Here is a 71228-nt window from a genome sequence, read left to right as displayed (position 1 = left end):
TGACGCAGACACGCGAGCCTACCCACAGCCGAGTGGGCGCAAATACTCGCCAACATTTGGCACATAAACAAATGTCTACACTAGTAAACAGCAAACATGAAATACACGTTGGTAGGTAACCTCTACAATTGAATAGGCCAATATTTCAACAAATGGAATTAGGATATAGTTCAATTTATGTGTAGAAGCCTAATACATGTTATTGTTTCCCCCGCCTCTCTCTCGCGCGATCTCTATCTCTCTCTGGTAGCTCAGATGGCACATTCAAGCTATTTTGGGATACACTTTAGAACCCCATCCAGAAATGGGCACCATGGGAACAGAACCCCAAGGCTCTTAAAATGTCAATCAGCAGTAGAAACGATTTTAAAAGGCATCCCCGCCCCTGTTTTGGTAAAAAGCTGAATGCAGGACTGACAATCCATGATATCAAAAGTATAGTTATAACCATGTTTTGAGGCTATATGGTGTTTGTTTACATTTACTTTGTTTACAAACATTGAAGTAAAACAAGTTTAGGTCTATATTTTGGGTTCTGATGGGGTATGACAGGCATTTATAAGTTATATTATTCAAGAATCAATGGGTTCATATAATACATTCATTAGTCAAAAAATGAATGTAGTAATTACTGATTGCCCCTTTTAGGTGATTTACACATAATGTGGTTTCAGGTATTTGCATGAAATTCGATTAGACCTTTTAAGTTACAAATACCAAACTATGCCTCCAATAAAGAAGGAATGAACATTTTATTTTTCTCCAACTAATGACAGTATAGCCCAATATAGGCCGTCCACACACACAGCCTTAATCCAAAGATGCATTATAGTTTTTCCACTGATATAATTCATGGCCTATATTCAACTTGTTGGCACAAATAAAAGTGGAAGTGGAGCAAGCAGATACCTCCATGCATGGCTGATTAATTGACCATTTGCTAAACAGTAGGCTGTTATTTGCATTTCAATAACGATTGTTAGTGAGTAAATAACAAGAATAATCTCAAAGAAGTTAAATAATAATTTATTATGTTTTCTTTTATAATAATTTGATAGGATAAATATATATATATATATTGCAAGTTAACCTATAGGCTTACTTTGTTACTGGCTTTGTTCACTTATGAGATTGGTTTGAATTGATGAGGTGAGCCATTTCTGATATATGCTTATTAAAACTGTATGAAATAAAAACATTACAAGTTCAAACCAGCTGATTCTCCTTTGCAGACGTGTAAACAAGGCATGACAATGAAAATGGCAAAAGTATCCGACGATCATATTAATTGTCATATTATAAAATGTCTGTCAAATGACAATTTGTGGTACTTATCCGTTGAGACTTGCTGCAAATCGTGATTACCAACGCCTTGGCTTTCGAAAGCAATGTCTAAATTACCTCGACGTTTCAGTATAAGGTGAATAAGTACAATCATCACCAAAATAACAACGACAATACATACTATCATTCCAAGAAGACCTCCCGCCTTTACAGTGAAAGGACGCTCAGTTGGATGCTTGGCACTTGGTGTATATGGTGTCGTAAAACCTGAACCCTCAGATGATTCTCTCTCAACACAATCATATTCACCAACCAAGTCGAATCCCTCGTCACAAGAACACAGGTAACCTCCATAAGTATTTGTGCAATTACTGTGGCAGTAGGAATCCATCTCACATTCATCTATGTCGACACAAACTGACGACCCGTTTCTGTCATCGAGTAAGTAACCTATTGGACAGTAACATTGATATGTTTTACTACGATCACATTCTGTGGGACACTCTTCTGCTAAACAAAGTAATTGACACCTGTTGGCGTCTTCTGTCTTTGAAATGAATCCATCAAAACAGGAGCAAATGTAACTGCCTATCGTGTTCGTGCATTCGTGCTCACATGGACCCATGAAGCATTCATCCACATCGACGCATGTGTCATTTTCCAACTCATATCCCTTCTGGCATCTGCATTCAAATCCACCAAGAGTAGGCCTATTGACACATTCACTGTTCTGTCCCGGGCACTGCCTATCCTCGACACAATAATCAATGTCTTTGCACTCCTTCCCATCTTCTGCCAGTGCGTACCCATGGTGACACATGCAAGCGTAGCTGTCATCTTTTTTCTGGCAGAGATGCGCGCACCCTGAGTCATGGCAGGGGTCATTTAGCGCGTATTCACATGTGACGTTGTTGTCCTGGAGAGTTTTTCCAGGTGGACAGGTGCATACAGGTTCATGGTTAACTGAGGAACAGTCATGCGAACAGCCACCATTAAATACTTCGCAATTCCATGGTGCTTGTATCCACTGTTCAACGTTACATATGTATTTCGATCCGAGGGATTTGAGCGTTGCAATGGTTCCCAGGGGTAATACCAGTAGGTTGTCTCCCTTGAATCCCAATGGGTTGTCGTACAGAACGGATTCGTCCCCTTTTACCATGACATGTTTGCAAGGACTGTCAAGTTTATATTCACAAATAAATCCATCTATTTTACTGTTGCATGGCTGTTCCTTCCATTCAAAGTCGTATTTTGATACTGAAATGCAGTTTGAAGAGCAAACGTCATCAAAGTGTCCCCAGTTCTGGAACTTCGTTTCATTATCTCCAGTTATCCACCTGTACCCTCGTAAACCCAACGCTTGGTCGGGGCATTGCCCGCTCGGTAGATGCAAACCAATCCAATAATTTCCAGTATGGATACCGAGTAATATTAAAAGGATGCTATGCGATATCAAAGATCGCACTGTCATTAAATGTCCATTATTATCCTCACAATGTTTTTGTGCCGTTCCAAAGTCGACTTGGTCCTGGAAAACCGCAAAGCACTGCTTCTCGATGCAGTATCCGCCACGAGGGGCTTCCCCCTTGACTCTCAAAAGGAATGTTAACGCAACGACTATTCCTACAGTATCCCTCATTTTGTAACAATAGCCTACGCCTCAAATCAAATATAACAATTTCGCTTATAATTTAGAGATGTAGGCTACTCGGCCCCTCTGCTTATAAAGCACGGTTTGATTAGTAGAATGAACGTTAAGACTGCTGATAACTGCCATTTATAAAAGCCTCCCTCCATGTTTTCGATTGATCAAGGAAGGAAGTTCCTTTTTGGATGGCGTAGTTGCTGACTAAGAACAAACAAGTTCTCTCAACCTGTGATTGGGCAGGCTGCAACCTGGACTCAGGGGTAGACTTAACATAGTAAAAGTAAAAGTAGTAACACTCAAATTTGTACGAAATGTTACGTTTTGTGTTGTATGTCTTAATTTGTGAATATCCATTATCCATTTTGTAAGAATTACAATTTGTATGATATGTTATGAATTGCAATTTGTTCAATATCTTACGAATTTCAATTCATACAATATCTTACGAATTTGCAAAATGTATAATATGTTATGAATTCCAATTTGTTGCGACAAAAGTTAACTAGGTTGCTAATGCTAATGTTAGCTAGGTTGCTAACGTTAGCTAGGCTAGGGTTTAATGTTCGGGTTAGGAGTTAGGTTAAAGGGTTGAGGTTAGGGGAAGGGTTAGCTAACATGGTAAGTAGTTGCGCCGTATAACGGGAGATGTTCGCGTTATACGGCCACCTGTCCACCTCAGCCAACCACCCTACTTTCGTTTTTTGGCCTTAAGTAACCTTCTGTCTTATGTAACCATACCAAACTTAACATACTGTATCATACTAATATGAATATCCCGATTTTACTATTACTTTGTTACGTCATAGTCTATGAGACCAGGCTGGCCCATCATCCCGTATTACTAGTGCCATCGTGTCACTGATGCATGCGCCCACACACAGGCACACACCCCAAATTGATATTTGTAGTGGCTATAGTCCAATAATCAAATTGCTAAATGTAAGGCCTAAAATTTAAGTTAGAAATGTATTTAAATCATTGCAAAATCCAAAAACGTAGATAACGTAGATATTTCAGTGTTTGCTGCTTAATCTGCTAACTTTTCTAGTATTTACAAGTCTCTCTCTCATGAGTATGCCTTTATCGCACCTCAGATGTCACATTCTGAGCTATTTTAGGATTCATTTTAGAACCCCTGTATATCCACCAATAGACATCCTGAAGACAGACACCATCTTCATGAGGTCATTTAAAGACAATATGTTTTAAGATATATTAGAATACATGAATTATTATGTTATTACATAGGCTATGCCGAATATTTAGAGGCAACCAAGATAATATCTGGGTCTCTCTGTTTTTCCAGAGGTGGTAGCCTAGGAGGAGTAGGAACATAATCACTCAGGGGGAGATTGAATCATGAGTGGCACAAATGCACCCCAGGAAGTGGAAGGTGGGCTTACTTCCTCTATACCCACCACACAATTTATGTTACTAGATAGAGAAGGCATGTTATTTCAGCGCTCCCATTTTTCCTTTAATAAAATGGGTGGAGTGAGAGAAATGGGAAATGGAGAGGAAGTGGGTGTGGTTTTGTTCATGCAACGGAAAATAAAACCTGTTCAACCCTCATATTTGATTAGTCCTACTGATTGGTATGCTGCCATGATGAAGTCCACTATGTAGGCTACATTGTATGATAAGTAGTGGCATTTGTAGATTATTATTGGCTGCTTGATATACCTGGAAAAAATGTAATGTCTCTTTGGCATATTTATTTAAAACTCACAAGGGGAAACTTCAAGATGTGTCTGCAAACTGTTTATTTTTGGAAAACCAAAGATATCCAGAACGGAAGAAACCATCCCTGTTCTTTCCAACACTTATGTTTGTATAACCACATTCTGACAGAGCCAGTTTCGTTGGTGCCACCAGCAACATATCCGAAGCCTATCATTGAGTAAACAATACCTCAAAAGGGGCCCACTTCTTTGAGTCCACTGCAGGACAAGTCTTTCATATGGGATGGAGGAAATGGGAGGTCTTCCCCTGCAGCGTGTAGCCGGGGATAAGGAGAAAGGGAAAAGGTCTGTACCGATGACCTTCCCTGTATCAAAACCCCCGGGAGTAATTTCTCTCTGAGTCAGCGTTGTCAGAAGATGGCAACCATATCCTGTGATGGCTACTCCCAACCAACTCTACATTGATGATAACTTTTATGAAAATGGACGAAATGACCTTAAATTAGATTCACTCATGTTGTCGTAATGGAAAACTATAGACTGTGGAGAATGATGGAAGACACTTATTAAATAGTATGTAAACATGTCATACTTTGAATATTTTCCTATGTTTAAAAGTTACCATTTTGGCAGAATTTTGTCAAAAGCATTGCATGTTATGAGCTGCAATCGGCAATCTGCTCATAACTTGCATAGCAATGTCATTATAGACAGTGATTATGATCCCACATACATGTAGGCTACAAGGAAGTTCCATTTCTATTTACCATGTGTAATAAAGAAATTAGAAATCTTACTCACTCACATTTATTATCTTGGAAGTGCCAAACCCAGCAATCACGTAATCTGATTCTAGTGTATACAATTCCGCTCAATTTAATTTGGCATTGCTCAGGCTATTGCTAGTGACCCAACCCAGCCATTCATATTTTGCTATTGTTTCTGCCACAGCCTACCTTACTTTCTTTTGTCAACCCTTTCTGCTTCATCCTAAGGAATTGACTGTTAGGATATTGTATTTCGCCGCCTGAGACATCAATGGCAGGAAATAGCTTCACGGGATTCTTAAGCCCTGTTCACACTGGCAGTTTGAAGTGACACTCATAGGGGGCTTGAAATCAGATACAAATCTGATTCCTGGCCATGCGACTTGGTCAAATATGACCAAAATATGACCAAATATGATTTATTTGCCCCCAAGTGGTTTGTAGACTGTTATTTGACATATCTTGTTGCTTGCTAGTTACTCTGTTGACTGTGTGAAGAGAACATGTGGTAACTAACTAGCTTGTTAATTGTTTACAAACAAATGAGTGAATGTGCTAGCAAGCTAAACAGCTACCTACGACTCAAGCAAATGTAAATCAAAACTAGAGGAACTAACGTCTGTGTCCAGTGGGTCTTTGGAACACTTTATTTGCTGGAATCTGGTTGATGTAATTCAGAAGGCCTGCTGAATAAAGCCAGGTTATTAGCAGGCTGTCTGTGTTGGCAGCGTGGTCTGACTTGATTCTAAGAGATGTGCTTGTGTTGGAATGTGTGTTCACACACAGTACTTTAGGGCCTCTCCAACAGGCGATCACACAGAGACTCTTGCTATTGCCAGCATTCACATACTACTGAGAATAGAACGGAGTGGTTTGGACGCATTGTAATAATCTGTTTCCAGCAATTGTGTTGTGCCACTCAGTACATGCAAAGAAACCGGCCATTTAATCAGGTTGACAGAACTCCAGAGACAGGAAAACAAACTCTGACATGTCATAGCCTCTGCTTTATCATATCCTATCTAAACAGACTACCGGTAGCTGCAGGCAAACCTATGTACTCATAGCTTGGAGAGTGATGTCGGTAGACAAGTAGATATGTCAGACTGAGCTACAAATAATTTAGTTTGCGGTCTTTTGCTGACTCACACATTTCATTTAAGAATTTCCAGACTTTTAAGAGAGAAATGCATTGTAATCTCGTTTACCAGCCTCTCTGAAGGACTTTAACTTGCAACCTTAAATCAATGATTATTTGGTTCATGTAATGACTTTCGTCTGTTGTATGAAGAGAGTCAGACCGAAATGCAGCGTGTAGGTTACTCATGACTTTAATGAAGATAATAGCGGTACATGAAAAAACTGTATATGAAAACAACAAACGAAACGAAAACCTATTACAGCCTATCTGGTGACTACAACACTAAGACAGGAACAAACACCCACAAAATACAACGCGAACTCAGGCTGCCTAAATACGGTTCCCAATCAGAGACAACGATAAGCAGCTGACTCCAATTGAGAATCGCCTCAGGCAGCCAAGCCTAACTAGACACACCCCTAATCATACACAATCCCAATTACTACAAACCCCAATACGAAAACACAACATATAAACCCATGTCACACCCTGGCTACCCAAACATATACCAAAAACACAAAATATAATGAACAGGGCGTGACAGAACCCCCCCCCCCCCCTAAGGTGCGGACTCTGGGACGCACCTCAAGAGCATAGGGAGGGTCCGGGTGGGCGTCTGTCCATGGTGGCGGTTCTGGCTCGGGACGTGGACCCCACTCCATTAATGTCCTATTTCCTCTCCTTCGCGTCCTGGGATAATCCACTTTCTCCGCCGACCATGGCCTAATAGTCCTCACCCTGATCCCCACATAACTGAGGGGCAGCTCGGGACTGAGGGGCAGCTCGGGACCGAGGGGCAGCTCGGGACAGAGGGGCAGCTCGGGACAGAGGGGCAGCTCAGGACAGAGGGGCAGCTCGGGACAGAGGGTCATCTCAGGACAGAGAGGCATCTCAGGACAGAGGGGCAGCTCAGGACAGAGGGGCATCTCAGGACAGAGGCAGCCTGGTACTGAGAGGAAGCCTAGTACTGAGAGGAAGCTCAGTACTGAGAGGAAGCTCAGTACTGAGAGGAAGCTCAGTACTGAGAGGAAGCTCAGGCAGGTAGTAGGCTCCGGTAAATCTTGGCTGGCTGGTGGAACTGGAAGACTCAGGTTGTCTGGCCGATCTAGAAGATCTTGGCAGACTGGCACTTCTGGCGGATCCTGGCAGACTGGCGGCGCTGGGCAGACTGGGAGCACTGGGCAGACTGGGAGCACTGGGCAGACTGGGCAGACTGGGCAGACTGGGAGTACTGGCGGCGCTGGGCAGACTGGAGACTCCGGCAACGCAGGAGAGGAGAAAGGCTCTGGCTGCGCTAAACAGGCGGGAGACTCCAACAGCGCAGGAGAGGAGAAAAGCTCTGGCTGAGCTAAACAGGCGGGAGACTCCAACAGCGCAGGAGAGGAGAAAGGCTCTGGCTGCGCTAAACAAGCGGGAGACTCCGGCAGCGCAGGAGGGGAGAAAAGCGCTGGCTGCGCTGAACAGGCGAGGCGCACTGGAGGCCTGGTGCGTGGTGCTGGAACTGGTGGTACTGGCGCGAGGACACGGCGCGAGGACACGCACAGGAAGCCTGGTGCGGGGAGCTGCTACCGGAGGACTGGTGTGTAGAGGTGGCTCTGGATAGACCGGACCGTGCAGGCGCACTGGAGCTCTTGAGCACCGAGCCTGCCCAAGCACAAACCCCAATACGAAAACACAACATATAAACCCATGTCACACCCTGGCTACCCAAACATATACCAAAAACACAAAATATAATGAACAGGGTGTGACAGTTCAAAGCAGAGTCATATCATTGTCATGTTTTTCTTTAGTCATTACTTAGAGTCTTTAGTCATTATTATTCATGCCCTTAATCTCACACAAATTATCAATGAACCTACCAGGTACCACCCCAAAGCCATAAACACAGGCACCCTCATAGATATCATCCTAACCAACTTGCCTTCTAAATACACCTCTGCTGTTTTCAAACAAGATCTCAGCGATCACTGCCTCATTGCCTGCATCTGTAATGGGTCAGCGGTCAAGCGACCGCCACTCATCACTGTCAAACGCTCCCTGAAACACTTCAGCGAGCAGGCCTTTCTAATCGACCTGACCCGGGTATTCTGGGAGGATACTGACCTCATCCCATCAGTAGAGGATGCCTGGTTATTTTTTTTAAATGCCCTTCTCACCATCTTAAATAAGCATGCCTCATTCAAGAAATTTAGAACTAGGAACAGATATAGCCCTTGGTTCTGTCCAGACCTGACTGCCCTTAACCAACACAAAAACATCCTATGGCGTTCTGCATTAGCATCGAACAGCCCCCGTGATATGCAACTTTTCAGGGAAGTTAGAAACCAATATACACAGGCAGTTAGAAAAGCCAAGGCTAGCTTTTTCAAGCATAAACTTGTTTCCTGCAACACAAACTCAAAAAAGTTCTGGGACACTGTAAAGTCCATGGAGAATAGGAACACCTCCTCCCAGCTGCCCACTGCACCGAGGATAGGAAACTCTGTCACCACCGATAAATCCACTATAATTGAGAATTTCAATAAGCATTTTTTCTATGGCTGGCCATGCTTTCCACCTGGCTACACCTACCCCGGTTAACAGCACTGCACCCCCCACAGCAACTCGCCCAAGCCTTCTCCATTTCTCCTTCTCCCAAATCCAGTCAGCTGATGTTCTGAAAGAGCTGCAAAATCTGGACCCCTACACATCAGCCGGGCTAGACAATCTGGACCCTTTCTTTCTAAAATGATCTGCCGAAATTGTTGCAACCCCTACTATTAGCCTGTTCAACCTCTCTTTCGTGTCGTCTGAGATTCCCAAAGATTGGAAAGCAGCTGCGGTCATCCCCCTCTTCAAAGGGGGACACACTCTTGACCCTAACTGCTACAGACCTATATCTATCCTACCCTGCCTTTCTAAGGTCTTCGAAAGCCAAGTCAACAAACAGATTACCGACCATTTTGAATCCCACCGCACCTTCTCCACTATGCAATCTGGTTTCAGAGCTGGTCATGGGTGCACCTCAGCCACGCTCAAGGTCCTAAACGATATCTTAACCGCCATCGATAAGAAACAATACTGTGCAGCCGTAGTCATTGACCTGGCCAAGGCTTTCGACTCTGTCAATCACCACATCCTCATCGGCAGACTCGATAGCCTTGGTTTCTCAAATGATTGCCTCGCCTGGTTCACCAACTACTTCTCTGATAGAGTTCAGTGTGTCAAATCGGAGGACCTGTTGCCTATGGGGGTGCCACAGGGTTCAATTCTTGGGCCGACTCTCTTTTCTGTATACGTCAATGATGTCGCTCTTGCTGCTGGTGAGTCTCTAATCCACCTCTACGCAGACGACACCATTCTGTATATTTCTGGCTCTTCTTTGGACACTGTGTTAACAACCCTCCAGAAGAGCTACTATGCCATACAACTCTCCTTCCGTGACCTCCAACTCCTCTTAAATACAAGTAAAACTAAATGCATGCTCTTCAACCAATCGCTGCCTGCACCTGCCCGCCTGTCCAGCATCACTGCTCTGGACGGTTCTGACTTAGAATATGTGGACAACTACAAATACCTAGGTGTCTGGTTAGACTGTAAACTCTCCTTCCAGACTCACATCAAACATCTCCAATCCAAAGTTAAATCTAGAATTGGCTTCCTATTTCGCAAGCATCCTTCACTCACGCTGCCAAACATACCCTCGTAAAACTGACCATCCTACCGATCCTCGACTTCGGCGATGTCATTTACAAAATAGCCTCTAATACCCTACTCAGTAAATTGAATGCAGTCTATCACAGTGCCATCCATTTTGTCACCAAAGCCCCATATACTACCCACCACTGCAACCTGTATGCTCTCATTGGCTGGCCCTCGCTTCATACTCGTCGCCAAACCCACTGGCTCCAGGTCATCTACAAGACCCTGCTAGGTAAAGTCCCCCCTTATCTCTGTTATGCTGGTGAATGAGGACCCAAAAGCGACTTAACGAAAACAGAGTCTTTATTCCAGTATATGACAAAAGTAATAATCCTGGATAAATCAAGAAGAAAACAAAACAGGAAAAAACTTAAATCCACTCGTAGTAACGAGGACTGACTGGAGACTCGACCATTGACTGCAGGTTGCTTCGGGAAGGCACCGACCGTAGCAGACTAAGACACCTGCTCACACGCAGCATCTGAAGAAGACAAAACACGACAGGGCGAGACAAGGACACAGAACAGCGAACATCATACAAAGATCCGACAAGGACAGAAGCGGAAAACAAGGGGAGAAATAGGGGCTCTAATCAGAGGGCAAAATAGGGGACAGGTGTGAAAAGAGTAAATGAGTGAGTTAGGAGAATGAGGAACAGCTGGGAGCAGGAACGGAACGATAGAGAGAAGAGAGAGAGGGAGGGGGAGAGAGAGGGATAGAAAAAGGGAACGAACCTAATAAGACCAGCAGGGGGAAACGAACAGAAGGGAAAGCACAAGGACAAGACAATATATGACAAAACATGACAGTACCCCCCCACTCACCGAGCGCCTCCTGGCGCACTCGAGGAGGAATCCTGGCGGCAACGGAGGAAATCATCAATCAGCGAACGGTCCAGCACGTCCCGAGATGGAACCCAACTCCTCTCCTCAGGACCGTAACCCTCCCAATCCACTAAGTACTGGTGACCACGTCCCCGAGAACGCATGTCCATGATCCTACGTACCTTGTAAATAGGTGCGCCCTCGACAAGGACGGGGGGAGGGAAGACGAACGGGGGCGCGAAGAAAGGGCTTGACACAGGAGACATGGAAGACAGGGTGGACGCGACGAAGATGTCGCGGAAGAAGCAGTCGCACAGCGACAGGATTGACGACCTGGGAGACACGGAACGGACCAATGAACCGCGGAGTCAACTTACGAGAAGCTGTCGTAAGGGGAAGGTTACGAGTGGAAAGCCACACTCTCTGGCCGCGACAATACCTAGGACTCTTAATCCTACGTTTATTGGCGGCTCTCACAGTCTGCGCCCTGTAACGGCAAAGTGCAGACCTCACCCTCCTCCAGGTGCGCTCACAACGTTGGACAAACGCCTGAGCGGAGGGAACGCTGGACTCGGCGAGCTGGGACGAGAACAGAGGAGGCTGGTACCCCAGACTACTCTGAAACGGAGATAGCCCGGTAGCAGACGAAGGAAGCGAGTTGTGAGCGTATTCTGCCCAGGGGAGCTGTTCTGCCCAAGACGCAGGGTTTCTAAAAGAAAGGCTGCGTAATATGCGACCAATCGTCTTATTGGCCCTTTCTGCTTGACCGTTAGACTGGGGATGAAAACCGGAAGAGAGACTGACGGAAGCACCAATCAAACGACAGAACTCCCTCCAAAACTGTGACGTGAATTGCGGACCTCTGTCTGAAACGGCGTCTAACGGGAGGCCATGAATTCTGAACACATTCTCAATGATGATTTGTGCCGTCTCCTTAGCGGAAGGAAGCTTAGCGAGGGGAATGAAATGTGCCGCCTTAGAGAACCTATCGACAACCGTAAGAATCACAGTCTTCCCCGCAGACGAAGGCAGACCGGTAATGAAGTCTAAGGTGATGTGAGACCATGGTCGAGAAGGAATGGGAAGCGGTGTGAGACGACCGGCAGGAGGAGAGTTACCTGACTTAGTCTGCGCGCAGTCCGAACAAGCAGCCACGAAACGACGCGTGTCACGCTCCTGAGTAGGCCACCAAAACCGCTGGCGAATAGAAGCAAGTGTACCTCGAACGCCGGGATGGCCAGCTAACTTGGCAGAGTGAGCCCACTGAAGAACAGCCAGACGAGTAGAAACAGGAACGAAAAGAAGGTTACTAGGACAAGCGCGCGCTGCGACGCAGTGTGAGTGAGTGCTTGCTTAACCTGTCTCTCAATTCCCCAGACAGTCAACCTGACAACACGCCCATAAGGAAGAATCCCCCTCGGGATCGGTAGAAGCCACAGAAGAACTAAAGAGACGGGATAAGGCATCAGGCTTGGTGTTCTTATTACCCGGGCGATAAGAAATCACAAACTCGAAACGAGCGAAAAACAACGCCCAACGAGCTTGACGTGCATTAAGTCGTTTGGCAGAACGGATGTACTCAAGGTTCTTATGGTCAGTCCAAACGACAAAAGGAACGGTCGCCCCCTCCAACCACTGTCGCCATTCGCCTAGGGCTAAGCGGATGGCGAGCAGTTCGCGGTTACCCACATCATAGTTGCGTTCCGATGGCGACAGGCGATGAGAAAAATAAGCGCAAGGATGGACCTTATCGTCAGACTGGAAGCGCTGGGATAGAATGGCTCCCACGCCCACCTCTGAAGCGTCAACCTCGACAATGAATTGTTTAGTGACGTCAGGAGTAACAAGGATAGGAGCGGACGTAAAACGCTTCTTGAGGAGATCAAAAGCTCCCTGGGCGGAACCGGACCACTTAAAGCACGTCTTGACAGAAGTAAGAGCTGTGAGAGGGGCAGCAACTTGACCGAAATTACGAATGAAACGCCGATAGAAATTAGCGAAACCTAGAAAGCGCTGCAACTCGACACGTGACCTTGGAACGGGCCAATCACTGACAGCCTGGACCTTAGCGGGATCCATCTGAATGCCTTCAGCGGAAATAACAGAACCGAGAAATGTGACAGAGGAGACATGAAAGGCGCACTTCTCAGCCTTCACGTAGAGACAATTCTCTAAAAGGCGTTGGAGTACACGTCGAACGTGCTGAACATGAATCTCGAGTGACGGTGAAAAAATCAGGATATCGTCAAGGTAGACAAAAACAAAGATGTTCAGCATGTCTCTCAGTACATCATTAACTAATGCCTGAAAAACAGCTGGAGCATTAGCGAGACCAAACGCCAGAACCCGGTACTCAAAATGCCCTAACGGAGTGTTAAACGCCGTTTTCCACTCGTCCCCCTCTCTGATGCGCACGAGATGGTAAGCATTACGAAGGTCCAACTTAGTAAAGAACCTGGCTCCCTGCAGAATCTCGAAGACTGACGACATAAGGGGAAGCGGATAACGATTCTTAACCGTTATGTCATTCAGCCCTCGATAATCCACGCAGGGGCGCAGAGTACCGTCCTTCTTCTTAACAAAAAAAACCCCCGCTCCGGCGGGAGAGGAAGAAGGCACTACGGTGCCGGCGTCGAGAGAAACAGACAAATAATCCTCGAGAGCCTTACGTTCGGGAGCCGACAGAGAGTATAGTCTACCCCGAGGGGGAGTGGTCCCTGGAAGGAGATCAATACTACAATCATACGACCGGTGAGGAGGAAGGGAGTTGGCTCTGGACCGACTGAAGACCGTGCGCAGATCATGATATTCCTCCGGCACTCCTGTCAAATCACCAGGTTCCTCCTGAGAAGAGGGGACAGAAGAAACAGGAGGGATAGCAGACATTAAACACTTCACATGACAAGAAACGTTCCAGGATAGGATCGAATTACTAGACCAATTAATAGAAGGATTATGACATACTAGCCAGGGATGACCCAAAACAACAGGTGTAAAAGGTGAACGAAAAATCAAAAAGGAAATGGTCTCACTGTGGTTACCAGATACTGTGAGGGTTAAAGGTAGTGTCTCATATCTGATACTGGGGAGAAGACTACCATCTAAGGCGAACATGGGTGTGGGCTTCCCTAACTGTCTGAGAGGAATGTCATGTTTCCGAGCCCATGCTTCGTCCATATAACAACCCCCAGCCCCAGAGTCTATCAAGGCACTGCATGAAGCAGCCGAACCGGTCCAGCGTAGATGGACCGACATGGTAGTACAGGATCTTGATGGAGAGACCTGAGTAGTAGCGCTCACCAGTAGCCCTCCGCTTACTGATGAGCTCTGGCTTTTACTGGACATGAATTGACAAAATGTCCAGCAGAACCGCAATAGAGGCAAAGGCGGTTGGTGATCCTCCGTTCCCTCTCCTTAGTCGAGATGCGAATACCTCCCAGCTGCATGGGCTCAGTCTCTGAGCCGGAGGAAGGAGATGGTTGCGATGCGGAGAGGGGGAACACCGTTAACGCGAGCTCTCTTCCACGAGCTCGGTGACGAAGATCTACCCGTCGTTCTATGCGGATGGCGAGTGCAATCAAAGAGTCCACACTGGAAGGAACCTCCCGGGAGAGAATCTCATCCTTAACCTCAGCATGGAGTCCCTCCAGAAAACAAGCGAGCAACGCCGGCTCGTTCCAGTCACTAGAGGCAGCAAGAGTGCGAAACTCTATAGAGTAATCCGTTATGGATCGATCACCTTGACATAGGGAAGCCAGGGCCCTAGAAGCCTCCCTACCAAAAACTGAACGATCAAAAACCTGTATCATCTCCTCTTTAAAGTTCAGATAATTGTTAGAACACTCAGCCCTTGCCTCCCAGATAGCTGTGCCCCACTCTCGAGCCCGACCAGTAAGGAGTGAAATGACGTAAGCAATCCGAGCTCTCTCTCTTGAGTATGTGTTGGGTTGGAGAGAGAACACAATGTCACACTGGGTGAGAAAGGAGCGGCACTCAGTGGGCTGCCCCGAGTAACATGGTGGGTTATTAACCCTAGGTTCCGGAGACTCGGAAGACCAGGAAGTAGCTGGTGGCACGAGACGAAGACTCTGAAACTGTCCTGAGAGGTCGGAAACCTGAGCGGCCAGGGTCTCAACGGCATGACGAGCAGCAGACAATTCCTGCTCGTGTCTGCCGAGCATAGCTCCCTGGATCTCGACGGCAGTGTTACGAGAATCCGTAGTCGCTGGGTCCATTCTTGGTCGGATCCTTCTGTTATGCTGGTGAATGAGGACCCAAAAGCGACTTAACGAAAACAGAGTCTTTATTCCAGTATATGACAAAAGTAATAATCCTGGATAAATCAAGAAGAAAACAAAACAGGAAAAAACTTAAATCCACTCGTAGTAACGAGGACTGACTGGAGACTCGACCATTGACTGCAGGTTGCTTCGGGAAGGCACCGACCGTAGCAGACTAAGACACCTGCTCACACGCAGCATCTGAAGAAGACAAAACACGACAGGGCGAGACAAGGACACAGAACAGCGAACATCATACAAGGATCCGACAAGGACAGAAGCAGAAAACAAGGGGAGAAATAGGGGCTCTAATCAGAGGGCAAAATAGGGGACAGGTGTGAAAAGAGTAAATGAGTGAGTTAGGAGAATGAGGAACAGCTGGGAGTAGGAACGGAACGATAGAGAGAAGAGAGAGAGGGAGGGGGAGAGAGAGGGTTAGAAAAAGGGAACGAACCTAATAAGACCAGCAGGGGGAAACGAACAGAAGGGAAAGCACAAGGACAAGACAATATATGACAAAACATGACAATCTCAGCTCGCTGGTCACCATAGCAGTACCCACCTGTAGCACGCGCTCCAGCAGGTATATCTCTCTGGTCACCCCAAAACCAATTCTTCCTTTGGCCGCCTCTCCTTCCAGTTCTCTGCTGCCAATGACTGGAACAAACTACAGAAATCTCTGAAACTGGAAACACATCTCCCTCACTAGCTTTAAGCACCAGCTGTCAGAGCAGCTCACAGATTACTACACCTGTACATAGCACATCTATAATGTAGCCCAAACAACTACCTCTTCCCCTACTGTATTCTACTTTGCACATTCGTCCACTGCAAATCTACCATTGTTATATTGTATTTACTTCGCCACCATGGCCTTTTTTTGCCTTTACCTCCCTTATCTCACCTCATTTGCTCACATCGTATATAGACTTATTTTTCTACTGTATTATTGACTATGTTTGTTTTACTCCATGTGTTGTTGTACGTGTCGATCTGCTTAGCTTTATCTTGGCCAGGTCGCAATTGTAAATGAGAACTTGTTCTCAACTTGCCTACCTGGTTAAATAAAGGTGAAAAAAAAACACTGACCAGGAATCGCCTATAACTAGCGCCCTAAAAAGTTTTTGGATAGGCAATTCTTTCCCCCAAGATACTATTTTCCCTAGACATGACTAATTCCACATTAAAGCAAATACTTCCTACACACCGTTTCCATCCCCCTGAGCATGGGGTGCAGGAACAACCCTATAGTTCTCAACATCTCCCCTCTGTGAAAAATAAGCCTTCCCGAGAGTTGGTCAGTCTGGCACGATGACAGGAATATTATGGACTTGTGACAATCCCTGTTACAAGAACAAACACATCTGGCTGGGCCTCAGCTGGACCATGCACAACTCTTCACCACTCAAGTCGGAGATGAGGGGTACTCATAGTCAGCACATAACTTCAGAGGCTAGAAAGTCAACACAAACACAAGGACTCATTTGGGAATTACATTATTTAAAGAGGCTGAATTACATGGTGAGAGTAGACATGGCAGGGAAGGGTGAAAAGGCGGCATACACAGCACTAAGGATTTGTAGTTTATTGTACCAGCTCCTCCTGTATGTTTCACAAGACTAGTCGATTGAGGAAGTGAAATGTTCTTTTGTATTCCCCTTTTTGGACATGTTTTCATAAATATGATTTGTCATCTCTAAAGTCTCCAATACCTAACTACCGTTGTGTCCATGATCCCATGCCTGGGATTCTAGGCCAGTGTGTGTGAAATATGGAGGACAGGAGTCCTCTTGGAAGAGCGTCTGATAATTACCCAGTACCCAGACAGGCCCTGGGTAATGGGTAATTATCAGAGGCCTGGACATTCTGGAATGCTTGACCCCTCTCCATGTATGCCTGGGAACACTTCCCCCTGAACAGGGAGGCCTATAGCTAACCGCTACTTAACCCACATTGTTCTTAGAATAACTAGTATCAGAGAGCCTAGGGTTGTCCCCTGATGATTATATTGCTGTTTTGGAAATTACCCACCTGCTCTGCTCTTCCCAGATAATCTAATGGTTGTCTTCCTCCTCTGATGAGGAGGAGTAGTAGGAAGGATCGGAGGACCAATGCGCAGCGTGGTAAGTGTCCATCTTTTTAATAAAGTAAATGAACACTGAACAAACACAAGAACGTGAACGAACGAACGAACGAACAAACGAACAAACGAACAAACGAACAAACGAAACAGTTCTGTCTAGCACAGATACCAACACTCAACAGAAAACAATCACCCACATCGCAAAGGTGAAACCAGGCTACATAAGTATTGTTCTCAATCAGGGACAACGATTGACAGCTGCCTCTGATTGAGAACCATACCAGACCAAACACAGAAATCCCAAATGATAGAAAAAGGAACATAGACTGCCCACCCCAACTCACACCCTGACCATACTAATTTGCAAATAAATTCATTAAAAATCCTACAATGTGATTTTCTGGATTTTTTTTCTCATTTTGTCTGTCATAGTTGAAGTGTACCTATGATGAAAATTACAGGCCTCTCTCAACTTTTTAAGTGGGAGAACTTGCACAATTGGTGGCTGACTAGATACTTTTTTGCCCCACTGTAGGTATTCGACCCTCAGACAAAATCAAGCTCATGGGAATTTAGAAAAAACCTAATCCAATGAAATGAGGATGCACCTCTAATGGTTTGGGGAGGTTGAGGGAGGCACATTCTTGTGTACCCTTTCCCCCAGAGCAACATGAAAAGATTCCTTCCTCATCTGGAAACAATATTTATTAATTCAGCAGGACTGAGTGAACTCGGCCAGATCTTTTCATACACCCTGCGACATCTGGAAAAAAGATGTGATCCCAGCAAAATGCCTGAAGCAAGACTCCTGTAAAGTTATCACTGTTCACTTTCTCCAAGAGGTATTTTAGGCATTTTGACATTTGTTAAACCCCTGCTATGCATTCAAATGTAAGGATTTATCATTGCCCTTACAAAAAAATCATGTCACGTAAAGAAACGGCATTTCACATGTGAAAATCACTTTTATGTGGAATTGCAAGTTTACAAATGTGAATTTTCACGTGAACATTTTTCACGTATGAAACTGCATATTAGATTTTTACAAGTGATTGTTTTTCACATGTGAACCTGCAATTCCACATCTGAAAGTGAAAATCAAATTTTTAAAGAAAACTCCACATTTACTCCAATGTTGTGAACAACGTAAATGTAAACAAACACTGTATAGCCTAAAAACATGGTTAAAACTATAATTTTTATATCATGGATGTGTCACGCCCTTATCTGTTTCACCTGTCTTTGTTATTGTCTCCACCCACCCATCTCTTTTGCTAGTCCTCCCGGTTTTGACCCTTGCCTGCATTTAAACACCTTTAATACATTAATAGTATTATATTGTGCAGTCCTCTAGTGAGTGAGTTACTTTTGTGCCATCAATATCAAGCAAAACTTCTGAAGTTGGGAACAAATTTCTTAGTATTGCAAACAAAAATAATGACATTGAAAGCAAAACATAAACACAAAATTATAGATAGCAAAACAATGCAAGGAAATAACGTTCAAATGCGAGAGCAGGAAAATTGTAAATGGACCTCGGCGATCAAAAAAAAAAAAAAAAAATAAAAATAAAAGTGTAATTAAATAAAACACCTCCCTCTTTCCTGCAATTTTCCCTATCCTTGATTGTGTTACCCTGGCCTTCGCTTTTATCCAGTTACAAGTTTTGGTGCGTTCATTCAAGCAACATAGCATCCTGCATCCCACTTGTCACGCCCTGACCTCAGAGAGCCTTTTTATTTCTCTATTTAGTTATGTCAGGGTGTGATTAGGGTGGGCATTCTAGTTTTTTTCGTTTTCTATATTGGCCTGGTTTGGATCCCAATCAGAGGCAGCTGTATATCGTTGTCTCTGATTGGGGATCATATTTAGGCAGCCTTTTCCCACCTGTTGTTTGTGGGATCTTGTTTTGTGTTTAGTTGCCTTGAGCACTGTATTACTGCACGTTTGTTATTTTCTTTGTTGTTTTGGTTGTAAATTTCATTATTAAATATAATGTGGAACTCTACGCAAGCTGTGCCTTGGTCCACTCATTTCAACAAACGTGACACCACGGCTGGTTTGCCTCTAAAGCTAAGCAGGGTCAGTCCAGGTCGGTCCCTGTATTGGAGAACAGATGCAGCTGGAAGCAATGAAAAATTAATGTGAGAAATAATCACGTGGGGAATATGTACATGCAAAACTTCACACGGGCCCAAAAACCACATGTCTGATTCATGTGAAAATGTCATGTGATTTGTTCACATCCACATCTTCTTGAATTTTTTTGTAAGGGTAACAAGGCCATATGACATCACATTAATGTTAATATACATGTTGCATATTGGGTTTACATGAGCCCAAGTGTGTTCTTTGCCTTCTAGGGTTTTCTATGGCACAGGACTCACACCGTTTCACCTGTGTGTGTTATAGTATATAATATGCATATTATGCAAGCCTGTTCACGTGTTTGCTACAGTATTGTTTGTTAATGAAGCAGGCACTTTGTTCCACCCAACGCTTGGTCCAGTTTAATATGGTCTCCTCCCTCTCCCAGGTCTGCATGGTGAACACAACACACCGTTTTTCTTTCATTGTGTTCATGTTCTCCTGTTGATCTCAAACCACCAGGAGCCTGGAACCCTGTGGGCACCCCAACCCAGACACCGTTCTGCTCAGACGGTTGCCGGATGGGGAAATACACACTTCTGTTAAAAGCCAACAAAAATGGGGACTTTCACTTAACAGTCACCTCTGACTTTCCATTACCATGGTTTAGGTCTGTTTACATCTGTTGTGGTGATTCCTGGACATTTGACATGATTTGGTTTGGCAACAGAGTGATGATTCTGTCACCTCCAAAGAAACCCACGCACCTCACAGACTTCTTCCTCAGAACGTGGTGGTTATGTGTAAGCATTGTTGTCATCAGTGACCCACTGCTTCTGTCTGGCTTGCGTCATCTTGCCGTGTGCCAGTGGACACATTTCGGCCGATCGGGTCTGATCAGAAGCAGTGAGTAAAGAGTGAGTATGTATCTGGTGATGTCACCGAGGGGGGGGGGGAACAGACAGCCTGTGTTACTACCCTGGACAGATGTTATTATGACATCTTTGAGACGTCACAGCGTGGAGAAATCACTTCCTTTTTATAATGATAAAAATCATTCACACAATTATAATCGTCATCAGGGTTTGGAAAGTAAAGCAATACTTATTCTCCCACTTGCTCACTACAGCATAAGTTACAATGTTCTCTCCTACTCCACTGGGGATCTTGTAGTTTTATGTCACACAAGACCAGTGGAGGCTGCTGAGGGGAGGACGGCTCATAGTAATGGCTAGAATGGAGTAAATGGAATGGTATCAACCACATGGAAACCACATGTTTGATACCATTCCACTGACTCCATTCCAGCCATTATTATGAACTTCCTCCCCTCAGCAGCCTCCACTGCAAGACTGACAGTAAGATGATAGTAATGACAAGAAGTTTGGAGTCAAACTGTGGCCAAATTACTCAGATGACAGACTAATCCATGGTTACAAGGTATTGATATTTCAACGCTAATCTAATCATTTATACTTAGAGATCTACAACCTCTCACATTTGGTCCAAAACCATGTTAATCATTACATTTTCTTCGGCATTACCTGGCATTCTTTTCTGTATTTCCGAGAAGGTACATTGGGTTTGTCAGTGATTCAGTATTCCTTTGGGCACTAGGAGGAAAATGTGTGTGCCTTAGACTTACACGTAAAGTTCATGAAAGAAGAGAATTTCAGATCCTTCAAGCGCACAATATGTTGGACTCCACAATTATCCTGTCTTGACGACTTGACCACTGATTTAACGACTGATTTAAATGACATCAAACCCCATTAAAAAACCTTAAAACAATTATTTCCCCAAATCTCTTGTTAATTTAGCTCTGACTTGAGCTTTCCAGTATTGTGAGTGGGGGAAATGGCCCTCTTTGCCTGACAAACATACTTTCAATGCCAATGTCCTTTGGGTGTTGTGTTTGGCGATGACAAGCAAACCCATGGAAATGTTTGCACAAGTCTGAACACATTCCACCACATCCTCAAGCATCCCTGTGCCAAGTTATTGTTTCCTTGTACATGGAATCCAACCTGCATAGGGACTGCTGAACTCCATAAATATACCATATAAATACTTATTTGTGCACTTCTGTCATTTATTCACTGATATTTTCCAGCAGCTGACAGGATGATTGAGTCCTTCCACAAGGAAATGTACCGTTGTTACCGTGTCCCCATCAGGATATCCTTTATGTGTTATATCTTGAAACTGTATCAACAGAATTTAACACTTAGATTTCCAGGTGTTCAAATGTCAAAGGTTTATTTTTCAAAACTGAACCGAAGTATGAAATCACCTAACAGTCTCCTGCTAGTCTTCCCGTCTGTTAATTTATTGGAAGAAAAAAAACGACTAGAAGAACAGAGGATAGTGACTTGGCACAAAATTATCTCCATATAAAAGTTTCAAAATTCCCCAGTCTTGGGAATGATTCCAAACAGTCTGGCTGTGTATCTGAGCTTAATTCATCCCTGTGTTTCATCTCGTGACTAACAAATCAGTAAGGAGACGGTGGAGACCAATAGCAGAATATTTCCTAATACCGTGTTGGAAGCAACAACATGGCAGTATCAGCTAAATTCTCATCTAAACGAATTTTAAACAGACGAGTTGAAAGCTGCTCTCCGCTCCAGTTAATTTATTTGTTAAATGTAAGACTTCAGATCAGCAGCGTAATGTTCCTTGTAAATCTTAAGACTTTTTAACTACATCTTCAGTGGAGTGATTATGGTTGAATTCGGGTTGCCATTGTTTCCATGATGCCTCCTTCAGAATGTGAGAACAACCCATAAATTGATGTGTATACAACTGTAGCACACAATATTTGCTCCGACTTCTATGTAAATGCCACAAGAGCGCTTAACGTGTGCCCCCAAACTGTAACAACCAATGGGTGATTATAAACCATGGCCTGTGGGGTTAAGGTCATATCACAACTCCAGCTACCCCTTACTTACTGCACTCCTCAGTGAGTTTCTGACATTCTGTGTGTGTTTCGTTGGATATATGACCACACGGTACATTCACATATGAATTCTTACATGCATTGGGGATGTAACAGAACATTCAGTACAGATATATTAGGATGACATTAGGAACAGCTGCAGACATTACTCAGGTCACACACGCACCCATTAGTGTTGACATCATGTTCTTCTAGAGAGAGTGAGAGAGAGACTGTGTGTGCAAGAGAGAAGGTAGAATGAGCTCTTGCAAACATTCATGAGAAGTTCCATCCACTACATATTTTTTAAATTTTGAAACAGGAAGTTCCTTTCTTTCTTTCTCAGGGCTGTTGCCAACTCCACCGCCAGTCAGAATCTGTTGTATCGCAGCAGCCCAGGCAGCCTTTCTGATATCACTCTGTCTCTGTGTTGGCTTCACTGATTTGTTTCAGTTAATGTGAGGCTTAACCATGGAAATAGCAATGATGAGTCATCTGTTCTAAAAGCACAGCCAATGACATGGTGTACCTACACTAGAGCCAGGGGTTGGTTCTGACTATGAGACCTGAGCAGGAAAAACTCTGTCCCTAAAAATAATAGTTTTCACATGAAATTACTATGCTCATTGAACACTGTAATTTACAGTAAGTGCTTCAATCCCCACAGTAACACATTGTTGCACTCTTGCTGTGAAATCCAAATTTAAAGTTTGCCCTAGTTTAAAGGGCAATTGACCCTTGGCTAAGCCCTGCCCCGCTTGGTTACTGGTGCAACCTAAGACAGCATTTTCCATGAACGCCCAATTCCCCATTCAACCACACAATGAAATTAAACACAATTACTCCTGGTGCGCTGTTCAATTGTTTATACATTTAAACATGGATTTTTTAAATCATAGCCCTCATAGCCCTCATTGACTTTTCTGTGATTTAAACGTGAGCTTGTCTGAGGTGTCGAAATTGACGGCAGTTGCTCTCCATTGGAGTGCTGTGATTGCTTGCCCAAAATTCTGGGGTGGGGTTTAGCGAAAGGTCAATTGAGGTTTTTCTCAAATATATGTGCAGCTAAGTCAGATGCATCTGTGTAACTAGGCCAGATATATTTGATACAATTTAAATATGTAGTTTAGAAGAAAGAATATAGTTTTGGTCATCAGATGCTCTTGCCTTGTTGAGCTTGACATATTGGTAGTCATGACAAAAAAAACTATAATTCCTTTGAGATTACCAGAGTCTATAATCAACGTGACCATCAGTTCATTTCAGCTCATTTTCATAACCAAAATGACCTTTTGGCTTTTGGAGCCCCTCCAGACCATGATGAATTATGAGTGGAGCTGTTGATGTTCAAGTAATAGATGTCTCTTCTATTGTTTCCCCAGAACTTCTCCACAGTAGCCGCTGGTTTACCACGCCAGTGTTCTGCAGGCTCTACAGAAGCTGGCATTTTCTCAACAGGGCCAGCTGCTTTCTTTGGGAATCCTCCATTATCTGTGTCCTGATTCTTTGTTGAGACTTTTTTGAAACATCAAGCCTCGAAAAGAGCGAGGAGTTTACCTTTGCATTCCTACTAAAGTACGCCATGTGATGACACTTCACAATTTACAGGTTTTGTAAGTTTGTGCATTTGGTTCCACAGGTAACCTGCAAGGATAAATCTCTATATACTGTAAGGAAAGAGAGGAGTATCTCAGGGTTAAAAGGTGGCCAGTCCCAAATGTCACTGTCTGGCACAGAGTGGTACCAGATGTACATGTTACTATATGCAGGCCAGGCCTATGTAGTGAAGCTCTCCCACATACATATCTTAAAGAGTACAACATATGTCAAGGAGGCTCCTAAACACCCAGACTCATGGAATTATTAATTGTAACTACCTCAGTTACTCCCTCTTTATCTAATAGACAGGCTAACCTAGACTAGAGGGATGTAGAAAGAAATTGTTTCTGAATTCCATCAAAACATACAATCAAAATTAGATATTTAGGGAAATGAGTCTCTTGACATTATTGAAATTGGCAGACAACGAGTGGTCTAGAAGGGGTTTCAAATCCAGTCAGTTTGTTGAACTTTTCTGTTATGTAATGTGACAGTTTTACTACACCCCGTGGAAAGTCTGTCTCTTTCTCACCAATTTGTTTATTTGCTCATTTGAAACACACATTTGTTTTACTCACATTGCCCAGAAGGTCATGACAGACACGTCAAACTGTAAAAGTATTCAACATATTTAATAAACACCTAAAACCGCCCCCAGTTGTTATTGGTCCACTATCATTCAGTGTCCAGATGTGGGACAAATCTTTAGTATTTGTACATTACACGTAGATGAAGCTATTGCTTCCGTAGCTTTGTGAACAAATAACAAACAAACTTTTATTTTGTTTAGCTGTTACCAAGGAGAGAACTTATTAACATGTTTCTTCTGTCACCTCCATGAGATGATCTGTTTCCCTCAACGACTGCTGCTCTCAGACCCCAAATGTGAATGTTTCTTTAGTACACGTTAGCCACACTGCCCAAATCCGCTGGCTTTCAAACATACCTCTCCCTCTAGGACTCACAAGACTGGGTAACAGTTCAATACTGCTGTCTCACAGCTGTAGTAGTTTTAGTGCATTAAAGAACAAGGCCCTTCTTGACAACAACAAGCCTACATGCAGAGAGTGGGAGCAACCTCAAACCAGATGTGGGGTGGCAGGTAGCCTAGTGGTTGGAGGATTGGTCCAGTAACCCGAAAGGTTGCTGGGTTGAATCCCTGAGCTGACAAGGTAAAAATCTGTAATTCTGCCACTGAACAAGGCAGTTAACCCACTGTTCCCCGGTAGGATGTCATTATAGATAAGAATTTTGCTCTTCACAGACTTGCCTAGTTAAATAAAGGTTCAATTAAATGTCTCTCTCTCTCTAAAGAGCCAATAAGCTGAACTCTCTGACTCTCAAAGTGTCCTCATGTTTATGACCAGAGTAAACTTTGTTAAGGATAATTGTCTGGATCAAAACAAGCCTGTGGCTCAAACAAACTGTTAGGTGGACTCTTGTCATAATCAAAGCCAGTTTAAAGGGCACTGTTTTCCTGACCTTCTAATACAGTCATGAGGAAGGGAGTACAACTGAAGATGGTTGGAAAGTCTGTCAAAGGCTTTTATCTTATTTAGAGTGGCAATAATATCTGCTGTTCAAATGAAGTAGAAACAGAGTGTTAGTAGTTAGATTGATTTGAGAGAGAAGGAAGGAAAGATAGAATAGTTTGGTTTATTAGGATCCCCATTACCTTCTGCACATGCAGCAGCTACTCTTCCTGGTTTCCACATAAAACATACAAATACATGACAAAGTATAGAACAGTAATAGAAAAGAACAACATAAGATATTACATAAAATAAAATAAATGTAAAAAAAGACACAAAGAGACAACAAAAATACTCTTTACACACTATTTACATATACTGAGTGTACAAAACACTATATAACACAACTATAGTGTGTATGGTCCTTGGTGATTTTTTCCCCAATTAACGGAGGACTTTGGAGGGATTTGGAAAATGTATTGAAAGGTTCAGGGTTACGGCACATCCATACAATTTGATCCTCATACGATATAACAATGATCTTCTGTGGAAACACTGTGGTTGAATTGGAGGCCACTCCTTTCCACCCCATTTTTGCATCAAACAGTGAGACTTGGTTTGAGTAACCTGAATCGGTTGGTTGACTTCCCCTTGCAAAATAAACATGTTTTTGCATAATATCCCACCTGTGACTGAAATTTCATGCAGTAGAAAGTCTGTATAGTAATAAGGCCCTTGAAATAAACTGGAAAACATTCATAATTTATGTTGTAGAAATAATGAGAATGACTTGCCCTCTACTCATGATTCAGTTGCTCTCTGACGATATTAAAGTGGAATCCCCACCTAAACACACACGCACACACACCCCCCCTTTCCCCATTCTCAATTTCCTGGCTCGAGTGATAGTTCAAGTGTCAGAGGGGCGGGTCTGCATAACTCTGTGTTCCAACTCCAGCGTGCTCTGCTCGCATCTGCTTTCAATTAGGCCTCACCAGCTCATGTCATGATGCCGCCATTCTCTGTTTGGCTTGGTGCTACACCGCGGCCCAGTTCCCTCCTCCTCTTTTTTCTATGCAGTGGTTAGTTTGCTGAGTAGAAACAGCTGCTTAAGTCCAAAGAGAATTTCACATTGTAGAATACTGTTGTGGTATTGTGCATGATGAGGTAATCACCATTGCCACAAGGCCCTGTGGAAAATAGGTTATTATTATTTTTTCTACAATTGAATGATTATTCTACAAATACTAGCCTATGTAACAATACTGTTGTTGTTGTAGTAATTACATTGTTACTACACACGTATAAGAGCAATTGAATGTAAAGTGTTGTAAAATATCAGGTGTCAATCAAAATAAATGTAATCGTATGTCAAAAGGTTGTTGATTACAACAAATTTTGTCAGTGCTGTGTTTACTACAATTAGCAGTTTACAGATGTTACTGCAATGTTAAACCCAGGCAGTTTTAGACTAGGTGTCACGTTCTGACCTTAGCTCTTTTGTTATGTCTTTGTTTTAGTATGGTCAGGGTGTGAGTTGGGTGGGTTGTCTATGTTAGTTTTTCTATGATTTGCTATTTCTGTGTTTGGCCTGGTATGGTTCTCAATCAGAGGCAGCTGTCAATCGTTGTCCCTGATTGAGAACCATATTTAGGGAGCCTGTTTTCTATTGTGTTTCGTAGGTGATCATTTTCTGTTTTCTGTTGTGTGTCTGCACCAGCCAGAAATGTTTTCGGTCGTTCTCTTTGTTAGTTTTGTTATTTCCGTGTTCATTTAATATAACGGCCGTTGTTGGTGGAAGAAGATGAGGACCAAGGTGCAGCGTGATATGTGTCCATATTTATTAAATGAACACTGAATAGAAAAACAACAAAGATAACAACCGGAACAGTTCTGTCTGGTACAGACACACAAAGACAGAAAACAACCACCCACAAAACACAATAGAAAACAGGCTCACTAAATATGGTTCTCAGGGACAATGATTGACAGCTGCCTCTGATTGAGAACCATACCAGGCCAAACACAGAAATAGCAAATCATAGAAAACTAACATAGACAACCCACCCAACTCACGCCCTGACCATTCTCAAACAAAAGACAAAACAAAGGAACTAAGGTCAGAACGTGACAATGAGAACTACTAGTAGAGAGAAGATTGCACAAAACATTTGGAAACCTTCCTAATGTTTTCCCTCAGAAAAGTCTCAATTCATCGGGGCATGGACTATACAAGGCATCGAAAGCATTCTGCAGGGAGGCTGGCTCATGTTGACTCCATTGATCCCCAATTGAGTGAAGTTAGCTGGGATGTCCTTTGTGTGGTGGATCATTCTTGATACACACAGGAAACTATTGAGCGTTAAAAAAACAGCAGCTTTGCAGTTCTTGACACACTCAAACCGGTGCACCTGGCACCTACTACCATAACCCGTTCAAAAGCACTTAAATCTTTTGTTTTTCCCATTCACCCTCTGAATGGCACACATACACAATCCATGCCTCAATTGTGTCAAGGCTTGAAAATGTTTTTTTAACCTGTCTCCTCCCCTTCATCTACACTCATTGAAGTGGATTTAATAAGACATCAATAAGGGATCATAGCTTTCGCCTAGATTAACCTGGTCAGTCTATGTCATGGAAAGAGCAGGTGTTCCTAATGTTTTGTACAGTCAGTGTATATATCAGCCATACTCAGTAGGCGGACCGCGGATCGCGGTCCGGATCTGGACCGAGAATGGGGTCAATTCAAAAACAGAAATCTACTATGTTGAGCGATGCATTAGTAGAATGCACAATGTGCAATTTCGAAAGTTGGTAGTGCATAGGCAGTTTCCCTCTTATTATGTCATTCACTGACAGACGTTGGACTTAGAGACCTATTTACATAACCTGTCAGAAATGTCCAGATGATCAACTACTAGCCCATGTTAGCTAGATCGGTAAATTAGGCTAACCAGCTGTCTAAACCTGACAAATAACATGGCCAGATTACATGCCCAGGGGCCTGAATGAATGAACACACATAAGACATGGCAAAATGTGTACAATTGCAGGAAATTGTCTTTAAAAATGCATTATTTTCTCTCCACCAACAAGAGGGGTGTGAACAGTTTTGGGGTCACATGGGTTGAGAGGTGGGGGTTTGTCACTATGCCTATAAATGACAATCTACATAAGTATTTCGAACATGTTTGTACTGTATAGCATTGCTCTTCTCTAGCTTTGTTCCTAACATCAGCTGCAATAAAGAATGTTTAAAATCTTTGGATCCACTTTCTCAATTTGGGAGCTAGAGAGGCTGGTTCTGTGTTCATGTCAAATTGAGGGATGGTACATTACAGTTCCTTGATCATGCAAAGTGTTTCGTAACTTTGTGCCTACAGTTTTGCTCTCTATCTAAGACAACGCAAGGAACATGTGTATTCTCTACCATTTGTTCAGCTAATAAGGAAATGTAATACAAAGCAATATAATTTTATGTTTCCATAGAATCATGAGCGAGTTTACACCAAACAAAGTACAAATTATTATGCGAGGAAATACCATATGTCGTTGCACAATGGGCAATTCTTCATAACTGAACATGTTTACATACTACTTTATGCAACAGTAATAGTTTTGGAAAACACTCATTAACCTTGTGCATAAAAGGTTATCCAACACAAAAAGTCAGAAGGAGGGGGAGAGAGACAGTTTCCAGCTGGTTCATATAACTGCAAGTCACTTTTCAAAACCCCCTTAATGTAAGTGCTTGCTATAGACTTACATTCATTTGCAGAATGTGGCCCGATTGAATGCCATAAACCTGAATGCCATAAACATCAATTAGATTCAGCCTCGGGACGATTCTTTGGTCAGGGGGCTGGAACATAATTACAAATCATTTGTCGACTGCAAATTGATAACAAGAAGTCCAGACAGATATAATATTTGACTAAAACGTAATCATCTCAAACCTTGCTTACATATTTCCAAAATGTTGGAGCTGATTTGCTGGTGTTTTATTGTTGTCACGCCGTGGCCTTAGTATTTTGTGTTTTCTTTATTATTTTGGTCAGGCCAGGGTGTGACATGGGTGATTTATGTGTTTTTGCTTGTCTAGGGTTTTATTAGATTTATGGGGTTGTGTGTAGTATTGTAACGGTGTTCGTCTGTTGAAGAAAGAGAGTCAGACCGAGTCGGACCGAAATGCAGTGTGTTGGTTACTCATGGGTTACTCTTTGACTTTAATGAACTGAATCGCGGTACATGAAATAACTGAAATACTAAATACAAAAACAACAGAACGGAACGTGAAACTTATTACAGCCTATCTGGTGACTACTACACAAAGACAGGAACAAACACCCACGAAAAACAAAGCGAAACTCAGGCTGCCTAAATACGGTTCCCAATCAGAGACAACGATAAGCACCTGACTCTAATTGAGAATCGCCTCAGGCAGCCAAGCCTATACCACACTCCTAATCAGCCGCGATCCCAAATAATACAAACCCCAATACGAAACACAACATATAAACCCATGTCACACCCTGGCCTACCCAAACATATAACAAAAACACAAAATACAATGACCAAGGCGTGACAAGTATAGTATTCTAGGTAAGTCTATGGTTGCATGGAGTGGTTCTGAATCAGAGGCAGGTGTTTATTGTTGTCTCTGATTGGGAACCATATTTAGGCAGCCATATTCTTTGAGTATTTCGTGGGTGATTGTTTCCTGTCTCTGTGTTTTGCACCAGTTAGGACTGTTGTTGGTTTTCACGTTACGTTTATTGTTTTTTGGTAAATTGTTTGTATTTTCATCTTTCATTAAAGATGTTTATGAATAACCACGCTGCATTTTGGTCCTCCTCTCTTTCACCAGAAGAAAACCGTAACAATTGTCTTTCGTGACCAACATTAAAACATCTAAAAAGGACTTTCGGTACTTCAGTTGGGGAAGCCTGCCAAAAACCATCCATCATCATTTGAATGTATTTGATAGCAAACTCATGATGAACAGAGTAGCCAACATTATTGCATAACATGTCAAATGTTATAATATGTGTAGCCTATAACATGGTGCCTTTGTAGAAATCTATGAATGACGTTAAGCCAATCTGCTTTAAAGCAGAGCTATGTTCTTTGTTAATTGGTTCCACATTCTTCCTGTTAATGGTCAAGGAACATTGTGTACTCATACAACATTTTGATGTGTTTCTGCTGAGAGTGAGATATTATTGTTCTAAAATGACATGCATCATGCTTGTTTTGTTATTTGTTGCAGTTCCTTATTATGAGGCAATATCCATTACCATAAGGCCCTGTGGAAAGTACGCCATTTGGAAAGACGATCCACCGCTGTGGCCTCTGGATCTCTTAACACGTCTCTATTTTCACTCATTTGACTCCACTCTTCAGGGCCATAACCTGGACTGTAAGTTGGTTAGTGTATAGTGGAATAGCTTGTCATGAGCTTGATGACATTACATTTGATGTGGCAATGTCTGAACTGTCCTTTTTGCAATTGAATGATTATTCTACAAGTACAAGCCCATGTAACAACACTGTTATTGTAGTAACTACATTGTTACTGCACATGTATAAGAGCAATTGAATGTAAAGTGTTGTAAAAGATCAAGTGTCCATCAAAAGCAATTTAATAGTATGTCAAATGTTGGGAGTGGCATGTGTTCCGTACTTTAATTTTTCCAATCACTGCCTCTGAATTGTTTACAGGAATAAGGAAGCAAAACTTTAATTTATTAGCAATACCTACAGTATAATGCATTGGGTGTAGTCATAAGAATGCTTGTGTGGCTTAAAGCAGTCTTGAAGTGAGAACGCATCAGAACTACTCATGTTTAGATATAACTCTATCCATGCAGTCAGTAATACTTTTGGAAAACACTTTCTAAATAGAGAGACAGAGAGAGAGAGAGAGAGAGAGAGAGACAGACAGACAGACAGACAGACAGACAGACAGACAGACAGACAGACAGACAGACAGACAGACAGACAGACAGACAGACAGACAGACAGACAGACAGACAGACAGACAGACAGACAGACAGACAGACAGACAGACAGAGAGAGAGAGAGAGAGAGAGAGAGAGAGAGAGAGAGAGAGAGAGAGAGAGAGAGAGAGAGAGAGAGAGAGAGAGAGAGAGAGAGAGAGAGGACAGACAGACAGACAGACAGACAGACAGACAGACAGACAGACAGACAGACAGACAGACAGACAGACAGACAGACAGACAGACAGACAGACAGACAGACAGACAGACAGACAGACAGACAGACAGACAGACAGACAGACAGACAGACAGACAGACAGACAGACAGACAGACAGACATAGTGAGAGACACACAGAGCGAGAGAGAGAGATAGAGAGTGAGAGAGAGACAAAGAGAGAGAGATGGAGAAAGAGAGAGAGAGAGAGAGAGAGAGAGACATAGACAGAGTTTCCAACTGGTTCATATAACTGCAAGTCACTTTTGTCCAAACCCTCTTTACTACAAGTGCTTTACTACAGGTGCTTGTTAATGACATACAATACTAAGCAGAATTTGGCTCAAAGGAATGCCATAAACCATTTTGTATGTATTTTATAGCAAACACATGATAAACAGAGTAGCCTACATTATTGTACAACATGTCAAATGTTATAATATGTGTAGCCTATAACATGATGCCTTTGCAGAAATGTATGAATGACATTAACCTCAAATCTGCTTTAAAGCACAGCCATGTTCTTTAATGATTGGTTCCACATTCTTCCTGTTAATGGTCAAGGGACATAGTGTACTCATACAGCATTTAGATGTATTTTACTGGAATGTGTTTCTGCTGAAAGTCATCACATTTGATGTGAGATGTTATTGTCCTAAAATTAAATGTATCCCGCTTGATTGGTTATTTGCTGCAGTTCCTTATTTCATAAGCCACAGACAAGAGGTCCTAATCGTTATAGCTCCATACGCTGTTTCATTAACACAAAACAGTCTGTTTAACCTTTAGATTAAAAATACCATGTGGCTAAAGTTACAAATCAAATCCAATTAGATGTGTCACATGCTCCGAATACAACTGGTGTCGACTTTACCATGAAATGCCTGTTTAAGCAAATAGTGACACAAGAGGGATAAGATAAAATACACAGGAATGGAGCTATATACAGGGAGTACCAGTACCAGATCAATGTGGAGCTATATACAGGGAGTACCAGTACCAGATCAATGTGGAGCTATATACAGGGAGTACCAGTACCAGATCAATGTGGAGCTATATACAGGGAGTACCAGTACCAGATCAATGTGGAGTTATATACAGGGAGTACCAGTACCAGATCAATGTGGAGCTATATACAGGGAGTACCAGTACCAGATCAATGTGGAGCTATATACAGGGAGTACCAGTACCAGATCAATGTGGAGCTATATACAGGGAGTACAGGGAGTACCAGTACCAGATCAATGTGGAGCTATATACAGGGAGTACCAGTACCAGATCAATGTGGAGTTATATACAGGGAGTACCAGTACCAGATCAATGTAGAGCTATATACAGGGAGTACCAGTACCAGATCAATGTGGAGCTATATACAGGGAGTACCAGTACCAGATCAATGTGGAGCTATATACAGGGAGTACCAGTACCAGATCAATGTGGAGCTATATACAGGGAGTACCAGTACCAGATCAATGTGGAGCTATATACAGGGAGTACCAGTACCAGATCAATGTGGAGCTATATACAGGGAGTACCAGATCAATGTGGAGTTATATATAGGGAGTACCAGATCAATGTGGAGCTATATACAGGGAGTACCAGTACCAGATCAATGTGGAGCTATATACAGGGAGTACCAGTACCAGATCAATGTGGAGCTATATACAGGGAGTACCAGTACCAGATCAATGTGGAGCTATATACAGGGAGTACCAGTACCAGATCAATGTGGAGCTATATACAGGGTAGTACCAGTACCAGATCAATGTGGAGCTATATACAGGATACAGTACCTGATCAATGTGGAGCTATATACAGGGAGTACCAGTACCTATTGATCAATGTGGAGCTATATACAGGGAGTACCAGTACCGGATCAATGTGGAGCTAATAATAACAGTTCACCTGCCATATACAGGGAGTACCAGTGCCAGATCAATGTGGAGCTATATACAGGGCCTGCCAGTACCAGTACCAGATCAATGTGGAGCTATATACAGGGTACCTGCCAGTACCCGACTCAACCCCTGTGCCTTGACCAGATCAATGATCACGAAACTCTGGCCCTGACCCCGAGGTACAAGGTATTTGAGGTAGATATGTACATGAAGACAGGGTAAAGTGACTAGGCATCAGGATAGATAATAATAACAGTTCACCTGTCTTTGTGCTTGTCTCCGCCCCCCCTCCAGGTGCCCATCTTCCCTATTGTCCCGTGTATTTATACCTGTGTTCTATGTTTGTCTGTTGCCAGTTAGTCTAAACTTGTCAAGTCTTACCAGCAGTCTTTCCCACCTTCCTGTCTCTCTAGTTCTGTTTCGGAGTTTTTCCCGGTTCTGACCTTTCTGCCTGCCCTGACCACGAGCCTGCCTGCCATCCTGTACCTGCCTGACTCTGACCAGATCACGAAACTCTGCCTGCCCTGACCCCGAGCCTGACTGCCGTCCTGTACCTGCCAGACTCTGACCCGACTACGAACCCCTGCCTGCCTTGACCGCAAGCCTGCCGTCCTGTACCTGCCAGACTCTGACCAGATCACGAAACTCTGCCTGCACTGACCCCGAGCCTGCCTGCCGTCCTGTACCTGCCTGACTCTTACTAGATCACTAAACTCTGCCTGCCCTGACCCCGAGCCTGCCTGCCGTCCTGTACCTGCCAGACTCTGATCAGATCACGAAACTCTGCCTGCCCTGACCCCGAGCCTGCCTGCCGTCCTGTACCTGCCTGACTCTTACTAGATCACTAAACTCTGCCTGCCCTGACCCCGAGCCTGCCTGCCGTCCTGTACCTGCCAGACTCTGATCAGATCACGAAACTCTGCCTGCCCTGACCCCGAGCCAGTCTGCCGTTCCTGTACCTGCCAGACTCTGACCAGATCACGAAACTCTGCCTGCCCTGACCCCGAGCCTGCCTGCCGTCCTGTCCCTGCCAGACTCTGACCAGATCACGAAACTCTGCCTGCCCTGACCCCGAGCCTGTCTGCCGTCCTGTACCTGCCTGACTCTGACCAGATCACGAAACTCTGCCTGCCCTGACCACGAGCCTGCCTGCTGTCCTGTACCTGCCTGACTCTTACTAGATCACTAAACTCTGCCTGCACTGACCCCGAGCCTGCCTGCTGTCCTGTACCTGCCTGACTCTTACTAGATCACTAAACTCTGCCTGCCCTGACCCCGAGCCTGCCTGCCGTCCTGTACCTGCCTGACTCTGACCAGATCACGAAACTCTGCCTGCACTGACCCCGAGCCTGCCTGCCGTCCTGTACCTGCCTGACTCTTACTAGATCACTAAACTCTGCCTGCCCTGACCCCGAGCCTGCCTGCCGTCCTGTACCTGCCAGACTCTGATCAGATCACGAAACTCTGCCTGCCCTGACCCCGAGCCAGTCTGCCGTCCTGTACCTGCCAGACTCTGACCAGATCACGAAACTCTGCCTGCCCTGACCCCGAGCCTGCCTGCCGTCCTGTACCTGCCAGACTCTGACCCGACTACGAACCCCTGCCTGCCTTGACCGCAAGCCTGCCGTCCTGTACCTGCCTGACTCTGACCAGATCACGAAACTCTGCCTGCCCTGACCCCGAGCCTGCCTGCCGTCCTGTCCCTGCCAGACTCTGACCAGATCACGAAACTCTGCCTACCCTGACCCCGAGCCTGCCTGCCGTCCTGTACCTGCCTGACTCTGACCAGATCACGAAACTCTGCCTGCACTGACCCCGAGCCTGTCTGCCGTCCTGTACCTGCCTGACTCTGACCAGATCACGAAACTCTGCCTGCACTGACCCCGAGCCTGTCTGCCGTCCTGTACCTGCCTGACTCTTACTAGATCACTAAACTCTGCCTGCCCTGACCCCGAGCCTGCCTGCCGTCCTGTACCTGCCAGACTCTGACCAGATCACGAAACTCTGCCTGCCCTGACCCCGAGCCTGCCTGCCGTCCTGTACCTGCCAGACTCTGACCAGATCACGAAACTCTGCCTGCCCTGACCACGAGCCTGCCTGCCGTCCTGTACCTGCCAGACTCTGACCAGATCACGAAACTCTACCTGCCCTGACCTGCCCTTTGTTTCTAAATAATCTGAGAACTGTACTATCCACCTCCTGTCTCTGGGACATATCCTGAGTCATGATACACAGAGTAGCAGCAGCATATGATGAGTGTAAAAGTGTGTGCGTGTGTGAGTGTGGATTTGTGTACAGTATGTACTGTCTGTGTGTTTGTGTTGTGTCCGTATGAATGTGTGTGTTTATGTAGTGTATGTGAATGTGTGTGGGTTTTGTGTGGGAATGACAATGTAGTGTATATGGTGTGTATATAAAGTCTAATTGGTGTTTATAGGGTCAGTGAAAAGAAGTCAGCGGTGATGCAGCCAGTCAAGATGCTCTTGATAGTGCAGCTGTAGAACTTTTTGAGGATCTGAGGGCCTACCTTACAAGTTGTTTTCCGACCCGTGCCTCTGACTCTTTGGCAACACATTTCCCATTTTGTAGACGGTTCTGATTAAGAGGTTGTCATTTGCATCGCTGAGCAGTGCCCAATAAATAAATAAATAAAAATGTTAGATGCTAACATTGCTAGATGCTAACATGGTAACACACCCCTCCAAAACCAAATCATTGGGCGGCAGGGTAGCCTAGTGGTTAGAGCGTTGGAAGGTTGCAAGTTCAAACCCCCGAGCTGATGTTCTGCCCCTGAACAGGCAGTTAACCCACTGTTCCTAGACTGTCATTGAAAATAAGAATTTGTTCTTAACTGACTTGCCTAGTTAAATAAAGGTTAAATAAAAATGTTGTCTTCTCACTTTGTGTGCACAGCTGTCTGTGTTTCACACCTGACTGTCCTAGCTAATCAAGCCTCACAATATGGGCATCAAGAAGTAGAATGGACGTGTTCGTGCAAACATTGACATACATGTTCTGTTTTTATTTGGAGTGGGGTGGTAGCGTCTAAGAATTGGATTTCATTGTTTCTTGGGTACAGTTTCCTGCTGCTAAACAGGTACAGTCATTTGCCTCCTTCCTTGGGGCCTAATGCACTCCATTTCAGTGCTAGAGGTATCAGACCCTGGTTCGATCCCGGGCTGTATCACAACCGGCCATGATCGGGAGTCCCACAGGGCAGCGCACAATTGGCCCAGCATCGTCTGGGTTAGGGGGGGGGGGGTTTGGCCGGGGAAGGCCGTCATTGTAAAATAAGAATTTGTTCTTAACTGACTTGCATAGCTAAACAAATACAAATTACTTGAATGCTTCTCCAATGTTATTCCCTAAGATGAAAAGTTACTATTAAAATAACTGCACTTACTGTTAATAATTGTATATGTGACGGAAAGCTCTGTAGAGATGTGGAGATATGCTCTGATGAAGGTCGACTGACCAAAAGCTTAGCCTCTATTAAAATAAATGTGCTAATTTAGACTAATTAAGGTATCTAAAAAAAATTGCTGACATTGGCTAATTGAGTGACTGACAGTGACTGACACCATGAGGAAAACTGCTGATACACAATCAAATTTCGAAATTTATCCTTGTTTATTCTACTATTCTACTATTCTGTCAACAGTATGCTGACACCCGAGCAAGGGGGATTGATCCTGGGGCCTACAAAAGGGGGTCCGCCAATAGCCCAACCCTGGGCTAGCTACTGTATTTTCTGTCTGCTGTCGCCATCTAGAGGTGAAGGTGATTAACATGTTTTCACTAGTGACTCGTTACTTAGTAACTTATGACTCAGCAACATTCTTTTACGCCTGAGTCTGACTTGGAAAGTTGGCTATACTGACACGGGTTGGTGCCACTGGTGGGTTTGACCATGCTGATTAGGGTATGGGTGGGGGAAACAGACAGATGACAGCAGTGCCGGGTGGGGTGTTAACAGATCCACGCCAGATCCGCTTTCTGCTATGGAATCCAAAACAAAACTCCATGTAAATGTGGGTGTGATTATCATCAAATGAATATGGGTGTTTCTCTGTCCTCTGGAATATCATCCAACTGTAGACAGAATTTGTAGACAGCCTGGTCTGTAGACAGCGCGGTCAATTAATACCCTATGTAATCACTAGTGTGGAAGACTACAAGTGTACATGTGTACCGAGACTAGTTCAATGTTGGATTGAATAGTTACAGGAGGCTTAGTTTGATGAGGAGCATTTTGTCTTCGGGAAAATTTAGGCACAACTATATCATTCATTGATCACTGCAGCATCCATCACACTCAGACACACCCACAAACTGACACAGTGAATGGAGATGGTAAATAGTTGTGTTAAAAACAACTTTGTTTTCATTGTGTAACTCTCTAACAAGTATGTTTAGGCAACTAACTACTGTAATCAACATACCCTAACACATACACCCCATGTGGGTATTAGACAGTCTCATTCATACCAGCTGGGTAGCTTTAACCAAGCCTGGACCAAAGCCTGGAAAATGTAATCTTATGTAGACTGGAATCTCATTATTCATTGAATTCATATAACACTTAATAGCATAAATGATACCATGACTTGCTGGTCCTAAACCTTCCTTTACTCTGAACATATCTCCTCCAAAGTAATGGATGCTATGGTGTAGGATTACATAAGCATAGGTAGGACACTTATTCCTTGACGAAGAAGCCAGTCTGTTCCTGTTGGCTGAAAAGTACACGTCAGCACTCAATTTGTAGGTTACTCGTACGCTGTACGGCAGATATGCCACGTTCAAATGCTAATGGTAATTATGAAATTATGAAATCTCTGACTTTTTAATAGGTTGTAGTTATACACGTGCCGCGTTTAACCAGTTACAAAGTCGGATCTATTTGAGTTTTCTAGTTCCCGACTATCACTTGAACGCTGCAATAGTTCTAAAACACCCTTACTTCCTGATAGCGGTTTACTGACACATGACACTCTGTTGGTAAGTCGACTCAACTACTGTAAATGAACTTCCCGAATGGAAACAAAGCTAATATGTCTGACAATACATTATTTCATTATCTTGTTACTTTTCTCAGGTGATACCACCGAACGCTAAACTTCTAAACTGCAATAGCAACAGATTATATCAACCGAACTGACAGATATTTGTGGCAGCAAAAGGAGTCATCATCAATAGACTTTCATATATTTTTTCGCGTGCCAGTTTGCAACGTTCTGCGGAAACCGCTGCCTCTTGGCTCTGGATTCCATCGAAAGTTACAATGTTGCAACTGCAAGTAGGATGAAACACACGATGTGGACGCTTTCAATAGTCAGGTGATTCAAGTCATTGTTATTGTATTCAAAGTTAGCCTTTACCGTTACGAAAATGAGGTTACGATTCTTTAAAAAGAACCTGCTCATTCTCATGGGCGTTTCTTTAATTATTGCCACTGTCATGATCATAACACGCGTATTAATTTATGATGAAGTCACGGGTGTCGTCGCTCAGGAAAACATGTTGTCTGGTGACATGGCGAAGTTTCAGTATGGTTCTGTTCCTGTATTGATGAAGTCTGTTTACAATGCCAATTATCACCAATACGTTCAGAATGCGGACACGTATCCTGGGGAGCCTAAACTGGTCCTGGTTATTCAGGTTCACAACAGACCAGACTACCTCAAAATACTTATCAAGTCATTGGAAAATGCAGCTGAGGTCCACAACTTTTTGCTGATTTTCAGCCATGACTATTTTTCAGAGGAAAACAATGACATAGTGCAAGGGATAACTTTCTGCAAGGTTGTACAAATATACTTCCCCTACAGCACACAGCTCTATCCCAGTGAGTTTCCTGGGCAGGATCCACGGGACTGTCCACGAGACATATCCAAGGACGATGCTTTAAAAACAGGATGCCTCAACGCTGAGCATCCAGATTCGTATGGCCACTATAGGGAAGCCTCCATCACACAGACCAAACACCACTGGTGGTGGAAACTTCACTTTGTGTGGGAGCGAGTGCAGGCTCTGCATGGTTACAGTGGCTTTGCAGTTTTCCTCGAGGAGGACAACTACATCTTGCCCGACCTCTACCACCTTTACAACGAGATGGTTGGATACAGGAAGAGCAGCTGCCCTGACTGTGACATGCTGGCGCTAGGCAACCACAACGGCCTGGCAGAGTTTGATAAGCTCAGCAACAAGGTGCAGACTGCCGGTTGGATGTCTACTAAGCACAACATTGGCATGGGCATTTCCAGAGAGGTGTACTACAAGCTGATGGGTTGCAATGATGACTTTTGCACCTATGATGACTACAACTGGGACTGGACCCTCCAGCACCTGTCAGGGACTTGCATCTCCAAGCCACTCAAAGTGCTGGTGGCCCAGGGATCCAGGGTTCTCCATACTGGGAACTGTGGGCTGCATCAGAACAAGGAGGCCTGTCTGCCTGAGCTGGCCCTACAGAAAGCACAGGAGTCTATTAAGCTTGCCAAAGTCTCCCTCTTCCCTCAGTCCCTGGCCCTAACAAACACAGAGTCAATGGAGCACAAGGCTCACATGAAAAACGGCGGGTGGGGTGATATCCGTGACCATGTTCTTTGTAATAACTATGCTAAACGTCTATGAACTAAGGGTTTCTCACTTTCATCTTTTTGATGTACTGAGGATTGAGGACACAAGTGCCATTCATACATTGAGTTCCAAAGACCGTAGTGTGTTTTAATTGTGGTTTTTAATGAGGTCTTCCAAGGGTTAGTGAACATTTGATTAGGAATGTTTTGGTGTGTATGCAGCAGTGTGATTTATAGCTTGGTTGTTATTACTGAAAGTACCATGATTGCCAAATATATTTCTTTATTTTTTTTTACAGATTATGCAAGCCTATTCTTATAAAGAATGAAAAATGACTGTGTTAGACTTCATGAAAAGAACATAATGTTTCAACGCCAGCAGCTAATTATTATGGTACACATAAATGACTTTATATTGAAAATAAAACTAAATCGGAGTAATAGATTCTTGGTTTCGACTACATGTTAGATCATTGCCATTTGTATACATCCTTCAGAACAAATAAGAGAGTTGAGCCATTTTCCCATTTAATGTGGTGATGCTTATCCAACTTCAGGATCTCTTACCCATTCACACAAATGGTATGTGGCGCATACGGTATAAATAGAAAAATAACAGCAAGAGTCATTGTTCGGTATATAATGAACAAACCTAGAGGTTCTATTGTACAATAAAAGTGACAATCTTGAAATGACTGGTTTATTGACAAATATATTAAACTATGTTCACTTTGCATCTGACAATTGGTTTTACTTGTACAATACTTACTGTACAAAGCCTACAGTATGTAATTTGTTTGACATGTGTGAGTACAATAAAACAACATGTTTTACATGGGAACAACAGGAATTTACTGATATTGGTGTTTTTTATTTTTTATTGTGATGGTTAGGATTTCTTATCATTATGACCTTACAATGATCACTGACCTATTCTTGTTAGAGCAAAAGAGTGATGGGTCCACACTCAAATGTTGCATAAAGCTTACTTAATAAAAAATATGTGTTTGAACCAACCAAACTTCTGGCAGAGAGCAATCCCCTTTTGATTACAATGACTTGTGAAAGTATTCACCCGCCTTGGCATTTTTCTTGTTGTTGCCTACAAACTGAAATTAAAATACATTTTTTTTGGGGGGGTTGTATCATTTGATTGACACCATGCCTACCCTACCACTTTGAAGATGCAAAATATATATTATTTTGTGAAACAAACAAGACCAAACAGAACTTGAGCGTGCATAACTATTCACCCCCCAAAGTCAGTACATTGTAGAGCCACCTTTTGCAGCTACAAGTCTCTTAGAGTATGTCTCTATAAGCTTGGTACATCTAGCCACTGGGATTTTTGCCCATTCTTCAAGGCAAAACTGCTCCAGCTCCTTCTAGTTGGATGGGTTCCGCTGGTGTACAGAGATCTTTAAGTCATACCACAGATTATCATTTGGATTGAGGTCTGGGCTTTGACTAGGCCATTCCAAGACATTTAAATGTTTCCCCTTAAACCACTCAAGTGTTGTTTTAGCAGTATGCTGGAAGGTGGACCTCTGTCCCAGTCTCAAATCTCTGGAGGAATGAAACGGGTTTCCTTCAAGAATTTCCCTGTATTCCTTCAATTCTGACCAGTTTCCCAGTCCCTGCCGATGGGAAAAACATCCCCATAGCATGATGCTGCCACCACCATGCTTCACTGTGGGGATGGTGTTCTCGGGATGATGAGAGGTGTTGGGTTTGAGCCAGACATGGCGTTTTCCTCGATGGCCAAAAAGAAACATTTTAGTCTCATCTGACCAGAGTACCTTCTTCTATATGTTTGGGGAGTCTCCCACATGCCTTTTGGAGAACAGCACATTTTTTTCTTTAAGCAATGGCTTTTTTTCTGGTCACTCTTCCGTTAAGCCAAGCTCTGGAGTGTATGGCTTAAAGTGGTCCTATGGACAGATTGTCCAATCTCTACTGTGGAGCTTTGCAGCTCCTTCAGGGTTATCTTTGGTCTCTTTGTTGCCTCTCTGGTTTATGCCCTCCTTGCTTGGTCAGTGAGTTTTGGTGGGCGGCCCTCTCTTGGCAGGTTTGTTGTGGTTCCATATTCTTTCCATTTGTTAAATAATAGATTTAATGGTGCTTCATGGGATGTTCAAAGTTTAGGATATTTTTTTATAACTCAACCCTGATCTGTACTTCTCCACAACTTTGTCCCTGACCTGTTTGGGGAGCTCCTTGGTCTTCATGGTGCCGCTTGCTTGGTGGTGTTGCAGACTCCGGGGCCTTTCACAACTGGTGTATATATACTGAGATCATGTGACAGATCATGTGACACTTAGATTGCACACAGGTGGACTTTATTTAAGTAATTATGTGACTTCTGAAGGTAATTGGTTGCAACATATCTAATTTGGGGTGGCAGGGTAGCCTACTGGTTAGAGCTTTGGGCTAGTAATCAAAAGGTTGTAATCAAAAGTTCAAATCCCCAAGCTGACAAGGCACAAATCTGTCATTCTGCCCCTGAACAAGGCAGTTCCTAGGTTGTCATTGAAAATAATAATTTGTTCTTAATTGACTTGCCTAGGTTAAATCAAATTTAGGGGCTTCATAGCAAAGGGGGTGAATACATATGCACGCACCACTTTATTATTTTTTAGAATTTTTTGAAACAAGTAATTTTTTAATTTCACTTCACCAATTTAGACTTTTTGTGTATGTCCATTACATGAAATCCAAATAAAAATATATTTAAATTACAGTTTGTAATGCAACAAAATAGGAAAAATGCCAAGGGAGATTAATACATTTGCAAGGCACTGTAGCTATTTTAACTTTCAACAAATATTTCCATGGGCTTCCACGATCTTCCTCTATTGGCAAACATTATTTTCACATAATTTGCCTAAAAGGGAAATATTTGTATTTCCCTCTCCTATGCCTGTGAATTTGACAATGTACCTGTGTTTTTGAAAACCAGATGACATCATTGGATCTGTCTTTAAATAGAGGTGGAAATTTAACCTGCAGTGCTCTGACGAGTTTCTCTTCAGTGGTGGAAATGTGTAGGATGCAGTTATTTTTTTCTTATTTAAAAAAGAAATCAGTGCCTCCGTAGAGATGCCCCTTTCTGCTTCTTATATCATGTGTAGTTTAATATTGCATATGCAATATATTATATGAATGCTGAATGTGAATTAATGCTAAATGTTACTCACCCACTTTTTTATTATAAAGCACAATATTTCTGAGATTTTTCATTTTACCACGGTTTCTTGTTGGGTGGCTGATCCACACTCCTTTTGGGAAATTGCTTTATGAAATTATGTTCAGACAAAAAGTTTGTAGGCTACTATAGTTCTGTTATAGGCATTATAGCTGTCTATTTGCTTTCTCATCTCATCATTTAATGTTTAACAATATGGGGAAATAAAAGATGGCATTGTCAATCAGTGATACCATTCTTCAGAATGCATGGTTTGTAAATGGGCTTGGTTTGAATAACATGTCTCGATGTGAGCAAATTACCTTATGCCCAAAACTCTCCCATATTTGGTACAGCCTATAGTTTTAACTGGTTTATGATCATTTTTAACATTTTAACTTCGATTGATTAACATTACAGCTAGAGCAGAAAAACGGATCCTAGACCTGTCGCAAAAAGCAACGTATGGTCACATGACTCAATACGTTATTTCCACTGGTCAAGAACCATTCTGTGCCTTTATTTCCGGAAGTGCATCTTCAGATTGTAAGAGTTCTCAGATCCAAGGTTCGTAAACATCACTTCCACAATATTGTACAAACTAGCTTAATGATCCATCATGAAAAATATCTGAATTTTGTGGCTTTAGATTTTCGATATTTTTAGTCCATTAGGCAAACAACAAGCTAGATGCCAATTTGTTTACATTAGCAAGCTAGCTAGCTAACGTTAGTTGGAGTTGCTGTTGTCACATTTGGATAGAGGTTACGTAACAAACCACTTATTAATATTCATGTGTATTTATTTTTTGGTAACATTATCTAGTAACATTATACGAACAATGTGGTGTGTAATGTGTTTACAATAGCTACGTCGTCTTGCAATATGCTAACCCGACTAGCCTGTATGGAAACTAATGTTAGCTAGCTAACGTTACCTTCGCTTAGCTATTGTAGCTAGCTAACTATTTGTGTCATCAAGGCACAGTCAGCAGTTAAGATACGTTTACTGTCATAACATAAGTATTTTATTTGTAGCTAATCAGGCCGTTAAATGTCCAATTTATTTATGTATTAAATAGTTAATTCATGTCCCTGTGCCTCATCTATCAGACATCCAGCTTTTACCATCCAAGCCACAGAATGACTCATTGGTTCCACCGAAACCCATTGAAAGCAACTGCACCTGTCTCCTTCAACTTCTATGGAGTTGCTGGAAGCCCATCAGCAAACAAGATATGCAAGTATGTAGACTTGGCAATTGATATCCATTCTTAGTATGGCAATTGAAAACAAGTTTGCTTACATGTATATCTTCCTCATCAGTGACTTGAGAACAACAAGGGCAAGACTCTTGGAGATGTTCACAGATACCACCTGCAATCCCGAAATCATGAAAAATGCCACCGATGCTTATTTCTCCCTCTTACAAGGTGAATTTGCTGTTTTGTTTGTGCCTTTTCTCCTCTCCTCTCCTCTCTGTTGTGTTTTTGTGTTGTCTTTTAGCTACATTCAGCTCATCATGCTTAACTATTTTCCTTTTGTTGTTATTAACAATTAGTTGGTGCTCTGTTGATTGACATGACACAGGATTCATTGCATCTCTGGATGGCACCACACAAGAGAACAAGCTTCGGTTCATGCAGAACTTCAAGTGGACTGACACTCTGCAAGGAAACACCCCAAGGTAAAGGCTTCTAGCCCATAGGTGGTTTCACAGAGGTGGTTGGTTACCTCCATCAGCCCCACAGTCAGGTCTCCAGTCAACACATACATTTTTAGTTACAATAGGCTTGTCTTGCATTTCCTGCTGACCCTGTTTTATAAATGTGACGAGTGGCTCGATTCGGTCTTATGAAGCAAAATGTTAAATGTTTTTTACATTGGTTTAAAAGTAAAGACTAAGAGCTAGACAATGGTATATCATACTCCACAGTTGAGTAACAATGTGAAAGTAATTCTGCTTTGAAAGTTGGCTCTTAAATGTTTTGGTACACCTACTTGTTAGCAATTTATGTCATTCTTCAATAACACAAACTCCAAGCAAATCAGAGGGAGGAAAATAGGTTTATTCAAAGAGGACAAATCATACGGTCGGTAGATTGTCATTCTCCCCTGTCCTCACTGGTTCTCTCCAGTGATTCTCTTTCCAGAGCAAAGGGACAGCATGTCATTTTATAACCCATCCCTAGCCTGTGGTTGACCAATTAGAATTCATTCCATTAAAGCTAGCCAATGGCCAAATAACAAGTATCCTATTTCAGAAGATGTCTCTGAACCATTGATCAATAATTCCCTATTACAGAAAAAACACTATTTCCCTTAATTGTTATTACTCTATTGACTTCTCGTCCTTTTGACCTCTCGTCCTCTCGTCCTCTGTCTCTGCATTCTGTATTTATCTTTGACATATTCTTACATACTGGAGAGCTCTTGTCTACACCCATTCCACATCTTTCACACCTTAAGTTAGCCAGTTAAAATAATGATCATATAGGTGACAGCGTCTTAACTTTAGCTAATTTGTATGAATTATTACAGGAAAATAAACTCACAAGATCATTATTTACAAGTCAATTTAGATCATTTTAGAACTTGGTCTCGTTGGCCTAACATTATATCCTCCTTTGACTTTGGTGCAGGTCATGTTGTTTTTCAAATTAAGGTCTCTAGTAAACACACACTATATCAAATAAAATTAGTGTATTAGTCACATGAATAGGATACAGAAGGTGTACACGGTACAGTGGAATGGTTACTTGCATAGTGGAGTCTTTTAGACATCTAGCTAGCTAAACAATGAACCAAATCAAATTGATTTTATTGGTCACATACACATGGTTAGCAGATGTTAATGCGAGTGTAGTGAAATGCTTGTGCTTCTAGTTCCAACCGTGCAGTAATATCTAACAAGTAATACATTTCCTGGGGTAACAGTGTAAGAAATAATACATAAAAAAACAAAATACTTCATAGTTTCCTAAGAACACAAAGCGAGGCGGCCATCTCTGTCGGCGCCAGATGTACTTGAACCATAATCCCAACTCCTAATGTAACTACCCTGCATGAATCTGCTGGTAGCTAAACTAACGAACTAGTTTCAATGTTAGCTAGCTAGCTAACATTAGGCTATGACTAGCAAGGCAAATGGCTCTGAGATACAACTAATATTAATACACAGCCAGCTAGACTCTCTATACATGGATGAATGCTTCTCCCTCTCTGTCATGGATGCCATGTTTGCCCTTATTTTGAAGATGTAATCTGGAGACAAGTGTTTTATACAACAGCCTTCTGTGTTCTCTTTTTGACTCCCTCCGCATATTTCAATCAAACGGCAGAATTCTCCATCTCCTTAGTTATCATACTCTGCTTCCCCCGGATATTCCACTGATTTCAAAACTTGGTCCTCCAGGAAGTGGAGAGCATTAGCTAGCAACACTTTTGCAGTTCTGCGTGATGTCTTTCGAAAAAGCTGTGTTAGAAAGGATTACCTACACATACCAAGCAGCTCATGTTATAGAAAGAAGCGTGGTACATGTCAGCATGTCCAGCCCAGCCATTATCTCAGCCAATCATGGCTAGCGGGAAGGTTCCTGTTTTTTTTCCCTGTGGCTAAACCAACTAGGCTTGTAATTTAACATTTGTATTCATATTTACAGATGGCATACAAGTTTGTTATTAAGACATGAAAGTTCACATGTTCCAGAAGGCATTTCTGGCAAACACATTTTGATAGAAAATGTATGTTTACATTCAAATGCCTCTCCTGTGAAGTGACACAAGTCACACATGTGTTATTACATCATTACTCAGGTTCAACATTTGCATAGTTCTCTCACTGCAAACAGATGTCTCTGTTCATTATAGAAATACAGTCTCTCTCCAATATTGTTATTAATATCCTATCCCATTGCCTCTTTACAGTGCCCAACAAGATGCTATTTTTGAACTGATCTCCATGGCCTACAATGTTGCAATTTGGCACACCAAGTTTGCCTCAAGACTTGCAGGAAAGGAAAAGTAAGTGTTTATTTTCTGCTTTACTAATTTATCTTACAATGCATCTGATTATGCAAATTAGGTCATTTATGACTATGATGTCAATTCACACTCATTCTATTTACATATCGATATATTTAAAGGGTACACATTGACATTGTAATTTTCTTCCCTTTTCAGTGTAACAGAGGTAGATGCAAAAGATGTCCACAGGAGCCTGAAATTTGCTGCTGGGATTTTCAAACACCTCAAGGTGATAAGCTTATGTCTCATTATTATTATTATTATTATAATAATACATTTTATTTTAAGCACTTTTCAAGACACCCAAAGTCACTTTACATAGAGATAATCAGCAAGTTAATAAGTACACTCTGATAAACCTAACATATGGTTCCTATATTGCCCACTTTACATTAACCTCAACACATGGTGAATAAATTACAGTATCATCAACCTGGACACAGGTCACTGGTTGTTGGTGCATGGTTGTGTTTAGCAGCAGACTCATTCTCCTCTCTGGTCTCCCCTCTGTAGGAGGTCCACATCCCCCGCCTCATCACCCCAGCAGAGAAGGGCCGGGACCTGGAACCCAGAGTCATTGACACCTACATTGTCCAGTGCCAAGCAGAGGCACAGGAAGGTAGCTACACTGGACCCAGTCAACTGTTCTGCATGATGACTAGGGTCGGGAGCTGACAATGTGACTTGGTCAGGAAAACTTCTCGGGCCTTAGGGGAAATTCATGTTCCCATGTATTAGTCAAATCAAGTTTTATTTGTCACATACACATGGTTAGCAGATGTTAATGCGAGTGTAGTGAAATGCTTGTGCTTCTAATTCTGACCATGCAGTAATATCTAACAAGTAATCTAACCTAACAATTAGTGTGTATGTGAGAGAGTGAGAATAGCCTACTTATGAAAGTGTTTGCAATGAATATGATATTAGCAATTATTAACCATTTTTTTCTCTGTTTGCAGTGACGATTGCCAGAGCGATTGAGCTCAAGCATAACGCCACTCTTATTGCAGCCTTGGCCTTTGAGACTGCAAACTTCTACCAGAAAGCTGGTAAGTATTTAGGTCTGTCCTGTCACTTCATTACAAAAATGCAACAAAGTCAAGATCTTAAATTGTGTTGGAATGTCTGGATCTAACCATTGTTGGTCCTCCTGATCATTCAAATGAATGTTTTCCCTCTCTGTCTTCCCAGACGGCACACTGAACACCCTGGAGCCAGAGTGCAGCAGTAAGTGGAGGAAGTACCTCCAGCTGAAACAGCACTTCTACATGTCCTATGTAAGTCATTGAGCAGTTCTAGACAGTTGAGAGAAAGTCTTTGTTTTTGTTTTTGGCTGTTCTGTAAATTTCGTGGTATCCAATTGGTAATTACAGTCTTGTCTCATCGCTGCAACTCCTGTACGGACTCGGGAGAGGCGAAGGTAGAGAGCCATGCGTCCTTCAAAACCCAACCAAGCCGCACTGCTTCTTGGCACAATGCTCATTTAACCCGGAAGCCAGCCGCACCAATGTGTCGGAGGAAACACCATACACCTGGCGACTGTGTCAGCGTGCACTGCGCCCAGCCTGCCACAGGAGTCGCTATTGCGCAATGGGACAAGGACATCCCTGCCGGCCAAACCCTCCCGAATCCGGATGATGCTTGGCCCAATTGTGCAATTGTTACGCCCCTGAAAACAGGGGAGAAATAATCACGAGAGTGATACGGTGTTGTATTCTCAAGTCAACATTTAGTTCAATCTTCACAAAAGTAACACATTACATAACAACAGAAAACCCATTATACAAATAACACAGCAAAATATCTTATTAACAACACGCATGTTCATTCACAATCGACATAAAATGGCAGCTACTCTCAGTACGATGCTATCCTTCACCTCAACCGAGCAGGGCTAATATTACTCTCTTCAAACTTAACTCTAACTTCCTCAAGACGTTACTAAAACACACCTTAAACACTCTTGACATGTTAGCGAGTTATAACATTTAAATTACTATTTTTATCATCAATAAAGTACCTGAAAACAGGGGAGAAATAATCACGAGAGTGATACGGTGTTGTATTCTCAAGTCAACATTTAGTTCAATGAGAAAAGACCGCAATTTCCCCAGGAATATGGGTGGAGACCAGAGCAATCGATCTCCGGCTCATAGATTAAGAGCATTTCGTAGATCACAGATTAACACTTTTAGGCACTACAAAATAAAGTAATCAATATAACGTTTACACATTACTCTCACAATTCGTACCCTTTGACAGATTTTAACTTTAACACAATTATATGAATGTTATCAATCTATCAACTAATACTGAATGCATCTTTTTAACCTTAGATGTTTTAAGATCCTCACATAATATGAATTTACTAATAATTTTTAATGTATAACAGGCTATGAATATTTCCTTTAACCTGTCACACAATGTCCATGGGTCTCGCGGTCGTGGCCGGCTGCGACAGAGCCTGGACTCAAACCAGGAATCTCTAATGGCACAGCTAGCACTGCCTTAGATCACTGCGCCACTCGGGAGGTAAAATGTGTTTCTAATGATGCTTATGCCCTTCATTTGTCACTTTTTCAGGCATACTGCTACCACGGACAGACTCTCCTCTCTAGTGACAAGTGTGGGGAGTCAATAAGATCTCTCCAAGAGGCAGAAAAATGTTGGTATTTCTGTTCTAGAGATGATGCATCATGTTTTGCCTTTTTGAAGCACTTAACAGATGTCTCTTCATCTTAAGAAGTGTAAATATTTACAGGTCTTGCTTACTGTGTTAAGGCTACTCCAGAGCTGAGATTCTGTGCAAAGAGTACCGTCAGACCAAAGGGCCGGGTAGCACGGCCAAGCCCTCTGAGCAGCTCTTCTTCACCAAGCTGGGTGGCTTGATCAAAACTACCCTGCAGAAGTGCGAGAGAGAAAACGGATTCATGTGAGTAAACACACACAGTGCGAGACACACACACACACACACACACCTCCCGAAGAACATAGATTTGTTTAGAGTAAATAACATTAAGCAATTGTAGCATTTATACACAAATGTTTCATTTCTCCAGATACTTCCACAAGGTCCCAGCTGAGGCGCCCCAGCTGGAGCTGAAGGCCAGCTATGGCCTGGCTGAGCCAATCTCCTTTGAGTTCCCAGTGCTCAGCGAGCAATGCACCCCTGAAGTCTACGCCACCTTTGACCTCACCAAGGGTGCCAAAGACGAGAAGGTAATGCTGCTCAGCCATTTGGCACTGAAACATAACTTGATTACTATAGTTTTTGTGCTCTGATTTTGTTTTGAAGTTATGTCTTCACATATTTTGTCTTGTTACTGATAATAATCATATAAAGACACTGATAGAGTTTTGTTAATTTGCTTGTCTGGGACAAAAGGTTTCACGTTTTTCCCCCTATACTATTTGGATTGCAGGCCAAACCAAAACGGGAAGAAGAGGTTATTAAGCCAATGAAGGAACCAGATTTGAAGCCTCAGAAAGATACAGGCTGCGTCATCTCTTAAACAACAGGAAGACTACTCCCATACTGTACACAGGCTTAAATTCCACCTAACAGAGATATGGAGTTCCATTTCCTTTCCATGAAAAGTAAACCATAGGAAAAGTCCTTGTTGTTTCTTTGATTTGTGGTAAAATATTTTACATTATGCTGATATGCAGTGCTACCAAGCCAGACTATTCAGTCTGAGTATAAAATGGCCTCTGAGAAAAGGTTATTGGTGATGGGGGATAACATAATTGATATGAGAGTAGAAATGTTAATCAACAAGGAACAAAAGAAAAGCATGGATTTATTCATGCATAGGCGTGTTTTACCTGTAGTGTTTTATGGTCAGTGATTTACGGTAGCATCTGTTGTACTTCATTTTATACGTAGCTGTTTTCACATTTTTTGGGACAAAATATTATTGGGTCAGACTTACAGCTGAATTGTTCTCTCACTAGTGCTGTTGGGGATTTTGTTAAAAGCCCCCGTCATATTGGATCTTTATTTATTACTCATTTAAGAAACTGACAAATTGTATAGTAAGAACTTAACACTCCATGATGAATATCTAATCATTATTTTCTTATTCTGTCTCTGCGATTCTCTAATTTAATCAGTTTTCTTAACTGAAAGGACACTCCTGTAAAATACAGAGAGTGTTCATACTCTCTCAAGACTCTCCATTGCTGGATAGGGCCTGCATTTATTATTGTAACCATTGTGAAATATTCCCCTCTTTTTATTAGAGATTTGAGGACAAGGCGGTGCTTGTCTTGGGTCATAATAACCATAGCAAGGCCAACTGTTCAGCAGGAACATGGAACAACATCTGGGAAGCAGTCAGGAGAGCGCAATGTGCTGAATGTTGCAGATAAGAAATGTAATTTATAAAGCTGATATGAGCATGCCTGTTCTACTCAAAATACTTCTCTGAACATTCCATAACATTGTACCCTGCGGATCTTCCTGTGATCTCAAAAAACTGTTTTAAATAACCCAGACTAGTGGCCATGGTTGCTGTTAAGTCTGATTGATGAGCGCAGGAACAATAGAATAATGGTTAATGAAATTCAAATATGATGTCAATCAACCTGCTCAAACCATTTCAGTGAAGTGAATAATGTTGTACTTTGGCACATGGTTTTACACTATGTGCGGAACTCTATCAAATTCATTTACTCAGTTTTATTTTCTGTAAATGACTGATATACTCCATATGTATGCATTACTATAGCTTTTAGAGTACTGATTCGCCATCATTTCCTAACAGTTTTTTAGAACTAATGACAACTAGCCTCTACTAAGGTAGTACAATAGGGGGACAAGTAACCACTAGTATAGTATACTAATTTGCCAATCAAGGAAGACAATTTGGCATTCTTTCGGTGCAACCTCAGAGCCCATTTGAATGGCTTTACATTTGAAATCTTATTAGTCACACCGATGTCAGAACTCAGTGTAGATGTACTGTATCCAGCTCTAAATTAGAATGAAAATAACACAGACTATATATTGTCTTTACAAGCCCTTTTTATTCTTGGAACAATGGATTTTCACATTCAAGGACCAATTCTATTTATTTTAATGAACACATGTCATTTGCTGTATCATAATGTATACACCAGTCTAACATTACTCTTCTTCGAATGGTGTCCTTCATTGAAAATGTGTTTCAAATGGAAATAAAAACATCAAGAAACCTGAATTACTATTTTATGTTAAGTTCAAACACTACATTTCCTGGTGTGTGTTGTAGTTAGGGTTGCAAAATTTCAGGAACTTTCAAAATCCCTGGTTTTCCTGAAATCCCAGCCTTAGATAGACATCACATCATTGTATGTCCCATTATGGTGTATGTGAGGGCATGGGCAGTGCCATTGAGGACATCTCCATTTGAAGTAGTCAAGTTTATTCTACTTTTATGGGTTAGCAAACAAACTGCCACCTGTAGTGTTGCTTGAACAGGTATAAAGACAAGGTTGGTGATTTACTGCCACCTATATTTATTGAATGTTTGCTCAAGAGTACAATTCATTGGTTGATCACTCCTCGTGTGATCCTTCCTTAAACCATAGGAAGTCCCACCCAGTTGACTACCTCAAAATGGTGAAAGTCCTCAATGGCTCTGCCCATGCAAAAATAATGGCTTTTGGGCACTAGCATCCTCTTTCTATGTCTATGGTTAGTATCATTAGCCAGAGGAACAACAGTACTGCATATAACAGTTATCAATAAACCTTGACTTTTGAAAAAGCCCAACCCTCAGCCTTAGAAGGAACTGAAATGAGTAGCCTGTCATCCAAAGGCAGAGTCTGACTTGTGTACACAGTAATCATGACTCAAATGTGTGTTTCTGGTGTGTATCAGGTTTCAAAACTAACGAAGGACTCGGTATCTTGCTTTTTTATTTTGCCTTGACCATTCCAGTAGCATCAAAGTGGAGGAAATGTATTTACTCTGAGGTGAGAACATTTATACTCTACAGACAGCAGCACAAGGAAAGTAAAACATTTTCTTCAGTGAAGAATGAGCGAAAGTTTCAAGGAAGTAAGTGCTATTCATATGAATGCTAAAGGGTTGACCTGTCGGAGGGTTACAGACTTTTCTTTATAATTACTTATTCAGTATCTCAATTCAGAGCTACTTTTATGTTTGCTACCTGTATGGATCATGCTAATAGCTCTTTAAAGCTAGAATCTGCAGTTGCTACATCAATTTTTGTATTTATAGATGTATGATATATACTCATTGAATATAACGTATACATGCCTCATGACCTTAGTTGAACTGTCATACCCTATCAGAATCAAAAATGTAAGCTTGTTAATGTAAACAAACACTATATAGCCTCAAAACATGGTTAAAACTTTCATATCGATATCATGGGTGCATCCATAGAGCTATGTATTTGATTGGTTGGATTTTTCCAGGCCCTCCCCCCAGCTTTTTACCAAAACAGAGGTGGGGTATCCACTTTGTTATTGTTTCAACTGCAGATTCTAGCTTTAAGACTATTCCTTGTCTAATAGATGGCGCCATTGGAAATTGCTAACCATAAGTGAATGTAGTACGCACACAGACACCATTATCAACACAACCACAGACTTTATATGAATTGTTTATGCAGAACAGGGGTATTTGAGAGGATATGGAGTAATTCACAGTGTGTCTCTCAGGGCCCTGACATTCAGGGGACACAGTTCAGGGGTCCTTCTCTGTCCCAGCAGAGGAGGGTCATCCATTTCTCCAGCGGTGAGACTCTAGAGGAAGATAACAGTGAGGAAGAGGAGGATACATCACATGAGCAGGTGTTTAGGGAGCCTGAAGACATGGTATGGAAGTATTCAAACAGATAAGATTTAGATTCTTAGTATAAATACTTTTTTGTCTATTTAGTAGTCTAAATGTAGCACTAACCTGTGTGTTTTAGCTTAAACTTCCGTGGAAAGCATATACTTGGTCTCTGGGCAGGAAGTCATTGCGCAGTAAGTTGCATTCCATTCCAGTGTGCTCTTGAAACATTCAAATTCAGCAAGGCAGTGTACTCCATATAATTCAGTCAATGTATAGAACTACTGCTTTACCACTGTATGTACAATAAATACATTTTTGAAAAGGTCTTACATAAAGTATTTTTGTCTTCAGCTTGTGATTTTCTTGGGGAAAAACTGGCTGGTCTACTTGGCCTTAACACTGCCAAATACCAGTATGCTGTAGACGAATATCAACGTTCCATTAAGGTAAGGTAGTTGTACACATAACATAACACATCACATAGTATTTCTTGACCACATAGGGCCAGGCATGAGTTTTTCCTGACAATGTGAGCTGACCAGGTACAACCTGGTGATTGGCATTAGGCCCAACAGTTGTTCCTGTTCTGGTCAAGTGGCCAGGGAAATCTCCTAGACCTACATATAAAGCCTGCACGACATATTAAGAAATGTAAGCCACATATGAATGTTTCCATTCATCAGTCATTTTTAGCTCTTGATTAGACATATCAACTCTAATAATTTAGCAATCAAACTCAGACAGAACTCAATTCTGTGTTTCTAAACATAATTGAAACATTGGTAACCCAATGTTTTTTTTATCACTTCTAGACCACAGCCAGTAAAGAAACGGAATGCTCTTATGAGGAAGGAACAGAGAGAATTCACCTTTCTTCAAGGATGAGCAGTGAATATGGGGCCACAAGCTCCCACAGAGCCTCTGCTGGTTCTCAAGCCTTCCAGAACATTGAGCACAGAACTACAGGATCCCACAACAAGGGCTATCAAAATGATAATGAGCACTGAGAAAGAACTAGCTATAATGACTTAAACATATTAACGTGTGTTAAGAAAGCTAATATTCATGTTGATGATTGTATTCTTTTGCTATTCCTCTCGCTATGGTTTCTACCAAACCAGGGTTCAAATACATGTATATTTGATATTTAAAATACTTGTTTCTGTGTATTTGAGTATTGCCCAAAACCAGTACTTTTATACTCCTGAGACCCAGTAATACATTTTTGTCCTCTCTAGTGGACATCAGTTCTTGGTCCATATCACTGAGGCCATACAAGCCACTGTATTAAGTCCTGTTGTCCCTTTGAGAGGACATTCTGGGCTTTTCTATGATATCACGCAAGGTAGCAACACAACATCACGACAACCATGTATGGCGCTGTGTGGGCGAGCGGTTTGCTGATGTCAACATTGTGAACAGAGTACCCCATGGTGGCGGTGGGGTTATGGTATGGGCAGTCATAAGCTACGGACAATGAACACAATTGCATTTTATCGATTGCAATTTGAATGCACAGAGATACCGTGACGAGATTCTGAGGCCCACAGTCGTGCCGTTCATCTGCCGCCATCAACTCATGTTTCAGCATGATAATGCATGGCCCCATGTCGCAAGGACCTGCACACAATTCCTGGAAGCTGAACATTTCCCAGTTCTTCCATGGCCTGCATACTTACCAGACATGTCACCCATTGAGCATTTTTGGGATGCTCTGGATCAACGTGTACGACAGCGTGTTCCAGTTTCCGCCAATATCCAGCAAGTTCACACAGCCATTAAAATGGGACAACATTCCACAGGCCACAATCAACAGCCTGATCAACTCTATGTGAATGAGATGTGTTACACTGCATGAGGCAAATGGTGGTCACACCAGATACTGACTGGTTTTCTGATCCACGTCCCTACCTTTAAAAAAAATCCATAGATTAGGGCCTAATTATTTATTTAAATTGACTGATTTCTTTATATGACCTATAACTCAGAAAAATCATTGAAATTGTTGCATGTTGTGTTTATATTTTTGTTCAGAGTATATATATAATATATCCCTTGTTTTTTCTCCCAGCTCTCAGAAGGTTATTTTAGTATTTGAATGGTTGTTTGACAAAACAAACTAATTGTCTTCCAAATTGTATTTGAAAGCACTGTATGTTCAAATACTTATTTCAATTATTTCATTTCCCATGCATCCCCCCAATTTGATTGAATTTCTGACAAAATACGTTTGTACAGTATGCGAGCAAATGTCAGACATATTTTGTAGAGCAGTAATTGACTACCTTCAGGACAGGGCCAAAAGAAATCGACGAGGATGGGATTCGAACCCACGCGTGCAGAGCACAATGGATTAGCAGTCCATCGCCTTAACCACTCGGCCACCTCGTCGTTCTACCCAATGCTAAACAGTTAGCGTTATCAAACGAAGCTACATATGTTTTCACAACATATGACGTTACATTTCAGAATCGTTCTGATTTGTATAAATAAAATGTATACATTTTACCTAGCTACATCTGTCTTAATCATTCCATTGTGGTAGATAGCTAATGTTAGCCAGTTATAATATTTAAACTGGACCTATCAACGTAAGAAAACACTGGCGCATTCTGAATTCAACAAATATCCAGTAACAGCAGCGAATGCTTTGAAAGCCAATATGTAAATGATTGACAAAGTAATTTAGTCTGTTTCGGATCATCGTGAGTTGTATAACATAACTTTAAACTCTTACAAGGACTCACAGAGAAAGGCAAGGACACGGAGACCTGTAACTGCAAGTTGAAATGCCTGGTAAGGACAGCTTGCTGCTAGCAAGATAACCTTAACTAGCTAACTCGTAAGGGTGAGGACTAGATGGAATATAACTACGAAGATAATGGACTTTTCGTAGCAGGTTAGGATAATTTAGGTTAAGGGTAGGACAATTGTTAGGTTTAGGGATAATTCAAATGCAGAAATTCTCCCGTAACGACATTTTCTTTTTAAGATTTAGACGGTATTTGCGTCACTTCCGTCCGTAGCAGTATAGCATTTAGCCACAACCGCAAGTAAACTAGCCAACTTGCTAGCTACCTGCTTGAGCTGTGTTGTTGACCAATTACACAACTTTCTCTCACCTATTAGGTAGCCAAAGGCATACATAGCCAGCTACATACTTAGCTAGCTACCTGCCAAGTATTTTTTTATACCTAATTTACCTAATAAAACAACAATGTGATCCCTGCAATAAGGTAAATTAGAAATAAATATATGTTTACATAAGATTCAAGAAATGGCATGGTGTGTATTTCCCTCAACCTTTGATAGCTCATATTGAGATTGCTCTATTTGTGTAAAATGCAGATATCTTTCCCTGTCTCCCCTCTTTTTTTTGTTTGACGTGTCATTTGGTGTGTTCAGTTGATGACTGTCAGAAGAAATGGAAGAACCCAAGGGACACACTCGTCAGATTCAAGCAGGCTGAAGAGCAGAGGAAAGCCTCTGGGGAGCCAGATAGTTACAAGAAGAACTGGATGCACAGCAGGAGAATGTCCTTCCTCACCCCCTTCATCCAGGCCAGGAGCTGGCAAGGAGACACCACACATGACTTGGAGGATAGGGGAAATAAGGAAATGGAGAGGAACGGGGAAAGTGCCACAGAAGGCGTGGATGACAAATCAGCCTTCATTATCCACGAGATCGAGGGGGACTAGGCAGACGATGAGGACGCTCCCTCTCCTGACACTGAATCAGGATCCTATGGGCCCAGCCAGAAGAGGTGGCAGATGGATGGGATGGATGGAATGGAGGACATAGAGGATGAGATGTTCTTTAGTTTGCTCCCATATTTTAGGAAGCTCCCCCATGGAAAGAAGAGTGCTGTAAAACTGAAAAATACACCAACTTTTACATGAAGCAGCATTCCAATAACCCACTGCCCCGCCACGCCCCCTCCTTTCCTCGATTCTGTTTACCGTGTTTTGTAAAGCATAAGCATACATTTGGTCATGTTACCAATTATGGTTCTATACTCCGTTTGATACTATGCCTGTTGTTTATGGTGATTGCAAAGTCAATTGTTAACAAATAAATACTTTATATATTTGAGGGCCTGAATTGATTGCTGTGTCTGCAAGCAATTCTCTCAAATGCTCAGAATAATGAAACACTACACCCTTCCCTCTGGGCAGATGTGGAAACCATTGGCCATGGTGATGCTACCAGTTAAGCAAGGTTAACCATTAATGTAAATCATTGGCAAATCCGCGGAGGGAAGATCTCACTAGCCAGCTTTGACTCTGTTTTGCATGCTTTTTTAGAAGAAGCACCAACACAAGTCAGTATTTGTTTTTAACACATACGCAGAGCGGGGTAGTTTTCAATACTTACCAGGTGGTGGCAGTCTCACTGATTGTCATATAAAAAAGTGTTATCCCCCCCAGCCAATGAGTGTTGTCTCCCATTCGTTTTCCCTGAGTTGTTTGGGAAGGCACTCTGAACTGGTTTTATAACGTCCCACATATCAGCAGCACTGTAGATTCAAGGCCCCCAGTTACTTTTTATCATAGCAGACATAAACTTTATCAAGGGCTAAAGGTCCTCTGGTTCACTTGGACACTTAAACCAAAGCAGAAACTTTTGTCTAGCCATATTCATCATGTCCATGCAGACACTTCTCTTCTTGACAGGGCTGGTTGCGCTGTCCAGTTCGTACACTGTAAGTACAGTCAATACATTTGAATTATGATTGTGAAGATGATTACTAGACATGAAAAGGTTGTGCTTAAAGGAATAGTGGAATTGAAATTCTAGCATCTTTATTATTTGCTAAATATTTGTTTCTCTTTGGGGGGACAGATTCCTCTGTCATCTCGTGTGCATGGTATGTCAACCAAATATCTTACCATAAAGTCAATTCCAAATACATCAAAATGATTTTACCTCCATGTCTTGATCTGAGCCATGCTTTTTATGTGCAGAGGTATATGGAAACGGTGAAGATGATAACCCCTTACTTAACTTGGGTGAGTTTGAGGAACTTAACAGGATGTTTGTATGTGGTCATTTTTATTAAACATGTAATGTTTGATGTTCATGACATGAATAGTGATCAAATGTTCAATTCATTGTTTTCAAATTATATTTGGCCTGACAGGAGCAGAAGAAGACTTGGTTGAAGGGGATATGTTCATTCTGGCAAGAACCAATGGCGTTATTTTGCTATATGTTATCAGATAGCTGTAAAAAAGGAAAAAAAATGTTGTCCTTTGATAATCTTTATAATGTCTTCCCTGAGTCTAAAAGATTCAGTCCAATTAGTACATGACTCTTTTTCTTCCTTTTAACAGCCAGGACGCAATGCCTTGATTGACACTAAATACAGATGGAAGTTTCCCATACCCTACATTCTGTCAGATGACTTGGGTAAGTGCAAGTTGAATTTGATATAGAGTCCAACTAAAATGACTTGAATTAATTAATTTACATGCAACACAGCATACAAGGCATATTATCAATTTATTACACTCTAAGCCACTTGTAATGTCTTAGCTTTGTTCTTCCTTGTCTTTCAGATTTGAATGCCAAAGGTTGTGTCCATCAGGCATTTGAAATGTATCGTCTGAAATCTTGCATAGACTTCAAGCCCTACGAAGGCGAGAAGACATACATCAAGTTTGAAAAGAGAGGCGGGTACGAGCTGACAGTGTACATATTGTCCAACAGCCCTTGCTTTTACACAGAACGCTCTATAGCTTTCATGTATGCATTCACCAGGACAGACTAAATGAACAAATCTCAGTCAATTTGTTACGCAAAACAATTGCCTTCTTGCGTAACTGCTGCAACGTTTTAACATTTGACTTTAAACATGTCTGCCCTCACACATCCATATAACTCAACGTTGAACTGTGTTTGCCAGGTGTTTCTCCAGCGTTGGGGACCAGCAGAATGGACAGATCCTGTCCCTGGGCGATGGCTGTGACCACAAGGCTGTGATCGAACACGAGCTCCTCCACGCTTTGGGCTTCTACCATGAGCAGTCTCGCCAGGACAGAGACGACTATGTCAAGATCTGGCTGGACCAGGTCACTCCAGGTCAGTATCAGTCAGCCCTCTGGTTGATGAGAGACAGCAAGGGTAGTGGATCCTGGCCACAAAGGGCCAAGTGGAGGGTTTTGTTACTGCCCAGCACTAACACTATTCAGCCTAGCACTATTCACAACATGTCACTGTCTAGATGCAATACCATTATTAGTTAAGTGGGAACATTTTAGTATGACATGTTTTTTATCCTTTCTTGCAGGGCTGGAACATAATTTCAACAAATACGATGATTCCTTCATCACTGACCAGAACACTCCTTACGATTATGAGTCTGTCATGCACTACCGGCCATACTCCTTCAACGTGGACCCCAACATTCCCACAATCACCACCAACATCCCAGAATTCAACAACATCATTGGCCAGTACCTGGACTTCAGCAAACTGGACATGCTGAGGTTGAACAGGATGTATAACTGCTGTAAGTGTTGTGAGACACATGACAGAGAGTGTTACCTATTTTTCCTGACACAGCTGTGTGGCAGCAGTGTAGGAAAATGCAAACTACTCGTTTTAAGAACAAGCTAATCACCTCTCCGTTTTTGTCAAGTTAAAATGTTCTAGTGTCAGATGAGATGATCAAATTATAGTTGCTTCATTGTGATCCACGTGTCGACTGAGATATGCCCCTCCTCCGTTGCCAGCCTCCCCTCTCACTCTTCTGGACCAGTGTTCCTTTGAGTACAACAACATCTGTGGGATGATACAGAGCCCCACTGATGATGCAGATTGGGTCCACACCAAGAGCAGCACTGGGAATGAGGATCACACTCTCATTGGCCAATGCAGAGGTCAGAGTTCAACAATAGATCACCTCAGATCAACCACTTCTAGGAGTAGATTACCATACCCTCAATCCTAACCATTAGCGTGAAGAGCTCTAACATATTGTATGTTTGATATCTTTGTGGTCTTTTAGATGCAGGTTACTACATGCACTTCAACACTAAGACTGGGAAGGAGGACGAGTCAGCTCTGCTAGAGTCTCGCATCCTGTACCCCAAGAGACACCTGCAGTGTCTGCAGTTTTTCTACAAGATGACAGGCGGACCAAAGGACAGACTTGTGATTTGGGTGAAGATGGACGATGGGACTGGGACAGTTCGCAAACTGAAGAAAATACACACCATCTGGGGTATTCATTTTCATATATACAATCACTGATGTATGTATTGTTTATCTTCTTTGGTTTAAACTTTGTTACTGCATGATTTCATTTCGATTTGTAAACTAGGAGATGCCGACCACACATGGAGGATTGTCCACGTCTCCATGGAGATCGAAGAGAAGTTCCGCTATGCTTTCCAAGGTATCCGAGGAGATCCATCTATAACCAATGGAGGAATCTTCATTGACGACATCAGCCTGACTGAGACTCGCTGTCCCAACGCTGTCTGGCAGATCAAGAACTTCACAGGAATCCTCAACACTGCAAACAATACCACCGTCATGGACAGTCCAGTCTTCTACAGCCCAGAGGGCTATCGTTACGGTATACGTGTGCGTCCCGTCTCTGACTACAGTGACCACACAGGGGGCTACACTGGGATGTACTTCCACCTGGCCAGCGGGGAGAATGACATGGTCATGCAGTGGCCGGCCCTGAATAGGCAGGCTAAAATCGTGGTCATGGACCAGGATCCTGACATTCAATTGAGGATGTCGTCTGCTCGCAGTCTGACTACAGACTTGATTAAGAGTACGTCATTACTGTGTTTAGAGAATACACTTTAGGTTAGATTTGTCTTCATGTACCCTTTACCTTAAAGTAATTTCTCTTTGCTTAACTTAATCATATCTGGATACATCAGGAAATGCTTTGTTTGTTATATCTCGCCCAATATCTGGTCAGATTACGACGGCAATGAAACAGCTATAATGTGATTTAATAGTCTAATGATATACAGTATGTTTCTGTGTTCTCCAGCTCCAGATGGAAAGCTGTGGTGGGACAATCCAACTAATGTGGGGACCTACGATCCAGGGTGTGTGTGCTACAGGGGAGAGTCGCGGGGATGGCGCAACATGATCAAGCATTTCGACTTGCGACGACGGAACTACCTGAAAAACAATGACCTCATCATCTTTATCGACTTTGAAGGTAAGAATTTGTTATTAACTGACTTTCCAAGTTGAATAAAGGTTACAAGAAAATGTGGAGGGGGATTAGTATCATTACTGGTCAGATCACACACTATTACAACACTCATTTGTTTTACATCACTGTCAGATATCAGGATTTGACTTTCTGCAATGCTTTGCGATAGCCAGAGCAATAAATGAGCTTGTTAAGACTTTGAGGTCAGCTGATGAAATGGCCACACTGCTTTTAATGTTTCTATAGACATAACATCTCTGATAAAAACAGAGGTTCCCATCAACCCAAAGGAGTGAGGACGTATTTTATTGCCACCGAGGGGAGGTAAGCTGTTTATTTTAAATTCTTTCAAATGTATTTTATTTTTGTGCTGGGGATTTTGTGAGATATTTCCGAGAGTCACTTTTTAATGTAGACTGACATTTGTATTTTCATTAATATTGTTTCAATTTAGTTTTTCGTGTCTTTGTATTTGATATTTTGGCAGAACCGGCAGTCCTGAGGATTTGGACAGACTCAAGAAGAGTACAGAAAATAACAGCACAATTTATCTAAACTAATGTTGTGAGTAACTATAAATTATTTTGTAGAAAATTTGATTGGTTTGAAAACTTTATAAAATCACAAAAAACTCTTGAAATGTTATTTGTTTTTACTGTTCAAACATTCTTATTCACAAATTCTTTCATTAAAGTTTGAGTCTTCAAATAAATGCGTCATTATGTTTTTTCTGTTGCACAGGATTTTTTTGTTATGGAATAAAAATCAATATCACATAACACTTCGTAGATATGATCACAGTAAAATATACTTTTTTATACGTATGAGGATCATGGCTCCTTTATATGTCACTTAAATGACAGGGAATTATTATGATTCACTTTTAGTGTCTCAAAATGTTCATTTTGTAATACATTTTATCTCACACACTTCGATCATCATATTCATAATCTAAAATATGTTTGCATTGTTACCATAGCGTGTTATATTACCCATAGAAATATATACTAATAATATAATAATATACAAAAAATATAAGTGCAACATGTTATGTGTTGGTCCCATGTTTCATGAGCTGAAATAAAAGATCCAAGAAATGTTCCATATGCAAAAAAAAGCTTATTTCTATAATATGTTGTGCACAAATGTGTTTACATCCCTGTTAGTGAGTATTTCTCCTTTGCCAAGATAAACCATCCACCTGACAGGTGTGGCATGTCAAGAAGCTGATTAAACAGCATGATCATTACACAGTTGTACCTTGTGCTGGGGATTATAAAAGGGCACTCTAAAATGTGCAGTTTTGTCACACAACACAATGCCACAACTTTCTCAAGTTTTGAGGGAGAGTGCAATTGGCATGCTGACTACAGGAATGTCCACCAGAGCTGTTACCAGATAATTACATTTTAATTTCTCTACCATAAGCCACCTCCAATGTTGTTTTAGAGAATTTGGCAGTATGTCCAACCGGCCACACAACCGCAGATTAAGTGTAACCCTGTCAGCCCAGGACCTCCACATCCGGCTTCTTCACCTGCGGGATAATCTGAGACCAGCCACCCAGACAACTGATGAAACTGAGGGTTTGCACAAGTGAATAATTTCTGCACAAGCTGTCAGAAACCATCTCTAGAGTCCCTGTTTCAACTGTACCGGGCAGATGGCAGACAGCATGTATGGTGTCGTGTGTGCAAGCAGTTTGCTGATGTCAACATTGTTAACAGCGTGCCCCATGGTGGTGGTCAGGTTAGGGTATGATCAGGCGTAAGCAATGGACAATGAACACAACTGCATTTTATCGATTGCAATTTGAATGCACAGAGATACCATGACAAGATCCTGAGGCCCATTGTCGTTGCATTCATCTGCCGCCATCACCTCATGTTAGGGGTAGCAGGGTAGCCTAGTGGTTAGAGCGTTGGACTAGTAACTGAAAGGTTGCAAGTTCAAATCCCTGAGCTGACAAGGTACAAATCTGTTGTTCTGTTAACCCACTGTTCCTAGGATGTCATTGAAAATAATAATTTGTTTGTAACTGGCTTGCCTAGTTAAATAAAGGTAAAATGAAAAAATGTTTCAGCATGATAATACACAGCCCCATGTCCCAAGGATCTGTAGCATATTCCTGGAATCTGAAAATGTCCCAGTTCCAGTTCATCCATGGCCTGCATACTCACCAGTCATGTTTGGGCTGCTCTTGGTCGACAAATATGACAATGTGTTCAAGCCAATATACAGCAACTTCACACAGCCATTAAAAAGGAGTGGGACAACATTCCACAGGCCACGATCAACTCTATGCAAAGGTGCTGTGTCACGCTGCATGAGGCAAATGGTGGTCACACCAGATACGGACTGGTTTTCTGATCCACGTCCCTACCTTTAAAAGGTACCTGCGACCAACAATTTATTTCAATTGATTGATTTCCTTGAATTAACTGTAAAATCTTTGAAATTGTTGCATGTTGCGTTTATATTGTGGTTCAGTGTAATTACTATGTTGTTGCCAATGGACGCTAGCAGAACTCAAAACCCCACTATTGCACTCTTGAACACACTTATCAACACTTATCACTTTCATGGCCATATCTGATTATTAACCAAAACTTTCCATTGAACCTGACAAGACAGTTTCCACACAACAATAAAGTATTGGTGTTGTATTGAAGTTCTGATATGTAACATGATCACCTGTGGGTCAAAGTTTCCCTTCCAGCTTGCTGTATTAAGAGTATTTAAAGGGCTTTAATTAGTGCTGTGGTATCAGGTCTGTGGTCAACCTCTCCAAAATGTCACTACTGGGGCTCTTGTGCTGTCTGGGACTGCTGCTGTCTCCGTCCTCTGCATTCACGGTAAAATCTCTCTCTCTATCTACTACATTTGCCAGGAATGCGTGATTTTGAAAACAACATTCTCATCTCACTTCACAGATTAGGCGGATGTCAAAGGAGAAATGTGAGAACTATATTTATTTAACCGATTATTAATCAAATCGTATGTATACATTTGTAATGCACCCGAATGGTGCTCATGTCACATTGGTGAGTTATTTTACATAACAAGACATATTTGTAGTTTCAAGACAGGTCTAAGAAAATGTGTTCAAATGCGTTTATAGCCAAATGAAAATGCATTCATTGTCTAACATTGTGGATCTTAGCCTTTGCCATTGATGCTGATGAGGTGATACGACGAGACATCCCCTTCGTCAACTCAGGTAACTTTCTTTGTGCGTACTGGTATACAGTGTATGTATTTGATATTATATTTTGTGGTGTTTTAAAACTATCTTCCATGTCTATAATCTTTGATTTTCCATAGGATTGAAGACCCCTGTTGTTGAGGGCGACATTGCCTTGAATGTAAGTTAGTACTGTGCTAAACCTCTCATTGTCTGCAAGTATGTTCGCTGTCTTTCGACTTAGAAGAAAAAATAGGGCTTTCAATAAAAATAAGAAGTGTGGTAAATAGCCCGCACTCTATAAATGAAACTTTGACCCTTTATCTATCTAGATTTTGATTGATGTGATTTCAATAAAGACAACGATAGTACTTCCGGTGCAATCAATAATTAAGTGTTTTAATAAAAGTTATATCACTCTATCAGCCTGGACGAAATGCCCTTGTGGATCCAGCCTGCAGGTGGAAATTCCCCATCCCTTACATACTGGCTGACAGCCTTGGTAAAAATGTGCACCATCTCTCATCCTAATAACATGATTTACACTGGTGATAAACCATGATTAAAGAATACTGAACTATGGGTATTGCTACCAATAGCATTATAATCAATACACATACAGATTCTAATATTTCTAGTCTGTTAATCCCTTGTTTGTATTTCAGACCTGAATGCCAAGGGGGTCATTTTCCAGGCCTTTGAGATGTACCGGCTGAAATCCTGTGTGGATTTCAAACCCTATGAAGGAGAGAAGAGCTTTATCAAATTTGAAAAGCTAGATGGGTATAGTTTGTTTTTCTGATATACAAGTCTGCTCCTCCACTCGATTCTGCTAATGATCACAGTCTTAACAGCCTGAGTTGAATCTTGTGCATTACTGCTTGGCTGGAACAAAGGTCTGCACCCACACTGGCACTATGTGGATAAGATTGGTCTCTCGTGTTCAAGAGATAATTCACTGCTGTGGCATCACGGATATTGTTGCAGGTGCTGGTCTATGGTCGGAGACCTACAGACAGGGCAACAGCTGTCATTGGGCCCATCCTGTGACTACAAAGGCACCATAATGCATGAGCTCCTCCATGCCCTGGGCTTTTACCATGAACAGTCTCGCACCGACCGAGATGACTATGTGGACATCTGGTGGGACCAGGTCCTGCCTGGTAAGGTTCAAGAGCTCAACACTCAAAAAATTTTGCACGGCCAGCCTTATTGTAGAACTTACCACAACCTTTGTATGTACATTCTACAGGTATGGACCACAATTTTGATAAATACGCTGACGATTTCATCACCGACCAGAACACGCCATACGACTACGAGTCTATCATGCATTACGGTCCATATTCCTTTAACAAAGACCCACGGTACCCAACCATCACAGCCAAGGACCCAGAGATGACCAAAGTGCTGGGCCAGTACAATGACTTCAGCAGCCTGGATCTACTGAGGCTCAACAGGATGTATAACTGCTGTGAGTTTTTCCTGATCAGGTCAATTGATCAGGAGGACCATCACTTTTTTTCCGAATCACTTGATTTGACCAGAGAAAACTGCTGATGTTGTGTTTAACTTGTGTTGTGTTGAACTGATTAAGTTTGCTTAGTGTGCTTGTGTATGATGTCTGTCCTGTAGCCTCCTCTCTGACCTTGTTGGACCAGTGTGCCTTTGAGACCGTCAACACCTGTGGGATGATCCAGAACCGTAACGATGATGGTGACTGGGTACGCACCATGAGCCAGCCAGGGTCTCATGACCACACTCTCATTGGCCAGTGCAAAGGTAGGGTTAACATACAGTAATACTAGGGTCAGGATCCCTGACATTGTCCAGAAAAAAACTCCTGCCCCTACACATCGCAAGGGTGGACACAGGTCTATCAACCATTCTGAATGGCATTCATAACTATTTTACCATAACACATCTATGATAACATCTTGTCTGTGATCTGTGTAGACGCAGGATTCTTCATGAACTTCTACACCGACACCGGCCGGGCAGGCGACTCAGCCTTTCTGGAATCCAGGGTCCTGCACCCCAAGAGGAATCTGCAGTGTTTGCAGTTCTTCTACAAGATGACTGGAAGCTCCAAGGACAAGCTGGTGGTCTGGGCCAGGAAGGAGGATGCTAAAGGCAAAGTCTTATCCCCTACTGCAGCTGGGAATTTCATAGGTAGGCTTGAGAAAACTGGTGAACAGCCATGCTCAATAATCTGATAAACCATGGCTGTGCTATGCGTTGTAGCATCATAATATAGCTTCAACAGGTACTGTTTGAAAATGTTCAACCTTAAAAATGATCATGACCCTGCATCTGTTTTCACAGGTGATGACGACCACTCCTGGAAGATTGCCCACGTTCCTTTGACGATGGACTCCAAGTTCCGCTATGCCTTCCAGGGGATCAGGGGCGACCCAGGCAACTCCTTGGGGGGGATCCAGGTGGATGACATCACCCTAGGTACGGTTCTGGCTTAACATTTTAAGTAACTGTAAAACCCTTCGATGTGTATGACAGGTGCTATGTGAATGAAGTTTTTATTGTCTTTATTCTTATTCTTATTAGCGGAGACACGCTGCCCCAGTGGAACATGGCGTATCAAGAACTTCAGCGAGTACATGAAGAGTTACGCCACAGGAGAGTACATCCAGAGCCCACGTTTCTACAGCCCCGAGGGCTACGCCTTTGGCATCCAGCTGCTACCCAACTCCTACTACGATGGGTACATTGGGGCCTTCTTCCACCTGAGCACCGGGGAGAACGACCAGGCCATGGAGTGGCCGGCAGGGAACAGACAGGTCACCATTACACTGCTGGACCAGGACTCTGACGTCAGGCAGAGGCAGTCCTTCTCCTACAGCTTCACCACCAGTCCCACTCATCTCATCCCAGGTATGGGGCAGGCTAATGTTGGTTCAAAGGGGCACATAAACATTTTTTTTCCTCACACTCAGATTATTGTGGCTATTAAAGCTTTTAGGTTAAACAATCGTCATAGCATTACCAACATTTTTATGAGTCAGCATAACAAGACATCTATACATCAATATAAATCAGGACATGGAAATCAATTGCCTTCACATAATCTATATGCAGATTATCTGCTTATTTATAACAATCTTTCAGACTCCAACATATTGTACTGGGATAACCCGTCCAAGATGGGGACGTACGACCCATCCTGTGACTGTTATCATGGCTGGACCTGGGGCTGGAACGCCTACTTCTCCCACTACCACCTCAATAGTAGGAGCTACCTGAAGAATGATGACCTCATTCTCTTCATTGAGTTTGAAGGTGCGCCTGACTACTTTCAAAGGGCTCTGAGATTTTTTTGGGATCACACTTGAAACTGTGTTAAACATGTCCCTTGTCGTTTTGTATTTCCAGATCTAACTCCGCTGATCAAAAGTGAAGTTCCAATTAAGTCTCCAGTTCAGCTCCGGAGTCAGGACTGAGGCTGTCCAGAACAACTATCAGATGCAGACTTTATGCATTTATAAATGTCAATGTTCACTTTTCTTTTTATTCCAAACATTCACAGAAAGGCCGTGGAAGTAAACATTGGCAGGCCTATACAAGTAAATGTGTCTGTTGTAATGTTAAACACTGTCTTGACAATCTGTCTGTGGCCTCCATCTGGATACTGGTTTGTTTATTTGTAGCCTGTGAAATGCACCTCCGTGCAGCTTTTAACAGATTAAAATCAAACTATTCAAAGTATTGTCTCCAACATTAGTCTGTTCACCAGTTATCCACCATTTGCCCTGCCACCCATAACCAGAATAAAAGACAAGGATGTACAGTGCGCTCCAAAAGTATTGGGACAGTGACACATTTTGTTGTTGCTTTAGCTCTGTACTGGATTTTAAATGATACAATGATTGTGAGGTTAAAGGGCAGACTCAATTATTTTTACAACACTAACCAAACAACAACAACAAAAGACACCACATGTAAACACCACACCACATTGTTCTCTCTCTCATCCTATTTTGATTTAAGGGCACATTTCTATACTTTCATTTCTGTCATCCTGACAAAAAATCTAAATACAAATGTTGCATATATGGGAGGGCTGCAAATTTTTTTCAAGAATAAGAAATAAATAGGTAATTAATAATTAAAGAAAATTGCCAGCATTTTTTCATTATCTACATTATCTAAATTACATATGATTTATTAGTATAATATCAATAATTTTGAATCAATTTCCATGATTGGTATTAATGACATACTGTAAATAACAATATAATAATATGTACAGACTGTCAGCTTTAATCTGAATGAATCGTGAATAATGATAAGTGAGAAAGTTACATACGCACAAATGTCATACCCCCCAAAAATGCTAACCTCCCCTGTTATTGTAATGGTGAGAGTTTAGCATGTCTTCTCGGTATGATATTTGTGCATCTGTAACTTTCTCACTCACCATTATTCACGATTCATTCAGGATTATCCGTAATCATGGTAGCATCCACATTAATGTAGAAGTGTTTGTAAACATATTCTATTCTTATTTAAGTAAAATGAACTAAATAATGGCACATTACATTATTTACCATTCCTTTCTTTAGGGCACAAAATAATCTGAAACACAACCAAAACAAACAGCAAATGCATCCAACAAATTTGTATAGTCACAAGCTTGATGTAGTTGTTACGTGCTATGAATATGGGACCAAATACATCATTTTTTACTGCTTTAATACACATAAGTGAATTTGTCCTAATACTTTTGGTACCCTAAAACGGGGGGACTATGTACAAATTGTGCTGTATCTCTTAACGTTTTATTCGATAGGGATGGAAATACTCTCAAATTAAAGCTAACGGTCTGCACTTTAACCTTATTGTCATTGTATCATTTCATATCCAAAAGTGACAGAGTACAGCACCATTAAAAATATATATCACGTTCCCTATACTTTTGAACTCACTAGCTAGCTAGTTAGCGGGGTGCACGCTAATAGAGTTTCAATCGGTGACGTCACTCGCTATGAGACCTTGAAGTAGTTGTTCCCCTTGCTCTGCAAGAGCTGCGGCTTTTGTGGGACGATGGGTAATGATGCTTCGAGGGTGACTGTTGTCGATGTGTGCAGAAGGTCCCTGGTTCGAGCCCAGGTAGGGGCGAGGAGAAGGACGGAAGCTATACTGTTACATACGTTCAAACGTTTGGAGCTCACTGTATGTTCAAACACACTGACACACTATTACCCACTCTGCCTGTCTTTAATAACACCATGTAGCTCAGGACAAATGAAGACTAGTAAATACATAAACCTGGAGAAAACACAACTGCGATTAATACACTATTTGTTTTATATTAAAATCATTTTGAAATTAGGTTTAAACTTAAGAAACTTAAACCTGCATGCAAAAAGTGCATGTCAGAAACTCAAACGAAATCACTAAATCATGTTTGAAACTGTTGCTGACATAGTACCAAAACACAATAACATATTTATCTGGCAAGGTTACAAGATAAGATCATTGAAGATAATGATATGACAAGACACATCTGACTGAACGGCAAAGTGAGAGAGAGAGAGATGTGATGGTCAAGTGTTAAGTTCACGTTACTCATTACAGTCATTATAAACAGATGTAGGATCTTAATTTGAGCAAGTTTGTTACAACAGGAAAATAATCCTCCAGCAAC

The 71228-nt window shown here is 42.1% G+C and overlaps 6 protein-coding genes and 1 non-coding gene across 8 annotated transcripts; 5 read left to right on the top strand and 2 right to left on the bottom strand.

Moving 5' to 3' along the window:
• Positions 1–1010: 1010 nt before the first annotated feature.
• LOC123990817 (thrombomodulin-like) lies at positions 1011–3116 on the bottom strand. Its single transcript, XM_046291702.1, has one exon. It carries the CDS (start codon positions 2924–2926, stop codon positions 1292–1294), a length of 1635 nt encoding a protein of 544 aa, XP_046147658.1. The 5' UTR covers positions 2927–3116; the 3' UTR covers positions 1011–1291.
• Positions 3117–38450: 35334 nt separating this feature from the next.
• On the top strand, positions 38451–41038 carry LOC123990818 (alpha-1,6-mannosyl-glycoprotein 2-beta-N-acetylglucosaminyltransferase-like). The gene is made up of 2 exons (XM_046291703.1): positions 38451–38612; positions 38710–41038. The coding sequence occupies exon 2, from the start codon at positions 39003–39005 to the stop codon at positions 40245–40247; it is 1245 nt and encodes a 414-aa protein (XP_046147659.1). The 5' UTR covers positions 38451–38612; positions 38710–39002; the 3' UTR covers positions 40248–41038.
• Positions 41039–43870: 2832 nt separating this feature from the next.
• On the top strand, positions 43871–52602 carry brox (BRO1 domain and CAAX motif containing). The gene is made up of 13 exons (XM_046291704.1): positions 43871–43943; positions 44489–44619; positions 44702–44808; positions 44966–45062; positions 47303–47398; positions 47558–47630; positions 47915–48020; positions 48361–48450; positions 48593–48678; positions 49985–50066; positions 50183–50333; positions 50461–50620; positions 50824–52602. The coding sequence occupies exons 2-13, from the start codon at positions 44519–44521 to the stop codon at positions 50911–50913; spliced, it is 1239 nt and encodes a 412-aa protein (XP_046147660.1). The 5' UTR covers positions 43871–43943; positions 44489–44518; the 3' UTR covers positions 50914–52602.
• Positions 52603–53100: 498 nt separating this feature from the next.
• On the top strand, positions 53101–55875 carry LOC123990820 (protein FAM177A1-like). Its single transcript, XM_046291705.1, has 5 exons — positions 53101–53444; positions 54074–54229; positions 54328–54382; positions 54543–54637; positions 55004–55875. Exons 1-5 carry the CDS (start codon positions 53424–53426, stop codon positions 55196–55198), a joined length of 522 nt encoding a protein of 173 aa, XP_046147661.1. The 5' UTR covers positions 53101–53423; the 3' UTR covers positions 55199–55875.
• Positions 55876–56500: 625 nt separating this feature from the next.
• Positions 56501–56582, bottom strand: trnas-gcu. Its single transcript has one exon. It is a non-coding gene; the product is annotated as a tRNA-Ser (tRNA).
• A 2178-nt stretch (positions 56583–58760) lies between these two features.
• On the top strand, positions 58761–63091 carry LOC123990816 (meprin A subunit alpha-like). Its single transcript, XM_046291701.1, has 14 exons — positions 58761–58893; positions 59034–59058; positions 59156–59200; positions 59332–59372; positions 59525–59600; positions 59750–59867; positions 60097–60272; positions 60481–60702; positions 60926–61072; positions 61201–61416; positions 61516–61980; positions 62209–62382; positions 62626–62703; positions 62867–63091. Exons 1-13 carry the CDS (start codon positions 58834–58836, stop codon positions 62673–62675), a joined length of 1815 nt encoding a protein of 604 aa, XP_046147657.1. The 5' UTR covers positions 58761–58833; the 3' UTR covers positions 62676–62703; positions 62867–63091.
• Positions 63092–65098: 2007 nt separating this feature from the next.
• LOC123990815 (meprin A subunit alpha-like) lies at positions 65099–69283 on the top strand. Of its 2 annotated transcripts, none has more exons than XM_046291698.1 (14): positions 65099–65234; positions 65313–65337; positions 65543–65599; positions 65704–65744; positions 65990–66065; positions 66229–66346; positions 66551–66726; positions 66816–67037; positions 67199–67345; positions 67520–67735; positions 67889–68023; positions 68129–68455; positions 68660–68860; positions 68954–69283. In XM_046291698.1, the coding sequence occupies exons 1-14, from the start codon at positions 65172–65174 to the stop codon at positions 69019–69021; spliced, it is 1872 nt and encodes a 623-aa protein (XP_046147654.1). In that variant the 5' UTR covers positions 65099–65171; the 3' UTR covers positions 69022–69283. The 2 variants fall into 2 exon arrangements, with proteins under 2 accessions (XP_046147654.1, XP_046147655.1); XM_046291699.1 differs by having other exon boundaries at positions 65100–65234; positions 68690–68860.
• The last annotated feature ends 1945 nt before the right edge of the window (positions 69284–71228 follow it).

This window comes from Oncorhynchus gorbuscha, linkage group LG12 (genome assembly GCF_021184085.1).
Source record: "Oncorhynchus gorbuscha isolate QuinsamMale2020 ecotype Even-year linkage group LG12, OgorEven_v1.0, whole genome shotgun sequence".
Classification (NCBI taxonomy): Eukaryota; Metazoa; Chordata; class Actinopteri; order Salmoniformes; family Salmonidae; genus Oncorhynchus; species Oncorhynchus gorbuscha.
Note: the sequence above shows the minus strand (reverse complement) of the source record. Positions and strands in the feature narration are given on the sequence as shown.

Bases quoted from the DNA above. Each gene is read 5' to 3' on its own strand.
- brox (XM_046291704.1), top strand. From the start codon at position 44,519: ATGACTCATTGGTTCCACCGAAACCCATTGAAAGCAACTGCACCTGTC. The intron at 44,620-44,701 runs GTATGTAGACTT...CTTCCTCATCAG, and splicing joins TCAGCAAACAAGATATGCAA to TGACTTGAGAACAACAAGGG. The intron at 50,621-50,823 runs GTAATGCTGCTC...TTTGGATTGCAG, and splicing joins AGGGTGCCAAAGACGAGAAG to GCCAAACCAAAACGGGAAGA.
- LOC123990820 (XM_046291705.1), top strand. From the start codon at position 53,424: ATGAGCGAAAGTTTCAAGGAA. The intron at 54,383-54,542 runs GTAAGTTGCATT...TTTTGTCTTCAG, and splicing joins GGGCAGGAAGTCATTGCGCA to CTTGTGATTTTCTTGGGGAA. The intron at 54,638-55,003 runs GTAAGGTAGTTG...TATCACTTCTAG, and splicing joins AATATCAACGTTCCATTAAG to ACCACAGCCAGTAAAGAAAC.
- LOC123990816 (XM_046291701.1), top strand. From the start codon at position 58,834: ATGTCCATGCAGACACTTCTCTTCTTGACAGGGCTGGTTGCGCTGTCC. The intron at 59,868-60,096 runs GTACGAGCTGAC...TGTGTTTGCCAG, and splicing joins AAGTTTGAAAAGAGAGGCGG to GTGTTTCTCCAGCGTTGGGG. The intron at 61,981-62,208 runs GTACGTCATTAC...TGTGTTCTCCAG, and splicing joins GACTACAGACTTGATTAAGA to CTCCAGATGGAAAGCTGTGG.
- LOC123990818 (XM_046291703.1), top strand. From the start codon at position 39,003: ATGAGGTTACGATTCTTTAAAAAGAACCTGCTCATTCTCATGGGCGTT.
- LOC123990817 (XM_046291702.1), bottom strand. From the start codon at position 2,926: ATGAGGGATACTGTAGGAATAGTCGTTGCGTTAACATTCCTTTTGAGA.
- LOC123990815 (XM_046291698.1), top strand. From the start codon at position 65,172: ATGTCACTACTGGGGCTCTTGTGCTGTCTGGGACTGCTGCTGTCTCCG. The intron at 66,347-66,550 runs GTATAGTTTGTT...ATATTGTTGCAG, and splicing joins AAATTTGAAAAGCTAGATGG to GTGCTGGTCTATGGTCGGAG. The intron at 67,038-67,198 runs GTGAGTTTTTCC...TCTGTCCTGTAG, and splicing joins CAACAGGATGTATAACTGCT to CCTCCTCTCTGACCTTGTTG.